Source organism: Mytilus californianus, unplaced genomic scaffold, assembly GCF_021869535.1.
Source record: "Mytilus californianus isolate M0D057914Y unplaced genomic scaffold, xbMytCali1.0.p SCAF_6, whole genome shotgun sequence".
Lineage (NCBI taxonomy): Eukaryota > Metazoa > Mollusca > Bivalvia > Mytilida > Mytilidae > Mytilus > Mytilus californianus.
In genome coordinates, this window is record NW_026262712.1 from 102,876,049 (window position 1) to 102,948,137 (window position 72,089).

The following is a 72,089-nucleotide window of genomic DNA, read 5'->3' on the forward strand; positions in this document are numbered from 1 at the left end:
CTGTCTTTCAAAGCAAAAACATAATACTAAACTAATTACAGGATAAAGACAATAACTGTTTAGTGTCTTTAAATATCAGCTGTATTTGTACTCGGCTCGGAACAGGAGTAGTAGCTCGCTAAAGCTCGCATTACACCTGTTTCTCAGCCTCGTACATATACAGCTGATATTTAAAGACACTAAACAGTTATTGTCTATGTATGTGATATAGAAATATACAGTCAACGCATTTTGACTGCTCAAATAGAACGAGTGCAGTATAAATTCAATTTAATCCCTTGAATTTTGAATTTTTATGTTGATAATTTTTTCAATACTAATTAATCACAATTAGTAATTGTCAATATTACCACAACTTCTTATTTCATATAAAAATTTTCAACTCTCACTCAGTTACTGCATTGTTTCATTTCACCATTCCTTGTTATTGTGTAGTGTTTTTTTTTTATTGTTTTGCTTAAACTGTTGCTGTTCTTATGCAGTATAAATATAGAAAACAGTAGTTTACTGATGGTCAAGCTCATAAATTAATAAAGCAGACAAATCAAAGTAACAAAAAACAATTATAGGAACCACACGAACTGTTAAAGAAAATTAATTGGTTGGCATCGACAGAGTAAGCATTGTGTGTTATTCATGCATCAGCCGGCCATTGGCGTATTTTTCCTGAACTTTTATTGAATGTTCTTTTGTGTCCCTTTGTTACTATTTTCATCGGAAATTCCAAACGAGTTGGGAAATGTTTATCCCATATGCAGTTGAAATTGGTATATTGCTGCTATGGTGGAAAAAATTTATAATTTCAAAATCAAAATCATCTCGTTTGTCTTAGAATGATACTGAATGACCGTTTATGTCAAACTCAAGGTATAAGTCTAAAAATGTGCACCGTGCATTGCAGTACTTTTGAACATTCTTTTCTTTTTTGGTTTATTCCTTGGGAACTAAACAGAAACAGTCAGATAATTGGTATTTTAAGAGATAACTCAATGCTTTTTTTGAAAAAAGTAATAGAACACAACAATTGTAAGGAACACACAGATGAAATATTATCAAAATGAAGCTTCGTGTTTCATGATAAAGATTACATTTTGTCGGACATTAGTATCTTTATATTTCGATTTTGTTTTATATATTTGCACCAGGGCTTCAAGCTTCCTACATTTTGCTACGACATGTATTTTACAAATATGTTAATGTATGTACAATATCTATTTTTGGTTAAGCTCTTGTTCATATATACCAGTATTTGGACCAAAAACTATGCTTGAAATGAGGTAGAATACGTATAGTTTAGCATGGTTATGACGTTGTAGTGACATTACAAGTGACCTTTTAGCACTAAAGTTTCTGAATAAGCAATTAGTTAGTTTTCTCGTTTGCATTATTTCACATTTTGCTTGTCGAAGGCTTTTAAAGCCGACTATACGGTATGGGTTTTTGTCATTGGTGAAGGCCGTGCAGCCGCCTGTATATGCTTGCATCCACTTCATTTTAACTCTGGTTTGTAGTTGTCTCATCGGAAATCATAACACATCTCCATAATTTTATATAGTGAATAATAAACTTATCAATAAAACGGAATTTTGATGGCTGCAAAAACTTTACTTAATTGCAATTTCAAGGGCCAAACAATGCTCATTTAAAACAAATTTCAAATTTCTATTTAAAAAAAAAAAACCTTTATAGCAGAAATATTATTCTACATTCATTAGACACACCCTAAATTATACAGGAGACAAGAGGAACAATGGGGTCTTAAAATGAATAATACCAAGTCATATGATGACGAAAGAGGTAAACAACAGGATGTTGTTGAATATTATTCTCAAACGGTGGTTATTTTGAAAGTTGTTATATCATGAATATCAATTATATGGTCATTTTTTCAAATTTCCTGTTACAAAACTTTGAATATTTCGAAATACTAAGGATTTTCTTATCCCAGGAATAGATTACCTTAGCCGTTTTTGGCACAACTTTTTGGAATTTTGGGTCCTCAATGCTCTTCAACTTTGTACTTGTTTGGCTCTATAACTATTTTGATCTGAGCGTCACTGATGAGTCTTATGTAGACGAAACGCGCGTCTGGCGTATTAAATTATAATCCTGGTACCTTTGATAACTATTTACACCACTGGGTCGATGCCACTGCTGGTGGACGTTTCGTCCCCGAGGGTATCACCAGCCCAGTAGTCAGCACTTCGGTGTTGACATGAATATCAATTATATGGTCATTTTTACAAATTTCCTGTTACAAAACTTTGAATATTTCGAAAAACTAAGGATTTTCTTATCCCAGGAATAAATTACCTTAGCCGTATTTGGCACAACTTTTTGGAATTTTGGGTCCTCAATGCTCTTCAACTTTGTACTTGTTTGGCTCTATAACTATTTTGATCTGAGCGTCACTGATGAGTCTTATGTAGACGAAACGCGCGTCTGGCGTATTAAATTATAATCCTGGTACCTTTGATAACTATTATACTCTTATATCTGTCTTTAGAGTCCTTTTGTTGGGGATGTATAAGTACCCGTCTACATCCACTCTGTGTATTTGTTAGATGTATTTCTATTTATATCTATCTGATGAGTTAAGCCTTTTCAACGGATGTTTATAGTTTGTTCTTATGTTGTACTGTTACACAACTGTCCTATGTTAGGGAGAGGTTTGTGCGCTCTAAAACATGTTTATACCCGTCACATTTTTTATATGTCTGTCCCAAGTCAGGAGCCTGTAGTTCCGTTGTTGTCGTTGGTTCATGTCTGTCATATTTGTTTTTCGTAAATTGTTTTGTTATAAATAATTTCATATTTTTCATGTCGGAGTCTTTTATAGCCGACCATACGGTATGGGTTCTTCTCATTGCTGAAGGCCGTACAGTTTATTTTTATATAGTTTGGATTGAAGGAAAGCTTCAAATTATTTTGTAATTTTTCTTGAATTTGATATATGTTGTTCATCAAAATACATCGTTAAAAATAATAAAGAAAGAAAAATGATATCATATTTGTTTTCTTAAATTATGAGGTTCAAAATTGAAAATTTGGTAACATGTGGCATTTTATGATTTGATGAAAAACTGCTATTTATAGCAATAAAACAGGCAAATAGGTTTATTTATTATGAAAATGTTCATTGGCAAAACATAAAATTTCATGCGAACACAAGCTTTTTTATTCATTTTAAAACTTGATATGATTTATTCGCCCGTTTACGGAACGTATTATGGATACCGTTGTCCGTCACTCGGTCCGTCCATCCGTCGTCAACACATCAGGTAGCAATAAACAGTTAGGAAAAAAATATTTATTTTACCATCATAAATTTTACCATCCCCTTTTCATTGCTTTCTTGCATATAAAGCTTACTGTTTGTGTCATATATGTGCATATGTATGTAATCAGAATCTTCCATAGATTTTATATCCAGTAGTTAAAATGGTAAAATATAATTTCTTTTTGGTGTATCCATGGCAACAATCTGCATTTATTTGTTATGAAATATTGCAAAAAGGGGGGAAAAGATGTCGCATAGTTCCCTAAAATTTGGCCAGAAGTAGAATTTCAATCACTTGGAAAAATACCTTTCCTGAAACTGTTTACATATATCTATCTAGAATTCAAATAAAAATCATATGTCTTTCATCTCATTTTTTTGTAAAATTGCGTCAAAAACTTCACGTAGAAAAAAAGTGTTTGTAAACATTACATTAATTTCTAGCTATGAAAATACGGAGAGTCAAACTGAAAATAGCCCATAAAACATGTAAAAAAAAATCTTTATGTTCTTATAAACCATCTTTGAAGGCTAAATTAGTACTCAGCTGTCTAAAAATGAATTTTATTGCACAATAACTTTCGTATTTGAAAAATCCACCAGGGACAAAATGCGAAACCAAACCAACTGTGTATTGCTACCTTAATAGTAAATACTTTTTTTCAAAGTCTCCCATTAAATAATTTTCTGTGTTCAGCTTGCTAATACGATTAAAATGGTCTCTTATTTTTGAAAATTGGTTGAGTAATGAATATTTTATGAAGGTTAGCATTTGACACTGAAACGCGACAAAAACTGATTTAAAGAAAGATGCCAAGTGAAAGTGTAAAATCTCATTTCTACCTCAATTTTTGGTAAAATCTTAAAACCTATACCTCTTTTGTCAGTTTTTTAATGTTGAATATCTTAATAAGATCTCTGATGATGCAAAATTGTACAAAATTTAGCAATTTTTAGCATGAAAATGTTAATCTTTATGTTTATTGCATACCAAAGACTTGATTAAAAAACTTGGTAAAAGGGAATCAGTTTCTTACAGCTGAATCAACTATACATTTAATATATGTCAAAATATAGCATGAAATCTTGCTAAAAATGATAATTTGATATATTCGCAAGAAAAAATACAAAGCGTTCAATACTTAGGCTACTACATACAGCGCAATCCTTCAGGAGCAAGGGTTAAGCCAATAGAGTACAAATTTAAGCCTTGTGTCAAAATGTCTAATTTTGGTTGCTAAGGACTGTAAACAATAAAGTTGACATATATTGTCATTCTCAAACACTTAATCCACTCAGAAGTTGATTTAGAATCTAAATATCAATAGATTTGTGGTATAAAAAGTCTTTAATTGTACAATTCTGACCTTTGTAAGTATGCCATAAGGTAGCAATAAACAGTTAGAAAAAAATATTAAATTTTACCATTATAAATTTTACCATCCTCTTTTCATTGCTTTCTTGCAAATAAAGCTTACTGTTTGTGTCATATATGTGCATATGTATGTAATCAGAATCTTCCATAGATTTTATATCCAGTAGTTAAAATGGTAAAATGTAATTTCTTTTTGGTGTATCCATGGCAACAATCTGCATTTATTTGTTACAAAATATTGCAAAAAGGGGGGAAAAGATGTCGCATAGTTCCCTAAAATTTGGCCAGAAGTAGAATTTCAATCGCTTGGAGTAGTACCTTTCCTGAAACTGTTTACATATATCTTTGTAGAAATCCAATAAAAATCAAATGTCTTTCATCTCATTTTTTTGTAAAATTGCGTCAAAAACTTCACGTAGAAAAAAAGTGTTTGTAAACATTACATTAATTTCGGGACCTATAGCCGGTCTAGCTATGAAAATACGGAGAGTCAAACAGAAAAAAGCCCATAAAGCATGTAAAACAAATAATCGTTATGTTCTTATAAACCATCTTTGAAGGCTAAATTAGTACTCAGCTGTCTAAAAATGAATTGTATTGCACAATAACTTTCATATTTGAAAAATCAACCGGGGCCATATTGCGAAACCAAACTCCTAACTGTGTATTACTACCTCAGACAATAACTCAAATACACTTTAACCAATTCTCATGAATCCATGATGACTTGTTTATTTTATCTATTGACGTAAGCTCCCTTTGGATTTTTGTAAATTTTAGATTTCACCTTTCGGAGTTATTGTATTTTAATCACAAAAATGGTGGACTTTCCAGTTTTCGGACAATAACTCCAGAATGCTTTGAGCAGTTTGCATAAAAACTTTGGTGACTGTTTTATATCTACTAAAACACGCTCCCTTTAGTTGTTTTTTTTTTTAAATTTCTGATACGACATTGAGAAGAAATCGTACTTTATTCGTTGGAAAAGCATCAGGCGTATCATGCGCTCATAGTGCAGCTCTATATTTAATTAATCATAGAAGGAAAACTTCAATAGGTTTATTTTTATAGACTTAGGTTGAACATGAAGGAAAGTATAAGGTAATAAAGTACGATTAACATCTATAACTCGTACAATTGTGAGTATTATAAATATCAGAAAAAGACTACATTAATCAACATTTGAAATTTGATAACCCAACCCAGTGAAGGGACCTAATTTGCGAATACCAGAAACTCAGGGCGGTTGTCTGGTAAGAAATCATATTCTGTATGAGTCGTTTACTACTCAATTTATATCACACATCTACAATTGAAAAAGGAAATAAATAATTTTATGATTCTTAATATTATTAAGAATACTCAAAATTTTAATGTCAGATAATTGTTCTTAATTTATTTCTTATTTCCTTACTAAATTTTCAATAATACAATTTGGTCTAAGAGGTGGTATTTCAGAAGTAATCATCTCGATATTGCTACCATAGTTATACATTGCTCGTATACAATAAGTAAAATACAATACCGGACCGACATTAAACAAAAATAAACAGAACATAAAACATTTATTTTAGAAACGGGAAGACAAATTACAGCTGTTTACTTGATGGTGTCAAAATTCACCAAATTTTATGAAATTATTCTTTATTTGTATATTTCCGAAACCTAAATTTGCATATTGACGTACGATCCTTGTATTTCTTGATTAGATAATTCATCTGTACTACCCTGCTCAAAACGTCCTATAATAACAGCTTGATACTCATGTACCTCGATGGTATTTTGCATCAGTGTGCAGTACGGATGTAAATAATCATCTTCCTCTATCTGTAGTTCACTTACATTGGAACCCGCCTCAAATTGAATACCTGAGACATCCAACGATTCGCGATTAGTACTTATAATTTCAAATGAATGTTCCATTTCTAAATGTTCCGGTCGAATGTTTTCTTCACTATTAGAATGATACCCATTGCCTGTTTCTGTCATACCAATGCTTTGTCTTGAAATAAAATTTTCTTCTATTTCGAACGGTACCCTTGATAGTTTCTTGCAGTAAAGATGAATTAAAATATTGCATACGACAGATACAATTAGGAGAAAAAATGCTACTGTTAATATTCCAAATCCTAGAAAACTCTGCAGATCCAGAATTCCTGCAATGCAAAAAACACATCATGATTTTATAACACTGTTCGGTAATGCACAAAAAAAAAGAACGAAAAAATGATGTTTTATGAAATATATGACAGCAGAGTCGATTATTAGTGAATTCGTTACCGGTAATGGTACAAGGGGACAAATTAAATCATGTCTTAATAATGTAATTCAGAATTATGTCACGAATGTTTGCCAAGGATTTCCAAAGATTAAAGGGTGTTTTTATCACATTTATACAATTTCATTTCTAATACAATATTTGCTCGCTGGGTTAATAAGCAAATCCGACACCCAATTAATCAATCTTTACATGTATATCTTTTACATATTTTCCAAAGTGTCAAAGATTATGTTAGTTAACCATAATTCCAAGTTAATTCTAAATGATATATATTTCTTGACATATGAATACAACATAAAATATGTTTAAGCTAACTAGTAGTAAATTAAGTATGCAGATTGAAGATTGGAATAACATCAGAAATTACGACATTTGTATGTACGATGTTTATTTTGTATAAAAGGGACTGTTTAATGAGAAAATGTAGTCTAACTTTCAACTTAGCATTGGAAATAGTAGTAAAGAGTGTATGTATAAAAAGCAAACAAGTTGATATCATTCCAAATTGTAGTGATTGTGATTGAAGAATTCGGAGAAGATCTTTAGAATGTTTAAGAATAAACATCAATAATTTTCTTTTCAGATTATAACTTTTATATTTATCGATCACATATATAGTTTATGACGTTAAATCAACACGTTGTAGTCAGTGAACCGGATATACGATAATGAATATGTATTACAATGATGCTTATCAGTTAAAAACATAAATATATGTATGTAAAACTATGGCAGTTTACACTCATTTGATTTTTCTCTTGTCAAATGAGGATGTTGAAAATAACATTTGTTTCAAGACAAGTAACTTATGCATCAAGAGTGTCGTATACATCGGGACGAGTATATATCAATTGCCATGATAAGGGGAAGAGGGATCAATACACCAGCTAAATAAAAGTGTTATTAAATCTTAACCATATGTAAAACATTCCAGATATTTAATGACGTATAATTAGATTATGTAGCTAAAATGCTTTGATGATTTGAATTTAAAAAAAAAGATTATAATGGAGATGTATACGAATATAATTATTTAGATATTTGTTTACTTTTTACAAATATGTTAGTTGTACTTTAAATCTACTTTTCCGTTTATACATTATGCATCAAATTTATAAAATAATTGATAAATGATATAAAAACTTACGTTTCGCGTCCCCTATTACAACTTTCTTCATGTGATTATTTTGAGGATAGCCATTTCCTGCAGAAAAAAATATAAGATACTGACTTGATTATAAAGTAAATAGGATATTAAGATAGTACTGACTTTTGATTTGATTTGACCAGCCAACTCATGATTGTTTTATTTTCTTCATTGATTATATCCGTGTGTTATCGTAGCTGGTATATTTATTTTTACTGTTGCTATAATGTACAGTTTTATACATCATTATAAAAAAGAGATAGAAGACATCAAAGGGAGAATCAAAACTCGAATGTCGAAGAGAGACCGACAAAATAGCAAAATAATAACAATGAAAAATGGAACAAAAGTCTACAAAAAACGAAAAAAAAACACAGCAGCTTCCGTAAGTCTCATTCATTACAACTTTGTTAACAATCAGCCCAGTTTTGAGGACATAATTTTATCAAATCGATATGGTGTTGACACTATGATACAAATACCGGTATACGTCGACAATATGTGGTCTCTGGTGAGTGGTTATCTCATTTGAAATCATACCACATCTCTTCATTTTTATTCAAACATGTATTTGCTTTATTGTTATAGCATAAACATAAAGTTTTCTGGTATACTTTCTCTTTATTGGAGAAACAGCAATATTTTATAGAATTTTTTGAATCGTGGTACGTCTTTAAGTCATGTCGATTTGAATTGAACATCAAATTCAACGCTAAACGTCTGAATAAAACGTCTGAATTTTAAAAAGAAAAAAAGTCTGGGAGAACAAGATTTGAACAATTTACTATTTGAACATCGGTAAACTATTGTAGTTACGACATTAGGAACATATCCGCTATCATCTGTGAAACGGTTGTTCCATAAGAATCAACCAACTCGTGGTGGCGACCGTAAAATATACGAAGGGATAATTTCAACTATACCATTTGGAACTCTTGGTTTAATAGCTTCCTTGTGAGCAGCAATCCTTCTATCAAGGAAATAATGCCCGGGAATATCGTATCAATTGGGAGATATATACTCCGTATGCAGGCGCTGCGGGAATGTTGCTACCTAGAAATGGAAAGTACACAATTGGGAAGCTGAAATCATCTTTTTTGTCGTTAAGTTTTGTTTTCAACCGATCCTCATTGTCAATGTCTAGATGTAAGTCAAGTTATGAGGCAGACTTAACTGTGTCTGTTGTATCCTTTATCTCTAGTTCGATGGGATAGATGCGTTCAACATAGTCACCAAATTTTGAATTATTTAGTGAGAGAACATCATCTATATAGCGGAAAATAAAGTTTAAGGATACTGCTAACTTCTTTTCTTTCTTCCTAAGAAGTTCCTGTATGAAGTAAGCCTTCTAAGAATAAAGGAACAAGTCGGCAAGAAGAGGGGCACAGTTGGTTTCCATGGGAATGCCGATAGTTAGTTGAAAAACGCGTTCTCCAAAACGTAACAAATATGTTGTCAATCAAGAAATCAAGCATCTTGATAATGTCAGTTTCAGAGAATTTTTTGTTTGAATCAGATTGATTTTTTACAAAGTAGGATTTATCCCTCCCTAAGACAAGATACTTGTATCTACGTTGGCCATTCTTTTTTATGAAACAAAGCAATACCAACGCTTTCAATTTGTCTTTTAGTTTGGAATGGGGAATACTTGTGTAAAGTGTATAAAAGTCAAATGATTTAATACTGTTGCAAGATGAAAGTGTCTTGGAATTTGTTAGTATCCACATCTGATTCACGCCACCTCTCGCGCAACCTCTAGAATAGGCAGTTTCACAATAACTTTGAAGCTCGGCTTTGACTGCTGATAAAATTGATGTCAATAATTTAGAAAGAGGTTTCATGGAGCACTTGGAAGAACCATCAATATACCGTTGTTTGTAAGGACACTTATGTAATTAAGCTATCCAATACAGTGATGGAAGATCCAGTTCTCCATCATTGGTTGAAATTCCGAAGGAACATAGAACAGACCTATGCTTATCCAGGATTTCTTCTTTAGAAAGTGTCGTTGGGGGGGGGGGGTTCTTAGTTCTGATTTGTATTAACGACTTCACAACCGTTGAGTCAAGTCATTTCCAACTGATTCTTACAGTTTGTTTGATGTTGTATAAATTCAAGTTACGGATAGGCCTACAAACTTTTTGAATCCCGTCACATCATTTTATGTAAAATTGAGAATGGAAATGGTGAATGTGTCAAAGAGACAACAACCCGACCATAGAACAGACAACAGCAGTAGGTCACCAACAGGTCTTCAATGTAGCGAGAAATTCCCGCACCCAGAGGCGTGCCTTCAGCTGGCCCCTTAACAAATATATATACTAGTTCAGTGATAATGAACGCCATACTTAACTCCAAATTGTACACAAGAAACTAAAATTAAAAATAATACAAGACTAACAAAGGCTAGAGGCTCCTGACCTGGGACAGGCGCAAAAATGCGGCGGGGTTAAACATGATTATGAGATCTCAACCCTACCCCTATACCTCTAGCCAATGTAGAAAAGTAAACGCATAACAATACGCACATTAAAATTCAGTTCAAGAGAAGTCCGAGTCTGATGTCAGAAGATGTAACCAAAGAAAATAAACAAAATGACAATAATACATAAATAACAACAGACTACTAGCAGTTAACTGACATACCAGCTCCAGACTTCAATTAAACTGATTGAAAGATTATGTCTTCATCATATGAATATCAGGCACAATCCTTCCCGTTAGGGGTTTAGTATCATACCATCATAACATATATGAGAAGAACATAACCCGTGTCATGCCAACAACTGGTTTTTAAATAAATGTGTTTAGTGCCGATGCAAAGACCCTATAAGTGAATCAATATTAACGCCAAAATATGCAATCTTTAATGACCTGACAACAGTATCGTAACTATATCCCTTCTTAATAAGTCTATTTAAAGGTTTTGTTAGCTTCAGAGGTGAATACTGACATTTTTGTGCTTTATAAAGAATATTTCCATAAAAAATTGGATGTGAAATACCTGAACGTGTAAGAAGTCTGCATGTTGAGCTATATTTACGAATGATGTCCTTATACCGATGATAAAATTTAGTAAATGTTTTGACTAGTTTGTGATATCGAAAACCCTGGTGTAATAATTTTTCAGTAATACATAAATTTCTCTCGTTAAAATCTAAAACATTGTTACATACTCGAGCGAATCGTACAAGTTGAGATATATAAACACCGTAAGATGGTGACAAGGGAACGTCACCATCTAAAAATGGATAATTAACGATAGGAAATGAAAAATCATCTCTTTTATCATATATTTTAGTATTAAGCTTTCCGTTAATGATATAGATATCAAGATCGAGGAAAGGGCAGTGGCCATTGTTAGTATTAGCTTTATTTAAAGTAAGTTCAACAGGATAAATTTCTTTAGTTTACATACTGAAGTCGTCATTATTGAGAGCCAAAATATCATCCAAATATCTAAAAGTATTATTAAATTTGTGTATCAGATGTTGTTTAGATGGGTCTTTGCTGATTTTTGTCATAAATTGTAACTCATAGCAATACAAAAAAGGTCCGCAATAAGTGGTGCACAGTTAGTCCCCATTAGAATTCCGATAACCTGACGATATACGGAATCTCCAAAGCGAACAAAAATGTTATCTAGTAAAAATTCAAGGGCATATATAGTATCAAAGCATGTCCAAATGACATAGTTTTTTTGTTTATTGCTACTAAAAAATGACCTAAAAGAGTTTGAACATATATATTCACATTCTGACTTTTTAAATGCCCATTTAATTAGGTGTGTGAATTTTTTCTTAATGAGAATGTGAGGCAATGTGGTATATAGGGTAGAAAAATCAAAACTTTGAACAGATTCAAAATCACCAATATATGCATGTAATTTATCAAGTACTTCCAACGAGTTCTTGACACTCCAAAAGTAATTAATTCCACTATTTTCGAAGGCCTTATTTGAACAATTTATTATCAGGTTTTTGATTGTACCAAGTGTACTGGTAAGAAGAATAGACAATTTAGTAGTGAAACAATGGCTTGAAGAAGAAATGAATCTATATTTGTAAGGTGTTTTGTGTAGCTTCGGAAGCCAATACATAGTTGGGACTTTCATTGTATTTGGTTCTGCTTGTAAAGCGGTAGCTAAAAGTTTATGTTTGTTACAGATGTCGTTTTCTGAAAATAGAGTCAGTTGGAATGTTGGTGAATTGGTGATTTCTTTTTTCAGAACCTCAATATAAAATTTACGTCAAACAATAATAATATTATTAACAGCTTTATCGGCCGGGACAAAAACAAATTCCTTGGCTAGTTCTTTCAGTTTATGTTTGATACGAGAAATAGGTTTATTGTGGTTATTGTTAAGAGTAAAATGTTCTTTAAAATGTTGAATACGTATATCAACTATGTTCATTACTGAATTAAAAAAAGAATCCAAAGATTTTTTGTCAGCTTTTTCCCGTTTTATCCATTTCAAACAGTAAGAATGGAGTGAGTCGTGGATGATATTACGACACTCATTCCAATTAATAATTGACGGGGGACGATATTTAGGTCCTTTACTGAGGAATGATTTTAACTCTCGGTCTTGCACGATGTTAAGATCTCCTGTTATAACATGGGAAATGGGTCCATAAATGTATTCGGAATTACTGCAATTACATGAAGTAGGTGTATTTTCAATGATATTAACATCTTTACACAATTGGCTATAATTAAACACAAATTTCCGGGTAGATTTCTTGTAAATATAACAAATAAGAGGGAGCTCAGTATTATCAAAATATCCCGGAATTTGTTCTTTAACAGAATGGTCGTTAAAAATACCGGCAATATTTACAAAATCAAAACCTTTATTGACATACTTTATTTTAATAAACTGTTTTTTATGATCTTCAGGGCGATCAGTTTTGGGAAACAGTTTAGAATAACAATATGTCATTATAATTTGAACGATTTCATACTTAGGACTGTTGTGTTTGTCCTATGCCAGGGTCAGTTATATCTTTTTTTTGTATATTGTTTATCATAAATAAGGCCGTTGGTTTTTTGTGCAAATTATTGTATCTCTTGTTTTGTCAAGGCCTTTTGTAGCTGGCTATACGGTGTGGGTTTTGATAATTTGTCATTTAGCAATCATAACCCATCTCCTTATTCCATACGAAATAATAAGTGTAAATATTAAAATGTAGGAATAAATAATCTTTGTACACTTATAATAATATTTAAAATTGATTTGTACTAGTTTTAGAATCAGGGAGATAAGCTCTTGTTCTGTTTTCAGTCTCTTATAAGTTTCTTCCTAGAATGTACAAACATTTTTTTTATTTCTCTAGCAATCAATAAGAAATGTTAAATAAAGTTATCAGGTTCTCGTTAATTATACCACAAATGCAGAATTGATTACTGGCCTGCAACGAAAATATCGTCAACGACACATACCGATCGTACATTGCGTCGTTGTCGGCGTCATCATCATTTAGATCCAGTTTGTTTTTATTTTTTTTATTTTTTGTTACTTGCCGGTAAATACAGATGTGTTCTTTGCAGTTAACATTTAGATGCAGTCTGAGGTTAAAGTTGGATGAAATTTGCACAGAGACTCTTTATAAATTATTAGAGAGAATATCTTAACCAAAAATATGTTTGTATTTATTGAACATTTACATATATGTTCAGTCTTTGGTTAAAGTTTCTTTTCTATCAATAACTGCTTGAAACCTTCAATGATTATTACGAAACCTGGATATTATTATCTTGTTCATAAATATCAATACATACTTACTATTTTAATACAAATTGAATGCTTCAAACTGAGTGCAAACAATTTTAATGCATCAGACAAGGCTTTACAACTAAAGGATTTAATAAGACGGATCTGATACTTTAAATGAAAAAAGGACTAAATATCAAGAGAAGAAATTATTGATTACCAAGAAACAGTAACTGCACTGTACAGTTAGAATAACCAAACTCATTGGTAATATCAACAGTATAATTTCCAATGTCATCCTCACTGAATTCGGTGATGTTGATTATTATTTCGTATCCACTGACCATATCCTTAACGTTATATACATCCAATGAAATATTTGTTATGGAAACAGTAAAATTGTCTCCAAATTTTAATTCACTAATGTTTTTGCTTAAAAATAGAGCTGAATATTTAGGCTTGCTGTAAACATTCATACCGATCCTGATATGAGTTCCAAGAATGCTTCTTTGTGTCCTGGTCTCCTGAACGCATATAAGACGGTCTGAAAATGTCGATTGAAATCTCTTTAACTGTTTTTTGTTGAATCATTTACAATTAAAATAACATTATGAAATATTGAAATCTACATATTATATGGTTAAAACATTAGCCACACACACACACACACAAGAAAATAAAAACAACACTTTATACATTTCATGCGTCCGAAGCCCTTTTTATATACCTTCCACTGGAACGCGTAAAGCTGAATCGAAATAGTTGAAGAGCTAAAAATGAATATAACAAAAAGACCTGGATTGTGCATTTTTGTTGTGTCAATGTTCATCTATGGTCTTGAGATGTAAGATGAAGGTTTGTGAATTCGCATGTTGGATAATGCATGCGTAGCCGGAGATGCTTACAATGCAACCACACGGGCTTCCTCCTTTTTGATAGTACTCGATAACCTAGGTTTTTGTTTGTTATCTTGCTTGATTTTTACAACGATTGATGAGATTTGAACATCGGTAAACTTCTTTTGGCTTTCTCACAATTTTCTTGCCTATACTTAAGGTAGATATAGTGATCTTATTGTGTCCGTTTTTATATGTCTTTGATATTACGTTTTATAAGTCGGGAAGTAATGCTTGTTGTGGTATGTTATACAGTACGACATATTGTAGTTAATTTTTGTTATCCTTGTGATGTATATTTACATAATAGAATAAAGTAAAGTATCTCTTTTTTTGCTCTACTTCATATTTTAATATTACTGACAACATCTCCATGACGATAATTTTAAGTTTTGCAGTTTAATAAAAAAAAATGCAAAATATGCAAGACAAAAGAGTAGAAAAAAATCAATATTGAAATTGGAAAGACCTTGCGAAACTTGGAAGAATACTATTGGGAAGTGTAAATATACTTTTATATTTCTTTATTTTAAAGGACAAACAAAATCGGACAAAAAACATGTTTAACCTCGCCGCATTTTTGCGCCTGTCCCAAGTCAGGAGCATCTGGCCTTTGTTAGTCTTGTATCATTTTTAATTTTAGTTTCCTGTGTATAATTTGGAGTTTAGTATGACGTCCATTATCACTGAACTAGTATATATATATTTGTTTAGGGGCCAGCTGAAGGACGCCTCCGGGTGCGGGAGTTTCTCGCTGCATTGAAAACCCATTGGTGGCCTTCGGCTGTTGTCTGCTTTATGGTCGGATTGTTGTCTCTTTGACACATTCCCCATTTCATTCTCAAATTTAATGTTCTCGAATTTGTGTAGGCTTATGCACATGTACCGCAGTTAAACTAGTCTTTTAGAAAGACGATGTGTGCTTCTCTTATTTATAGCTCAGCACTCCATGCATGTACAGTGCACTAATTTCACTATACCGCATATGCATAAAATCTACTTTATATATATCTTGTCTAGGTGTGACAACATGCACTATTTAGCCCTTCTCCTATTTTGCAGCTGATTTAAGGAAATTTGTGTGTGTCTTCATTGTTTTTGTTTTGTTTTGAAGATGATGCTGTCATCTGCAAATATTCTAAAGGTAATGTGTTTGTTTTATGTGCAAAATATGGAGCATGATTTATTCACCCTTACGGAGCACCTGCGATCACCTTTAGTTTCGTGTTCGTGTTGCTCTTGTTTTAGATTCAAATGTCGTTTCGGTGCTAAGTTTGTTTTGTTTGTACTGGAAACAGTATTGTCTATCATTAGTCATGTAAAACGTGTTTCAATTAAATTTCTTTCTGTCACATTTGGTCAGGTTTCAGAGTAAGAAAATTTACATGACCGACTGTTTACGAAAGTGTTGATGTATCAAGGTATAAGATAAGATTCAATTACCAATCCGCTTCCTTATCATTTGACATAGTTTATTAACGTATTTTTAGAGTAACGCGAAACCCGTCACATGAGGATCTGCTCGCCATTCGGGAGCACATGTTATCCCTCGGTTTTAGTTGGCCATGGTGTTTGAGTTGCTCAGTCTTTAATTTTGTTGTGTTGTGTTTTGGGTACTGTTGTTTGTTTTTTGTCGATTTTGGTTTTTGCAATGGCATTTTCAGTTTGTGTTCGACATGAGTTTGAATACCCCTTTGGTATCTTTCGCCACTCTTTAGGTGAACTCCTGTTTATACTCATAGAACAGAAAAGAACCAAAATCACAAGTCATTGGAAACCAACAGATGATAAATTATGATTAATTTTGCCCGATTTAATACCATCAATAATGACTGTTTGTGCGTGCGGGGAGAGAGGACTTTTATCTTATCCAAGGTGTTGTAATCAATGCCACAAAAGCTACAATTGAACAGAACTATTGTGTGGGTATTTTGTCAAAAGCCTTACAAAATCAATCATAATTATATCAGTAAGGATGCAATTGTTGTTTTCTTTACAAGTTTTTTCGATAATTGACACTAATTAGGTTTCATATGGTCTTTAGTCTCGGAATCTTGTAAAAGAAATGAACAAAATGGTGGTATTCCGCTTTTGAATACATAACAAAAAGTACAAAGAAGAACGAACTATAAAGAAAATAAATCACTGAATTAAACAACAAAACATATCTTTTAGTAAAAAAAACTTAAAAGATTGGGTACAACTACATATACCGAAAACAAACTTAAAAACATTTATTTGTTGATAAGTTTTGAAGTAATTTTTTCTAAAGTTCATGTAATGTGTTTATCTGTACTTCTATTTTCTCCTTCCTCCAAATAACCGATCTTGTGGTAAGGTGACTTCTAAAATATGTGACTTTCAATGTAATATTTTCTTAAACGATGTTTTTATCGTGTATTTTATTCTCTTAGTCATGATTAGACATTGTAAAATACCTTGTATATTTTCTCGAAGGATGATGTTTTTTTAATCAACTGATTCCTTCTTTCGACGAAAACTTCTGCAATACATATATACTCCATTTCTCTGTCATATGTCAAATTTTGATTTATATTAAAGTTCAGGCATGACATCAAGTGATAGTGTTTACGTGTGGCTACACAAACTAGTTCTGACGCTTCTGAATAATTTTTCTTGACACTTTCGATAAAACGAAAGTGTTAACCTATTAATGTTCGCTGTTCCCAAATATAGTGGACTGCCTTTATATTTCTACCATGCACTAGACAACACACTGTCCCACTTTGTTTCTTTATCAAGGAGTTTGTAAAATCTACAACGTACAAAATATTATTCTTAAGCTGAAGTAAAAATCCATGATACTTAAGGGATCTTATAGAGTGAAATATAAAAATAAAGGATGTCTATGCACATGGAAGCCGTCTTAAATATATGTCATATGAATATATAGATTATTAATTACTGGCATACTTTTTCGATTTGTTATCATGCCAACATTTATCGATCGACATAACATTTCGGCTGTTACTGTGGAGACATTACACACCATTTTGTGACTATATATATATATATATATATATTTGTTCCGAAATATATAATCCATATGGAACAAAATGTTAGATTTCTTTAGTACGTAAATTATATAATATTTATTCCTTCTTAAGAAAATAATTTCCTGGAACATAAAGCCCTATAAAATTTGTTCCTACGATGATGACTGGTATACAATAGACTGAAAATTTCACGGTCATAACAAAAGATACTCGTATATCATGTGATTGATTATACCTAAACAATGCATTTTAAATAGTAATCATCTGTACATAAAACTTTATACATGCGCTAATAGAGCGCGATATAGTCGATTTTCAGACAAACGGATATGGGAACATTTTTTGTGACTTTCTGATTGATTTTAAGTGATGCATACTTAATGGTCGGAAAACTTTAACTAACGACTTTACCTTTGTATCAACACGCGGTTCCAGTGTAGTAGACTACTGTATTTTACCATATGAAATGTTGGATTAATTTAACTCCTTTAGCGTAACAAGAGCTACTATTATCATTCAAAGTCTTGGCGAGCCCGGTAGATATGATCTCCGTAAAACAGTACCTGATCATTCACTATTGACATGGAATATGTGCCTATATTTTCCAATTGAAGACGAAGTCAGTAAAAATAAAGACAAAAATCAAACTGTTATGAAAATCAAATATCATACAAAAAGTATACCGGAAGATTGGCTTAGTGGAGAGTCTGTTGTAACAGAAATTAATCGTGTGATATTGCAGTTGGAACAATCTGAAGCTTCACAACAAAATATCGATAAAATGTATGAAAATTTTGTATCTGTATTGAAAACAGAAATGTCCGAAAGGTTACAAAGTAAAGAAATTCGAATTAGTAATGCGTTTAACAACAAAACTAGAAAATGTAAAAAACCGTGGTGGAATTCCGAGCTTACTATGTTATGGAATGATGTTTGTAAAGCGGAGAAAAATTGGAATACATGTCGTCTTAGTAGTAAGAAAAGGGAACTTCGTCATATCTTTGTCCAAAAACGAAAACTATTTGATCGAGGTGTCCAAAGATCAAAACGTCAATATTGGCATTCAATGCAAGAGGAATTAATTAATTCGCAAGGAAACCCAAAGGAATTTTGGCGTAAAATTGGCAGGATCGGAGTAGGGAGCGAGCGTCAAAATACTATTCCAATGGAGATTAAATTAGATGATGGATCAATATGTGATGATAAAGATATGGTTATTAATAAATGGAAATGTGATTTTAAAGAAATGTTAAATAAAAATAGCGATACTAGTATTTGTAATGAAATAGAAAATTGTAATAGTGATATAATTTGTGATGAAATATTAGATGGTGAAATTACCAGTAGCGAAGTGTATAATGTAGTGAAAATATCAAAATGTGGCAAATCTCCTGGCGTTGATGATATTTCAGTTGAATTATATAAAAATCCTACAGCATTGAATGCGCTTATCCGTGTTTTCAATATATGTTATAATTCCGGTAAAGTGCCAGCTATGTGGAATAAATGTATCATTACACCGATCCCCAAGTCATCCACGGCAGATCCCAGAGATCCGATGTCCTATAGAGGAATAAGTCTAGCACCAGTGGCGTATAAACTATACTGTGGCGTCCTAAATGCTCGTCTGACCGGAAAACTTACCGATCTTGAAGTGATCAACGACGAACAGAATGGTTTCAGAAAGAGTCGCAGTACCATAGACCATCTATCAACTTTAACAACTATTATTGAAACAAGAAAACTTTGTAAACTTTCAACATTCTGTGCATTTATAGATTTTAAAAAAGCATATGACTGGGTTAATCGTAATTTGTTGTTTAGTTAATTAGAATCCCTAGGTTTAAGTACCAAAATGTTAAATGCTTTACAATCTTTATATTATAATGTTCAATCTTGTGTCAAGATAAATGGCAATTTGACTGATTGGTTTGGAGTAAATTCTGGCCTAAAACAAGGCTGCATATTATCGCCGTTATTATTTAATATTTTCATACATAACTTAGTTGATGACATTAAGAGATTAGATATTGGTATAAATGTAAATGGTGAAAAGATTTGTATATTATTATATATATGCAGATGATGTAGTATTATTAGCCGAAAATGAACATGACCTTCAAAGAATATTAGATGTTTTAAGTATATGGTGTAATGTAAATGACTTAGTTGTAAATATGGACAAGTCAAAAATTGTTCATTTTAGAACACAATCTGTGACACAAACAAATTTTGAATTTATGTTGAACGGAAACCAGTTAGATATTGTATCAAAATATATGTATCTTGGTTTATTATTAAATGAGTTTTTAGATTATAACGAGATGGCGAAAATTGTAGCAAAATCAGCCAACAGATCATTAGGTTTACTAATTGCTAAATGCAAAGCAAATGGTGGTTTTGAATATTCTACTTTTACTAAGCTTTTCGACACTCTTGTTATGTCTGTTTTGAATATGGTGCTGCAATATGGGGAAGTAAAGAATACTCTTATATAAATGCTGTAAAAAATAGGGCAATGCGTTTTTTTTTATGTGTGTTGGAAAGTACACACCTAATTTAGCCCTATATGGTGATATGGGTTGGATGCCATGTATTGTAAAACAATGGACATGTATTTTTAGAACTTATAGTAGATTTACGAAAATGTGTAATAATAGAATAAACAAAAAAGTTTTTATATGGGCAAATAATATATGCAATAATAGACTGAAAAATTGGAATTTCAGAGTACACACAAGGTTTAAAGAAGTTGATATGGAACATTTTTGTAATACTAATTTAATTATTGATAAACATGTTATAAAAAATATTGAGAATATCTGTTTTAATAGATTTAAAGAGCAATGGTATATTGATTTAATGTCAAACGAGCGTTGTAAACTACGTACTTACAGACTGTTCAAAAATGAATTTGGTGAAGAAAACATACCTGGTAAATATAGGAGTGCCTATGCCAAATTTAGAAGTGGTACTGCTCCTTTGAAAATTGAGACTGGAAGGTATGAAGGTCTTTTAGTTTAAAACAGAATTTGTTATAACAGCATTTGTAATGAAAATCTTTTAATTGAAGATGAAAATCATGTATTAATGAATTGTCCTGTGTATGAAGATTTGCGTTGTTATTTGTTTTATCAAGCATCTCTATTTAATGTTAATTTTATGCAATTGTCTGATGACGATAAATTTATATTTTTATTCACAGATGAAAATATGTACATTTATACTGCCAAAATCTGCAATGACATTTTATTGAAAAGAAAATGTATTTTATATAGCTAATTTTAGTGTAAATAATGTATATACATTTTAGATAGTCTCTCATAACTCTTTTTAGAGTGGCTCTTGTATGTTTTATGATGTTGTTTTATTAACTATTTGTATGTTTTATATAATGAAGAGGTGTGACTTAAATAAAATATTGTCTTGTCTTGTCTTGTCTTGTCTTGCATGACACTTTTATTTCTATCACATAATTATATTCCAGGAAGTTCTCTTACATAAACTTATTCTTGGCATTTCGCTTACATTATCATTATTCCAGGAATTTCTCTTGCATAATAAATATTCCAGGAACCTTTCGTACATAATAATATGTCCAACTAAGAATACGCCAATACAGACATTCCTTAAAAAATAATTATTTTTACATTGAACTTCCATGTACTTTAATTATCTTTGATATGGAACTGGCCCATTTCTGTTAGTTCACATGATTTGCTCTGATGATTTACATAACGTGTATCAATATGCAGTAAAAAAATATGCATGATATACTTATATTGAATATTTCATTACAATTTAAAAAGTGATAAATAAATATTTTGTAAATCTTAAAATATTGTTTTGAGTATTGTCAAAAATATAAATATTTGCAATTTAACAATTAAATCGTTTGCATATTTTATATTCCTATGTCATTATTTATCTTTAAGTGTTATTGAAATTCATGTTTGTTGCTGAAGTTCCAATATGATATCTGTTATATAATAGTTTTTCCAGTGTGTAGGAAATTTTCTTACAGCAATGAATCAAATATCATATGGTGAAATTCATGTTCCCAATAGAACTTTTGTTAAAAGTTGTTTTGAACAGATTTACAATTTCACCAAAATCCGCCTGTTCTTTAATTTAAATAATTTACGATAGCGAAAGGTGACAAAGTTGTAATCCCTGCAATAGTTGTATACATTTGCATTACTTACCTGCTAGTTGTATATCATACTTATATTCTGACACGTTTTTATAGCTTTGAATAGGATAATAACATAGGTACGTCTTTTGTTCTTCCGAAGTGATATTACATATCCTTAGATATATAACTTCTTTGGTATGGTTCTTATACGCAACACTAAGTCGAAAGTCTGCTGATTGTAACTTCTCTCCAATTGATAAAATAAATGGCAGTGTGTCGGTCACATATGACTATCGGACATCGCTGTTTTTGGTACTGTTCACAGGGCATAGCAGTGTAAGAGTGTCACCAGTTAAAATACTATACAAATTTTCATCACCTGGGTTCAGAGATATATTTTCTCTGAAAATGAAACGTTTCTTTCGATAGATTAATGTAAATTTAATTGACGAAACTAAAATTTCCTTTTCACATATTAAATGAATATAGAATAATGTACATGTGCATTTACCTTTCTTGTTATATAAATGATGTATCATTCCTTACTACTACAATACTGCTGTCGTTATCCTTTATAGGCAAAATTGCAAGAGTAATAATGCAATATTTTTTACATTGTATTATTATTCTATAAAAGTGTTGTAGTGACATGTTATAAATAAACTTGCCTGATTGAATGTTGTTCTGTAAGTAAATTGTAAGCACCGCTACAATCAGACCACTCATCTGCAAAAAAGGGAAATACATATCAAATTACGACTAATTGGTGAAATTTGCAAAACAAAAAACCAAAAAAAAAAACCAAAAAAACAAAAACAAAAATTAACACCTGAGTATTTCAAATCCTGTATAGAAATAAGGAGAAATGGCATTAATGCCAACGAGACAATATTCATAACAAAAAATCTTCACATGTGTATGCCTTTGAAAGATGTTGAGGAATCGGAACGTGCCAAATCAACGACAATAATGCAATAGAAGTCAAGAGTAAACCATATGTGTTAATATTATTGATGCAGAACATTAGATTAGTGACTATCTCCAAAAATATTTCTAAAGTGTCCCAAGTCCCAAAGTCTTTATATTTTGATAAATCTAAATCAAAATTTCAAATAAATATATCTTTCTATTTCTTCAAAGATCGTTTCGTTTCGTCTTTTTCGTCACATCTCACCAGAAAATGTCTTCTGAGAAACGTAACGTTAACATTGTTGGAGAAGCAAAACGCATAAAAAAATAGCAATAATGCTTTAATGACACCCTTAAGTCTTCCGCAAGCATAAACTATGGTTACAACACCATAGGATTATATTAAAAAAATAAATACAATATAAAGTTCAATGCTATTTATAACATTAACGATACTAAGTTTACTGCACTACATGTAGATGCGCATTTTGACAAATAACGTCTCTTCAAAAATAAAAATAAAGCCAAACCCTGACAAAGAATCAGAGCTTTGCGATTTGTAGCAAACCTTTTCTGCAATTGTTCGTTTATAAATTTATAAATTACTAAGAAACAAAGGTTTCATCTCCATCATGCATTTAATGTCCTTTTTGGTCATAAATCACTGCAAATCGGTTCTTTTACATCATTGCCTTTCAAATATTTGGCTTGCGCATTCTCGATAAAGGTGAATCAAGAATTGAGCGTCGGACGCATGTACATTTTAAAGTGTTGTTTTCATTTTTACAGCACTAAGTTGATACCGCTGCTGGTGAACTATCAGTCCCATATTTGCAACTGATTCGGTTCTTATATATCATTGGCTTTCAAATATTTAGCTTGGAGCGTTCCAAAGGAGGGTAAATCCAGAAAACCTTCGGACGCATGCAATTTATGAAGTGTAGGTTTCATATTTTGCATGAGAGCAGAATATGGCGGTTATGAAATATGTTTACTGCCGCCAAACCCCTCTCCAACCTGGAACAGTGGTGTAACAATACAACATAAGAAACAACCATATATTTTACAGCGATGTTGCTTATAATGCTCGTCAATTTAGATACGATCCATGTAAACTAATTATTTCTTTGAACAAACTTATTCCTAAACGTTATCATTTAAACGCAGTAGTAAAATCTTTAGATATTGTTTCTATCAGAATTAACATTGATTTTTGTTTTTGAAAAATTAAAACAGAACTTTATATATATCCGTTTATATGTACAGTTATGAGAACTCAGGATATAACATCCTGTCGATACTGTTTACTTATATTTGTTTTTCATTGCACAAGGCCATGCTTTTTTCAGATTGTTTATAACATCTTTACACTAAATGCGTTGGATACGTTATGATTGATACTTTAGTTTGGAAGAACCTGATTTATTAATTAGTTTTTATTTTTACAGTTTGTTTTTATGTAACACCACGGTCTTAAGATAGGTGAGCATTGAGTGCTCATAAACATTTAAAACCCGGCCACATTCTTTATGTGCCTGTCCCAGGTCAATTATAGATTTGTTCTAGACCGGCAAATTATAAGTTGAAAGTGATATATTGGCGCTTAAAATAATTGTTTTTAGGTATGTGAAAGATTAAATGCAATGTTATATTTTAAAGAAACTAAAAAAATACACAACGCATAGATAAAGGAGTAGGGCCACGAAGGGTTAAAACCGGCCCTGTCTCAGAAATTGACGAAATTACTGCAGAAGGATTACTAACTAGTGTAGTTCATAAAACGATAACCATTAGACTTGTAACTGTGTTTGTCTAGTTTTCCAGGGCGTCAGAAAAGACCAAGGTACAATGGTATTTTAGCCTTTTGCGCGTAACGTTAAAATTGTTTTCATTAACGTTCTAGTAACTTTATAATCATTTTACCACAAGAATTTTTTTACAAAATATTTCTTCAATCTCGTCCATATATCTTGTTTTTTTTAACTCTATTAACAGAAACTTACTAATATTAAGGTTTAAGCTACACATAAGCGCTTCAATTAAATTTTGTATAGGTGACCCGAATACTCGTGTTCTGTATTGATATTCACCAAATAGAAATTGCAGAGACTATGTAAACAAACATAATTCCATAGCATAGATTAAATTGAAAGTCATAAAGGATTTTAAAACATATGCAATGAATGTCTTCTATTGAGCAGAAGGAATTTAGATTGAAAGCTGTAAAATATCTTGGCGAGCGAAGTACAGTCGTAAAAAAGTATGAGGATAGTTGATCACACCACATCATCTTATTTGTATATGGAAAGAAAACCGTGATTCACTTAAACACAGAAAAGTTTATTTTCTAGTAACGAAGTAAAAGATGAAAACACAGTTACAGATAAACATTGTGTATAGACAGTACATAGCATTACATGTACTTCAATAATCATAGAACACATTATAACTGTACAAAAGTCATCAGACACCATAACCACACGTGCACTCATAAACATCATTCTCATTCCGGAGGATTACATGCTTACTCTCAAAGCAACATTCAGAATTAAACACTTGAATGAACAACAGTTTCATATTAATGTCACACATTATTTTTGTACTTAATTTTATATTTCAAACTGTCTAATTATGTTGATTTCTATAACAGTTTATTAACGTGTTCATTTCGTATGCACCAGGCATATTTAATTTATTCAATAGTAATGATCTCGAAATTCATAATGAATTTAAATGTCCGAAATATTTGTTTACACCTGAAACATGTTAGATTATAAATTTATATTTGTCAATACTTATGGTCAAGATTGAACTGAAATCTTACGGTTATTCAATATTTCTATTTGATCAATTATGTTTAATTCAATACACAAGCGTGTAAATAATTTCTCTTTGATAAACGGAATCAATCTGTTATCTAATTTCTGTTGACAAAATGACCGTTACTAACTTTGTTGTTAGCAACGCTATTTGGTATTTAAAGAAAGATAAATTTTTATTAAGGGACTCCGTTTGGATATGCCAACGAGAGCACATGAACTGCGTTCGGATTTTCCATCGCAATCATATATATTGTTTTTGGCTTAAAATAACTAATTTGTAACACTGATATTTTATATTTGGACTTTATTAAATGAATTTGGACTTTACCAATTTGTTTATGTTTATTGTATTGAACTGCCGACTTGTGTGTGAATAAAGAGCTAGTACCCCGCATGGTGAATCGTTCCCATAGACGGAATCCCACTCAAAGCCATTCCGGCAATATTTATCTGGAAACGTATCAAAATACTTTCTCATATTAATACTGCCATTCATACGTCACTGACCACATTACATATTACTGCTATCTCTAATTGTACCTAAAGCGCATTAAATATGTAGTCATCTGTAAAAATTGAAATATAATTCTTTTAAATGGTTCAATGAATCCTATTTATATTTTCCCAGAACTTTTTTACTAGACAAAGTAATAGTTTAAAGGCAGTGGCTATTTTGCCGGCGCCGCCAAAATTGAAAATATTCTATTTTGCCAACTCTCGGTAAGCGGAAGCCAGCATGTCAGTAAAAAAATATTTGATTACAGATATGCAATTCAAAACTGACTATTATTTCAAAACTAAATTTAATTGAAAGATTTTTTATTTTGAAGCTATGTGATTGATTTTTTTAGACTGTATAGCGTTTTTATCAAATCGATATGCTATGAGATTTTGTCTTTCATTTTTTTTTACAGCATAGTTCAAAAATTTGAGATTTTATTCTTATGCATACATGTAGCATTAGACTGATTTTAGAAGTAATTTCAACTACATGTTTTGATATGATTTCATTGCAAATGGATGCTCAATAGTTTTTATTTTAATTCCTTTTTACAAATTCTTATATTCACTTGGACTCATAAATATTTTAAACGATTATATGTATCTTAAATATTGTGACATTTATAATATTCAACTATATGACGAATAATAATTTGATTCTTTTATGTTGACAATGCACATTTTCGTAGTCTTTTTCACAGGTAAATATTAAAATTCAGTCTCTACAAAGAACCGGCAAAATAACAAATTCACTATACTGCCGGCGCCGGCAAAATAGTCATTGCTATCGAATTATGCTATTTTGCTTGTTTTAATTAAGATATTTTAATCAAAGACGACAAAATAACATATTTTCTATTTTGCCGGCGGCGGCAAAATAGCCACTGCCTAGTTTAAAAACCTCAAAAATTTGACAGAATACTCATTCTCAGTTGTCCATTGTGGACGATTTCATTTAGCGATTTAGCTACTAGTATATTCAATTAAATCTATCCGACTTTTGCATGTTTCTATCAATTACGTTTTAAAAAAACAAATACTGTTATTATTTTATGATTCGTGTTCTCGTTAAAGGGGCATTAGCTACGAGATATAGAAAAAAAAAAAAGATTTTTTTTTTTGTTCAATCATTAATGAAAGTGAAATAGTGAAATAATAATTCGCTTTTAACAGCAAGTTTGGTTGAGTTTTGTCAAAATAAGCAAAGAAACATCGCTAATGAATTATTCACTTGCAAGTAGATAATTCGACCTCATTAAATCTGTATTCATGTGAAGTTCAATTTAACCCCTTAGCTAGAGATGGGTTACGCATGAACTAGGCGGGCGTGTTCAGGTATTAAAAGAAAAAGAATGTCCACAATGGAAGTGAAACAAGTGTAAACCATTTGGTTGACTGATTCGATATACAAAAACCCATTCTTATACACTTCAGGTAAAAACGATTATTAACATATTGATTTAACCTATAATATCAAATCAAACAGACCTAGAAAAATTAAAATTGCACGAGTTTGCTATCTATTTATATATTTGTTTATGTTTATATCGGGTAAGATGACCGTCGGCAGTCTTCAGAACGTCGCATCGATGGTTGATTAGATGGCGTCTAGACTAAAATACACACGAAATGCTGATACATACTATCGAGTCTATGCATCATAAATTGTTTATTTTATATTTTTTTTAATTTGGATATACGTTGTAGTATGTTATAAGTCGAATATGAGAATTTGAGTCAAATCGGTAAACACGAATTTGACAGCTAATGTCCCTTTAAGTTTTAAACTGAAATTTTTTTTTAAGGTTTTCACAATTGTCAATTTATTCTTAATTAGCTTTTATCTAGTAATCGTAACTAGTCTTGCTCGTGGTTAAAGTGTTCCGGTATTCTGCATACAACTATCATTCTTATCTCGAAAAAAGCTCGAGTGTACTTTGTTATTATTTTTATTATCATTTGGTCAAATCAAACAGATTCATGCCTCAATCCGTATGAAAAAAAGAAGATGTGATATTATTGCAAAGAAGACAACTTTCAACCAGATACTGAATGACGTGCATGGATTCATTTTAAAACTAATAGAAATCCATGAATATCAGTTTTTTTATTTGGCGTTGATTGTAACGCTATAAGTGTATGTAAGCTGCGTCCATTCAAGTAATGTATTATCTATAACTATAATTAACATACAAGATCAATTATTTTCGTCTATATATAATAAGAGATGTGGTATGATTGCCAATGAGACAACTCTCCACAATGTTTGCTTTCTTTAAAGTGAAATGAAATGTGAACTATTTCTCATGGATATGTTATATTAACCTGTGAAAATGTTTTAAGAGTTTTCAAAAAGTTTGCTTAGTTGCAAAAAGTACGATATAAACATATAGGTTTCAAAACGATGAGCAAGAGAAATACTGCAATAAACGTCAATGTGACAGCTACCTAACAATGATGAAATTAGTATTATATTCTTCAACTACACTCTGCTCACTGTCACTTTCGTCCATGGCATGTGGGATAAATGCTGCATCTTCAAGAGAAGCTCCTCAATTCTGGACTCCATGTGTGATGTCCAGATAATGTCTTGTATACATAGATACCAGAGTCTATAGGCAATGTGCGCAAATTAACATGTTTTCGTCCGGAATATGCATCTAACTTGCCGCTGGACATTAAACAGTCATCCATCATCATGAGACAAACAACTCGTGTAGTAAAATGTTGTGTTTCTTTGATATTCAATATTCTTTTTTTTTTCTTTTTTCCCAAAAAGTGAAATAATAGACGTGTAAATATCTTCTCAAAAGATTTTAATATCTTTGATCATTTATTTGATTATGTTTAAAGTCATTATTGTACTGTAACTTTGGAGAGATATGATTGATAGTTGTTTGACGAACGTCCAGTGGCATATACTTCATGCATTTTTATGACGGAGAGCAATTTAGAGAATCTATTTCAAACAGGAATCAAGAAATTGCATGTGTTGTTATTGAACATAAGAGAAAATTCTCCATAAAGGGGAGGGGGGGGGGGGGGGGGGGGAGGGAATAAAGAATCATAAGACCAATAAAATCATACAACACCATGAACATATAGAGGCGACAAAAAAAAAAACCAGCAATAAAAAAATATAAAAACAGGTAACTACAGATTGAACACGAACTTCGGGCTACCACAAGAAACGACAATCAGAAATATAAATATATCTCATAGATAATTTATTCATAGTAAGCAGCCATTTTTGTTGGTCGCTTGTTACATAGTCTCACTTAAATTTAAAAGAGACCACCAAAAAGGGACCAAATAAACAATTGCTCCTTGTATGCATTCTGATCAATTATGCACGCTATCCCGCGTGAATATCAGATATTTATTTGAATGTACCCAAGCTATATGATTGTGTCGGATAGTTTTGTTTCATCTTTATTTCAGTTTTCATTGAAAACAAATATTTTTTCTGGTTGAATGTCACGGACAGTATACACCATGCCCTCTCATGGCGTCGTAATTTTTATTTTAATTAAAGAAATAATAAAGAGCTTATTTAACCACTGTGCAATATGATATCAAAATTCTCACGTGGTTTCTTCTTATGTCCTACGATTTTCTATGTATGTTATTGTTCATAGTTCTGTTACCTATTTACACCATCCGTAGCAATTATTTAAAATGTTAACTTGGCATGCCATATACATGATAGAAAATGCGGACGTGAAAGAAAGCACTTCATCAAAGCGTCAACATGAGATTACATTCCGTATAGGTTACATTACGACGATTTCGTCTTTAAAAAACAAAATACGTGTATCTAAAAGGAAATTTGTATTAAATTTTTATGTTGACACCTATATCGATCTGCTGGATGTAGAATTTTACGGAAAAAAACTACGGCTCTAATTTGAAACTGTCATAATTTTGTTTGCATAGCACAGACCGGGCGACCGGGCTAATTATTACAAAATAACGTGGAAATGAACTTTAAAATAATTTGCAAATTATTAATTTTTATTTCCAAAAAATTGTCTTGTTTTCTAATAAAAAAACGGTAATGAGGGCGTATCTATCCGTGTTTAAAAACCTCGCCGGATCGGCGGTTAACGATGCTTCGCTAAAAACAAATTTAATTTTTCTTCTTTTTTGTTTTTCATAAATAAGAAATTAATAAATCATAGAAATTATTCTATTTATAGCAATTGTACACTTCTTGGTACAGTTATTTCGTCACAGAATCTATCGTACCTCGGAAATGGCGGCGTTGAATCAGGATTTGCTTCTTAGCAAAAGTTCAATTTTCGATGTGGCCACAGGCCTCGACCACGCTAAATATTGTTGCAAACTGAGTCAAAGTGTCAAACAATAAAAATAAGAGTAAAATTACTTTGGTCGAGGCCTGTGGCCAATGCGAAATTTAACCAGGAAGTGTGAAATTCTTTAAGAATTTAGACATTTTGAGCGTTCCGGTTTGATTTCGGGTATTACGTCACATTAATGACGTCACAAAAATATGATTTTATACTATGATAACAAATAACGATATACGTAGATATGTTTTAGCTATAAAGGATCCACCTTATTTCTCTTTCATTTTTTGTCACCCCACAGGGCCAATATCGGCACTTCGTGGCCATACTCCTTTGCTTTTTTCGCTCGATATTAATTTCCAGTGAAAATGTATGTCCCTCCTAAGGGAAACAACTCGTAAAATAGATCTCTAATAACAGTGTCAAATATGGAATTGGCAATGTTACTATTTATGGTATGTCCATAGTTTGAAACCTTACAGATTAAGATAAGTTCCCAATGCAAAGAATGAAATAGTTTCATGCTGATATCATGACAACTGTAGCAGTAACGTAGATCCATAATACATTTCAATCTCGAAAAATACAGGATATTTTCGTTGAATAGTGTAGAACATTGAGTTAGTTAGACCGTTGAAGTTTCAAATTGTGTTTTTATGAAAAATTTGATCCGTATGATTGATTCCATTTAATGATGAATTATAATCCTTTCTGTTCATAGATGTGCATCCAAGTGTACATGGGATATTACTTTATGAAGTTAAAACTCAAATTGCTTAACCGAACTGCATAAAGAGCGCGTGCACTCATATTTTGTTCTGTAATTTTGTGTTGACGTTATACGATTCGAAATAACGTTATTTTATTAAATGATTGTCTCTTAATCGTCGAAAACAATTCAAGAAAATCAACTAATCCTACCTTGAAGTAATGATAATTGTGCCTCCTACTATTTCAGATCGCAGTCCAATTCGATTTCATATTAAGACATCCGGTATGAAATATTTATATGTGCTATTATACACGAAAAATATGAATTAAAACATTTCCGTATAGTATCAAACTCTTAAGGCCTAATAATTTCCTGCTTTTACTTTACTACATTCGCTTTAAAATATTAAAATTTGAATATTTGAAAATGTCGATATGATAGCCTTCCATAAAGTATTTTTTTAAAATTCGATGCCTATGTCTTTACGGATTCATTGGTTTGCTAGTTGTCATTTCCCTCTTAAACCTGATAGGGTATCGTATGGGGATAATATTGCAAAATTGCGAACAATATAACGAGTACCAGAAAAAAAATATGACAAATTGACAACACCATAAATAAATTAAAAGAAAATAGTCCTACAAACAACAATTTTTGAACAAACCATTTTTTCTATGGAGAACAGGACCGAAATTGTAAGTTATCACAGGTGCTTCGGATGAGTAAACAGTTCCTATACATGATAAAGCTTATAAAACATGGCAAAAAAAAATCTGAAGGTAACCCAGGTGCTTTGGATCAATAAGCAGTTACTACATACTCTCCTGTTTAAATATATGATAAAGCGTCTAACATGGCAAAATCCATATCACATGCCGTATCACCCTTGGCCATTATCATCCCTCTGGCCTAAAGGCCCTCGGGCTGATATTGGTATCTCGGGATGATACGGCATGTGATACCGGGCTGATGGGATGATACGGCATGTGATACAGATTTTGCCATGTATTATTCTCAATATATATACTGCAGCTGTGCTATTTCCGCAGTCAAATTGCATGGACCTTATAACCATTTGTGACATTTGTGCCTATTTATGAAGTTGACAATGCGTTTCCGTAGAGTTTTATTTATGACGTTATTAAAAGTACAGGTTCGCGGAATTATTTACATTGTTCGCTCAAAATTAAAAACATGATTGTATTTACCCTAAATATTTCAATTGGAAGGAACTGTTGTAGGAGTTGCAGTATATAAAGAATAACCATACATTATCTCGAAATATAAATTTTAATTGTACTCGGCTCAAAACAGGATTGAAATGCTCGGCAAAGTCTAGCTTTCTACATGTTTTCTAAGCATTGTTCAAATAAAATTTACATTTCTAGACAACGTATGATTATTCTATATGTACAAATGCTGTATTATCATTTAAAAAAATACACTTACCTGCGTGAATGTGTATCAAGGAAATCAAAAACCCCACTGCAAGCAAACAATTCATCTGAAAACAGAAGTGAAACTATTACAGCATTATATGACAACAATCGTGAAATTTCGTTAAATTTTCAAATGAGAAACGTTTACCATTTTTCTAAAAATCAGGTCACATGGTATTATTGCCAATAAGACAGCCATCAAACACTAGCAAGACATATCTGCATGCTTTTGATAGAAGTAACACGTCCATAAGAAAATAAGACAATAGCAATCCGGAATAAACATATGTGTTCCAATTAACGACAGAACCACTAGATCAGTGTCAATTTCCACACAGGATGCCAAATATCTTTATATATGGCTAAAATCAACTGCAATTCAAAAGAAAGATTATTTCCTGCAAACTTAATTTGGTCAGCGTCACATATCTTTAAAGATAAACAAATAAAATTTGTATTTTCTGATAATGTTTTTCTTAGTCCTTTCATAGCTTAGATTTCCTTTACAGTTACATACATAACATTAACTAGATAATAATTCTTTTGAAATTAAAAAAAAACAAACAAGCCAAAATCATATTTTCATTAGAGATACATGGTTTTTTTTCTTGTGGTACTAAAATATTATCAGATTTCAGGCTGATTCTTTGAACATTTCTATCTATCTTGCATTAAGCTCTTGATACTGTGGTTAAACAAGTGTAACGAGCTAGGTGTTTTGGTTTTGTTTTAGTGATTTTCTTTCTTTCCCAAAAAAATTCAAAACTATTAAGATCAACCCATGAACTGTTCTTCATGATCGACACTTTATCTTAAACATCATTTGGTATGTTGAACAACTCTTGCAACGGGAGGTTTTAAAATGTATGCATTTTCAGAGTGGAATGAAAGCACTCGATTGATTAATTATTAATTAACGTCCAGTCCAGATTTAGTGATTTATCTTGTGCGACATTCAAAGAAAATGATTGTGTACGTATGACTTCATAATGCCCTACTTGGATTTTCATTTCTTCTTTTAATTTCAAGACCCATTTTTAGAATATTACGTTTAAACTTGAAGAAGTCTTCAGAGAATTGTAACGTTAAAATTGTTGCAGGACAAATAACAAGAATAAAAGAAATGCTTGCAATCTATCAACCATACAGTTAAGCGATACTGGCATGTATTTAACTACCTCAATAAATAATATCATAATATCAACTTAAATGCTGTTCACTTGTAATATATGGTAGGATCAAATTTTGACAACCTAACATATTATAGATAAGACGCACCCTAAAAAAAAACCAATAGAGTGAAACAAAAGAATTGAACAATTTCATTCTAAAGTCATGTCCCCAAAAAAGGTATATGACGTAGAATTACAATCAACGTGTAAAACATACACGATTTTATTCTTTACAAATCTGGAACATGGAATGTTTTTCGATGTTGATTAAAATTTTGACTGTATTTGTTTTAAATTGGTATTGTTCATTTTATAACCAATTTCATCATATATACCAGGATTACCATTTTTTTCGCCAGACGCGCGTTTCGTCTACAAAAGTCTCACCAGTGAGCTCAAATAAAAAAGTTAAAAATGCTGAATAAAGTACAAAGTTGAAGAGCATTGAGAACACAATGGCTAACGATACAAAGAGGACAACAACAAATGAAAAATGAACAACAGTAAGGAGAAAAGAAAAACAAGACCTTACAAAAAACAGCAATTCCTGAATCCAACACAGCAAACAAAAGCTTTACTAATGCAACCCCAACTAAAATATAGGGATGACTTTGTGTGTTCCGGAAATTTCTGATTAATAAGTGACACATTGTAACGAAAACCGAGCGGTCGTGCCTTAGTGTAATGCTATAAGAATATGTTTTTGTAATATCAGTCATAAATAGGGAAAAAACGTTTTCTCCAGTAGCTCTTTCTTTGGTAGCGTGGTACTCTGGAATTCCGTATACACCCTGGTACTGTTGCTTCCTCTGGTAAGGTGACACATCGGATAAAAAGGGGTAGCCTGATGGGGGTCTAGGTTTTTGGTCTGTGAAAGACAAGACAAGACAAGACAAGACAATTTATTACAACTTAGGCACACGTATGGTGCTAAAAGAGGATAACAATTATACATTAACAAGTACATAATTATACATTTGCAGGCAATAATAATAAAATAAATTAACAATATCATACAATAGAATTGCAATATACCATATTTGGTTAATTTTTTTGCAATATTGTGAATTGCAACGTGAATAAAATTTTATTTTAAAACTACATTGTACATGTAACATGATATAAATCATGAAAATATCTTTTCTAAATGTCTCAAAAACGTGCACAGTCTTGTTAGAACTGGCACCTTACAGTGTGACAATAGACCTATAAATTTGAATTGGGAAAGATTTTTTTGGGTAATATGTTGGTATATACCTTTCTCTTAATGACACAATTTGTTCATTGTTACATGTAAAAAAATAATGATATTCGTTACCAATTGTATTTGAATCGCAATGACAGCACAAACGATTCTCCTTTGGTGTATTTTTCTACCGACCAACTTCGACAGGGATGTGTGTGGTTCTGTATAATGGTAACTCTCCGTATTGACATTTGAATGAATAACAGACTCGTGAAATAAATTCAACTGATATTAACTTTAATATACATTAAATATCCACAATGCATGTATAATTTAAACAACTTAATTGTGTTCAACCTTCTTTCGTAAATAAAGAAAATGGATAGCGGAAAAATATACCTACAAAGTTCACAAATTGTAATTTAGAAATCGGCAAATGGTAAAACTCAAAACCAAAAGATTGGTTATAAAGTTTCTCTCACGAAGTTATTTTCTAAGTGTAACTTGTAAATGAATTACCGAAGGGATTTCAGCAGCCATATGTAACCCAAGTATTCTATAACAGTCAACCAAATCATAATGGGTTCCATTAAACTTCAAAACATGATTTCAAATGTACCACAAATAGCTAATCCTTAAATAGTGTGTAAGTAGGCATCAGTCATATGTCATTTATATCCAGAAAGGAAACCAAAGACCTGGAATATCGTTTCAACTGTGGAGATGTATGATAAAAAGGAACACTGATTTTTGAATAAGAATCATATAGTTTAGGTATCGATGTTTCACAAAATCAATGCAAGAGTTACAATTCTTCAGAACATTTTGGAAAAGAAATTATACTTTACTAGAAAATTACAGGGGGAAAATAATCCACACTATTAAATGTAATTCAAAAGTGAACAAATTTATTTTTTTCATAGTTCATATTTAAACCGCGTTTATTTTTTAAAGTGACAATGAAAGTCAAAAATTTTGTCAGAGAACAAAATAAATTCAACGACAATTATATTGAATCAAAACAAAATTCTTATAACAGTTGTTGTAATGTTTATAATCCGCCAAGCACATCTGAGATATGAGGGACACGGTAGGTGATGAATTTAGAAAGACAAAAAACCGCTTTACATTATTTATTCTATTATTCTATTAGCTTAATCGATTTTCCCATATTGTTCTGAGGTATAAACCATTTAACAGTATACTTGTACTTAAATATTTGTTTACCCTATTTGATGATGTCTTCAGGTTAGATAAGAGTCAATTACGAATTCACTACTAGTATTGAGTGATGACATTGATATGTCAAGATACAAAAAAGGACCAAAAGCTGTAGCAATATAAATATTTGTTCAACTGTAACGTTTTGGAGGTTTTGATCCTCTGTAAAGGAATTTCGGCAATAATCAGCAAGGACTTTGAAGAAATACAATTTATTGATTATGAATTGAATTTGTAAGTTGCCGCTTTCCGAGCAGTGTTGGATTCAAGGGACACATTATCAAACTGATTTAATCAAAACATTATGGCGAACCAACTTATGTGAATAGAAAGGTTACCGTAGCAATAATGTACATGCCATATTTGATTTCCTATACGCCTTTGTGTGGATGGTTGCCGGGGTAAGGAACCTATAACTAGTTCCTTTCAGTATGCAGAAAACAAGGCAAAACAACGTTTAAATCAGTAAATCTAGGACATGAAGGATATGGGCATTTTTAAGGACCCTGTTTACCTCTACCTCTAGTACCATGGCACACATGCATAATCTCTTAGATTGGCCAGCCGGCAATAATTAAGCTGGTCTAAGTAACATACCGGGGTACCTGAGGATGTAACGAACAATTTAGAAAAATATTTTTATCGATATCTTTTTTGTTAAGGAGATACACACACAAGATAAACAGTGAATGAGGAGATAACTCTTACAAATAAAATTGATCGGCATAGCAGTGTGAAATTTTAAAGCGCATAAACTGTACGATACAACATAAAAAATATCTAAGCAACTTATTGCGAAACAAACATTTATCGCAAGAACAAAATTTGGCGGAAGAAAAAAAAAGATAATAATAATCAGTTCAATAGATATTGTGACCCTACGCAATGTACGGGTTTGGCCAAAATCAATTATAAGTTTTGATTGTGGTCAGGAAATGTTTCACATGAGTTGGTAAAACGAAATATAGGAATATGAGATCAGAAAAAATGGCTGGATCACTGCATTTACGATGCCCTAATTTTTTTATTCAGCACTTTGTTTATATTTAAATGCAATAAAAAGATCGATATCTTAACTAAAAAGAATATAGAATTAATATACAAGAAATTGCTTTTTAAATAGTTTTTCTTATATCAGACTTCTGTAGAGTAGTCACGATCGGAATATGTGATATTAAAGTTTGAAAATACTTTTTTTTCTAATGTGATGTTTCGATCACAAAATGCTTTTCATTTTTGTTAAGACATAAAAAGTACCTCCTATATTTTCTATCTTGATAGATGTAGTTTTATTAACCGTCTGATTCCTATTATAGATAAAAAGTTGAGCAATACATATGTTCTTCCTTTCTTTATCATATTTTAATTCCATTTGTATAAAGATTCTGACAAGACACCAAGTGGTTGTGTTCATGCATAGTCCAATTTGTATTTCGTTCTGACGTTCCTGTGACATTTTTGGATACTTTCAATAAACCGTATGTGTTCATCATATAATGTTTGCTGTTCCCATTTGAATTTGATAGCACTTATATCTCGTCCATGCAGTTCACAGAAAACTGATCCGTTTGGGCTCCTTATCAAGGAGTGGGTGACATCTGAAATGTACGAGTTATCGTTACGCGCTTTAAGAAATTAACCACGATACTATAATGGCTGACAATTTCAAAAGCTTTGAAAAAAGGTGAAAAGTGTCTTTATAAATATAGAACACAGCTGTCATTGTTAAAATAATAATTATATGGCTATATATGATGATAGAACAATTTGACAGCTACTAACGAGTAAAGATATTTACTTTTTATCATGCTTCACTTGGTAATTCCATTAGGTTTGCTAATGTTATACTTTTTCGATTCTATACTACGCTATCTTTTAACAATAATTGGTCCTTGTACCGTTTCATGTTTTTATGTTTAGACATTACAAATCTTTATCGCCAAAATGCACTAATTTTATTTTAACAATTTGTGATTGGAAAGGCACCTTATCTGATGTTAACCGACGAAAAAGTGTAAATGATAGTTAAGCGATGACATCTGTAATGATACCCATTTTAGGACGTTTCATGTATCAAAGTGCGCACCTAAGTGTGCGAATTTCGGCCCAGTGATCGTTTATGTACTAAAGGTAAAAGTATTAAAAATGATTCATTACAGCTTTATTTTACAGTGTGCATATAAGTCTCATATACGTTTTGTGGAATGCAGACGTCAGGAACAAGTTTTCTGAGGCATTTTCAAAAATACATCCCACTGAATAAAGCAGATTGTTACTTAATTGTTAAAACAAATAATGATCTTTAACGTTTTTTATTAAAATGAAGGGGATGTGGTATGGTTGCCAATGACACAACTATCCACCAGAGTTAAGATGAAGTGATAGTAAGACATTATAGGCACTTTACGGCCTTCAACAATGAGAAAAACCCATACCGTATTCATGACTTTCTTGCTAATAGTATATTGTACGCATATTCAAAGCTTTGAATGCCTCCTTCAATAGGATAATAACATTTGTATATCTTTTGTTCTTTCGAAGTGATATTATATATCCTTAGAAATGTAACGTGTTTTAGATTGTTCGTAAAGTCAACTCTAAACCGAAAGGTTGTATAATTTTCATTTATTTTGTCACCAATTGATAAAATAGTGTCTACTGTGCCCTTCATATATGACCATCGAACATCGCTCTTTATGGAACTGTTCACAGGGTATTGTAATGTTAGTGTGTCACCAGTGAAAATACTATATCGTTTTTCCTCTCCTGGGTTTAGAGTTATATTTTCTGAAATAGAACCGTCACTTTTATGGAATAATATTCAGTTCAGTGACGAAATTCAAAAAATGTTTTACTTTTTAAATAAGATAAATCACATGTATATAAAATAACGAAATACTGTACATGTTATACTTACTATTACTCCTTAAATATTGCTGTGTTATTGGCTGCGTTGAAAATTACAGTTGTATATATATATAAGCAATAGTTATACATTGTATTGCTACTTTGTAAAAATGCTGTAGTTTCAATTTGAAAATGCACATACCTGTTTGAATGCGTATCAAGAAAATCGAAAACAGCACTACAAGCATACAATTCATCTGAAAACAGAAGTGAAACTATAATAACTTAATATGGTAAATATGGTGAAATCTCGTTAAACAACCCAATGAGATATGATTGCCTTTTCTTTGAAAATTAGGTGACATGGTATTATTGCCAATAAGACAGTCTTCAAAAACTAAAAAGAAAATAAATAACTTCACATCTGCATGCCTTTCATAGATGTCACACAACCATAAGAAAATAAGACAATAAAAATCCAGAGTAAACATATGTTTTATAATTGATGACCGAACCATTAGATCAGTGTCAATATCAATACAATATGCCAAAAACACAGAGTCAAAAAATCTTTATATATAGCTAAAATGAACTTTGTTGCATTTGTATTTTTATCTATCTGATGAGTTAAGCCTATTTCAACTGATTTGTATAGTTCGTTCTTATGTTGTACTGTTACACCACTGTCCCAGGTTAGGGGGAGGTTTGGGATCACGCTAACATGTTTAACCCCGCCACATTCTGTATGTATGTGCCTGTCCCAAGTCAGGAGCCTGTAATTCAGTGGTTGTCGTTTGTTTATGTGTTCCATATTTGTTTTTCGTTCATTATTTGTACATAAATTAGGCCGTTAGTTTTCTCGTTTGAATTGATATACATTGTCATTTCGAGGCCTTTCATAACTGACTGTGCGGTATGGGCTTTGTTCATTGTTGAAGGCCGTACGATGACCTATAGTTGTTAATTTTTGTGTCATTTGGTGTCTTGTGGAGAGTTGTCTCATTGGCAATCATACCGCATCTTCTTTGTTATATTAAATTCAAAATAAAGATTTTTGCTTTTAACTTCACTTAATATTGTCACCGTCAGATATCTCTAAAGATAATGAACTAAAATTTGTATTTTCTAATGAACTGTTTCTTAGTCCTTTCAAAGCTAAGATTTCTTTTACAGTTACACAAATATCATTAACTAGATAATAATACTTTTGAAATAAAAAAGAACCAAGCCAAAATCATAATTGTATTTGAGATACATGTTTTCTTCTTGTGGTACCAAAATATTATTAGCATTCAGGCTGATGTTTTTAACATTGCTATCAATCTTGTGTTAAGCTCTTAATACTATGGTTAAATATGTGTAACGAGGTGTATTTGGTTTCTATGATTTACTTTCTTTCCCACAAAATTCACAACTATTAAGACTAATCCGTGAACTGTACTTCATAATGACCGACACTTGATCTAAAACATCATTTAGTATGTTGAACAACTCTTGCAACGGTAGGTTTTAAAATGTATCGATTTTCAGAGTGGAATGAAAACACTAGACTGATTGATTATTGATTGCTTAACGTTCAGTCAAGATTTGTGTGATTTATTGTGTGCGACATTCAAGGAAAAAATGCTAGATATGATTTGTATCAAAGGGGATTAAAAGCTTTTTTCAAGTTAAAAGGTACTTTCGGTGAAAACATCCCAAAAATTGATAGTTGTTTACATATCTTTGACCATACAATAAAGCCAATTTTAACATATGGGTTAGAAATTTGGGAACTTGTACTTTTAATTTTTTGAAATGTAAAAACAAACAGCTCCTTTGAAATTGAGAAAATGTTTAGTAAGATTTTTTGCGAGAACTTAAGTTTAAAGTTTTACAAATATATTCTCGGGGCATATTGAAATTATTTGTTCTATTTTTAAATGTTTACAAAGAATTAATTGTTTAGAAAAGGATCATTTGTTAAAACAAGCCCTATTCACAAGTATTGACACTCAAAATGTAACAAGTCTTTTTGATATTCTAATATTGTATATATTTTAAGATGTATTGATGTTGATATGGAAAGTTTTGACATTGAAAAGGTTAAGAATATTTTGATTGATATAGGATTTACTGGAAAAATACTACAAATGTTAAAAAAGAAAAAAATTGCGTACTTATTTTAAATTTTAAAAACATCTTCAAAAGGGAAGCATATTTATGTCAAGTTAATAAATTTCAGTATCGAAAAAGCTTAACTCAATTTAGAATCAGTGCTCATCAGTTAGCTATTGAGAAAGGTAGATATAAAAACATCGATAAAGATAAAAGATTTTGTGGGCAGTGAAAAAATATGCAGGTAGAAGACGAGTTTCATTTTTTAATGGAATACACTGCATATGCAAAGGAACGGAATTATATTCTTAATGAAGCATGCATTCAATGTAAAAATTTCCCTTATATTTCAAAGTATGAACAATTTATTTGGTTAAAGTCATGAGAGTCTGAAAATGTTAATATGTCAGTGTCAAGGTTTATAAGTACTTGTTTTGATATAAGAGAAAATTTGCATTCCAGTAACTAACTAAATATACATGTAGTAGTGATGTAGTTTATTTTTTAGGTATTAAAGAGGTTTAATATTCTATTTTATTTATTTTCAAACACCATCTGGTATGGAGTATAGTTATTTAATCATTTATATTTAATGTAATATATCTTAAAAATTACTGTATAATTGATACTATATATATATATATTTCTCTAATTCTTCGTCAATTTATCCCTTTCTGCACCCATTGTATAAAAAAAAATTAATCAACGTGTGGTTCGTTTGATCTCAGTTCTTCATTGGTTAAAATCCGATTATGACGTCGAATTTTCTTGTTTTTCTCTGAATTTCCTATTGTGACGGCATGAAAAAAGGCGACCATGCCTGATGACGTCACATAGAAAGAACACATATTTTGCAGATCAGTCGCAAAGAAGGAATAAGTTTGCCTGCGTATTGTTTGAAAATCATTAGAGAAACAGATTCCACCACCAAATCTCGTGTAATACGATATTTATCCACTCTCGACAGTTAAATTTTAAATATTTAAAACGCTCGGCGAGCCTCGCGTTTTAAATTTGAAAATTTAACTGTCTCGAGTGGATAAATATCGTATCACACTCGATGCAGTGGTAGAATCTATATGTATATGCTCGGAAACGAGCCCTTTAATTGGATTCAATAACAAATCTTATTCTCATTCTTGTGTGTGACTTCATAGTGCATTTGTGGACTTTCATTGCTTTGTTAATTTCAACACTCATTTTGGAATATTACGTTTAAACTTGAAAATGTCTTCAGAGAACCGTACCGTTAAAATTGTTGCAGTACAAAAACTAGAATAAAAGAACTGCTTGCAATCTATAAAGCATACAGTTAAGCGATACTAGCATGTATCTAACTACCTTAATAAATACTATCATGCTATCAAGTGAAATGCTGTTCACTTGTAACTTATTGAAGGATCAAATTTTGACAACCTTACAGATTAAAATAAGACAACCTTCCGAAAATAATACAATAAAATGAAATAAAAGAAATTTAACAATTTCATTCTAAAGTCATTTCCCCCAAAAAATCATATGACGTAGATTTACATCAACCTATACAACATACACGATTTTATTCTTTACAAATCTGGAACATGGAATGTTTTTCGATGTTGATTGAACTTTCGAGTGTATTTGTTTTAAATTGGTATCATTGATTCTATTACTAAACTCATCATATATACATGTATATCTTCTTATATCTATGATTACAATTTTGTACGCCAGACACGCGTTTTGTCTACAAAAGACTCACTAGTGACGCTCGAATAAAAAAGTTAAAACGCAAAATAATGTACAAAGTTGAAGAGCATGGAGGACCCAAAATTCTGAAAGATTTTGCCAAATAAAGCTAAGGTAATTTATTGCTGGGGTATTTCGAAAAAAAATCAAAGTTTTGAAAACAGTTAATTTATAATTATGACCATACGAGATATTATATTCTATAATCCTCTGAATATAGCAGTGCATTCAAGTCTACATGAGTTTTTTTGTGTGTGAGGTAAACACATAAATTCCTTAATAATCTGTATGAAGAGCTTGCGTTCCCTCAGATTGTGTTTCTAGATTTCTTTCGCTAACAAAATACCATGCGAAACATGGTTACCTTAGGTAAAATATTATTTTTGAATCGCCAAACACAATAAAAGAAAAACAACTTATCTTACCTTGAATCAATGATAACTTCGCTTTTTTATTATTCCAAATCACAGTCCAGCTCGTTCTAAAACATGAATCATTCGTGTGTGAAATAATTGTATCTGTTATTATACATTAAAAGCATTGACAGAAACATTTCCGCACGATATCAAAGGTTTACAATTTTTTTATAGATGTAATGTAAGTAATTTATTTTCTGCTTTTATTTAACTATATTGGTTGTAAATATATCCAAATTTGAGAATATCTTATTATTATTTGTCAGTTAAAGTCAATATGATATCCTTACATAAATCCATTTATAAATTAAGGGCCTTTGTCATTACAAATTGCTGTACACCAATTTTTGGCATTTTTGCATATTATGTCTGTTTTGTTTGCCCAAACATTGTTGTCAATATAATGAAATTCTAGTGAGGGGTTTAGTTAGCTATTAAACCAGGTTTAATCCAGTAATGGATTACCTTAACTGTATATGATATAACCTTTCGGAATTTTGGGTCCTCAATTCTCTTCAACTTAGTACTTTCTTTGGCCCTCTTAACGTTTTTGATTCGAGCGTCACTGATGAGTCTTTCGTAGACAAAACGCGTGTCTGGCGTACACATTTTCCCCCATGGTATCTATGATGAGTTTATTAAAAAACCACAACACTAGAGATAACGATACAAAGAGGACAAAAACAAATGTAAAAATGAACAACACTTTGGAGAAAAGAAAAAAGACCTTAAAAAAAAGACAGTTCCTGAACACTACACAGCAAACAAAAGATTTACCAATGCAATCCCAACTTAAATCTGGGGATGACTTTAGGTGCTTCGGGAGGATATTCAGCGGCTGATTAATAAGTAGCATCAGTCATGTTGCTCAAGTCATATAACAAACTCCAGAGCTAAGTCGCATTCGATGAAGTAATAATAGGACGGGTTTTCCGCAGCCATATGTGACCAAAGTATTCTATAACTGTCAACCAAATCCTGGTAGGGTCCATAAAACTTCAAAAACATGATTTCAAATGTACCATATATAGCTAATCATTCAATAGCATCTGAGAAAGCATATATCCCTGGAATATCGCTTCAACTGTGGAGATGTATGATAAAGAAGGAACACTGATTCTTCAATAAGAATAGTTTAGTTAAGGTATCAATGCCAGAGTTACAGTTCTTCAGAACATTTTCGAAATGAACATATACCTATGAGTAAATGCTTTGCTAGAGAGTTATCAGGGGGAAATAAGCCACACTATTAAATGTAATTCATAAAAGAGAGGCAAAAGGACATTCGAAAATAAATTGACAACGCCATGGCTAAATATGAAAAAACCAACGGACAAACAATAGTACACAAAACACAACTCTATGGTCGGGTCGTTGTCTCTTTGACACATTTCCCATTTCCATTCTCAATTTTATAGAAAACCAAAGACTGAGCAGCACGAACCCCACCAAAAATCTGCGGGTGATCTCAGGTGCTCCGGAAGGATAAGCAGATCATGCTCCACATATGACGCCCGTCGTGTTGCTCATGTTAGAACAAACCCGGTAATAAGTCTAATTCTGTAGGTAACATTCGGGAAAAGGAGACAGAATTGTAGTTACGACATTAGGAACATATCCGCTGTCATCTGTGAAACGGATTTCCGTAACGGTCAACCAGCTAGTGATGGCGTCCGTAAAATTCACAAAATAATGACTTTAACGTCACCACTTGGAACTCTTGGTTTAATAGCTTCCTTGTGAGCAGCAACCCTCTATTAAGAAAATCATGATAGGAAATACAAGCCCTGGAGTATCGTATCAACTGGGAGATATATACTCCGTATGCAGGCGCTGCTGGAATGGTGCTACATAAAAATGGAAAGTTCACAATTGGGAAGCCTCATATGAAGGAACAAGTCGAAAATAAGAGGGGCACAGTTTGTTCCCATGGAAATGCCGATTGTTTGTTGAAAAACACGTCCTCCAAACGTAACAAATATGTTGTCAATCAAGAAATCAAGCATCTTGATAATGTTAGTTTCAGAGAATTTTTTGTTAGAATCAGAGTTATTTTTTACAAAGTAGGATTTATCCCTCCCTAAGACAAGATACTTGTATCAATGTTGGCCATTCTTTTTTATGAAACAAAGCAGGACCAACTCTTTCAATTTGTTTTTTAGTTTGGAATGGGGAATACTTGTGTAAAGTGTAGCATGTATATTTCTTTCATAGTTTAGCCGCTATTATATCCAAGCGTGTTCAAATCTACGATGATGAATCAAAGTCAAAATCTTGTCAGAGAACAAAATACAATTCAACGATAGTTCTACTGAATCAAAACAAAATTCCAATAACAGTTGTTGTAATGCTTGTAATCAGCCACGCACATGTAAGATATGAGGGACACGGTTGGTGATGAAATTGAAAAGAAAAAAAAGACTTTGCATTATTTATTCTATTAGCTTAATCGATTTTCCCATATTGTTCTAAGGTATAAACCATTTAACAGTATACTTGTACTTAAATATTTGTTAACCGTAAACTGTGAAAAGAGATAGTGTGAATTAATGCTTTTTTTGCAAAATTCTATATTAAGATATGTTTTGTCAGAATAAACTGCCCTGGTCGTTGTATGTATTACACTCTCTTGCCTTGGTTTTGAGTTTGTTCTTTGTGCTTTTTCATTTTTCAATGTCGTCTGTGTTGTTTATACCGATGACAGTCTCGTTTATCCCTTGTCATGTACAACGTGATTCTATTTCATATGTTAAGTTGGTCAAGTTTCAGGGTTAGAACGTTTACTTGACCGATGGTTTATTTATTTGATGATGTCTTCAGGTTAGATAAAAGTCAATCACCAATTCACTACCAGTTTTGTGTGATGCCAAATCATTTGATTTAACTTTTCGACGTATGTTATAGGAGTAACATAAAGGATGTCGCATGTGGAGCATGATCAGCTGATCAGCACATGAGATAAACCCCGGTTTTTGGTGTGGTTCGTGTTGCTCAGTCTTAAGATTTCTATTTTGTGTTGTGTGTACTGTTGTTTGTTTTTCGTCGTTTTTTCTTTTTTTGCCATGGCATTGTGAGTTTGATTTTGACTTATGAGTTTTGATATCCCTTTGGTATCTTTTTCTTCTCTTTTACAATTAAGAATTTGGAAGTTGGAAATTAACATAAATCTGAAGAAAACGAATGTTATTGCATGTTTGTTAATACACACGCAAAACACACCACTTGTACATATAAGACGATGAGTGTCAAGACTGTTATTAAAGATATCGACATTGAATATAGAACGACGTTATAAATCATAAAATTGTTACAAAGCAAAAACTATATTCTAAGATATATTGTTCACATATGGTAGTTTGTCGTTTCAGTCGTTATTCACGATTTATATATTGGTACCATCGAACAGCATATATTGGAATCCTAAACGAAACAATAACTTTAAAAATACCGAAACAACAATTTAAAGTCTCCCTCTCTCTCTCTCTACCTCTCTTCTCTCCATGATTTAAGCTATTGAGATTGCGTCATCACAAAGAGTGACATATAAAAGTCTGCCTTATTTTCAAAATCATTCTGTTCCTATTGTCTCCTATAGTTACACCAAATATATTGCACCTAAATTTTTTTAACTATAAACTAGCATTGCAAGATCTTGATTTAGAGATGTTAGAAGAATACTTAAAAAACCCTCTTACATGTGACTATTCCCACTCTCCATATATTTACAAGCCCGCTGGCCATGTAACTACTGGTTATCTTGTATAATTCAACAATGAATATCTCCGGAAGGTTATATCTCATGGTCTCAAATTTGGAAAACCACAACACATAAATTGGAATCATAAGTTTAAAATAACAATGGACACGGGCAAAACGAGAATAGGTTGAAACAGACACGCTGTCAGAATGGGTTAAAACAATTAGGTCCCGATGTGCAATTTGAGTACAAAGTGTTTTTACAGTGATGTTTCTTTTCTTTTTTTTACCATTGTGTTTATATTTGCTTAAATGTTAATTTACCAAAAAAGTTTATACTATACACGGTATGTGATATCAACGACAAAATCTGTTTTTTTTTTGTCATTGTCAAATTTACTATCTACTACACCTTGTTTGTTGGCGTCTTTGTTAGATTAGTTTGTATGTTCGTTAAATGTTTTAGTCAGTTGTGTTTTATGTCTTTGATGAATGTGTACACAGTTGTGGTTGCTAGATCCCATTTATTGTCACATTAACCTATTAAATAAAATCAGAAGATGTGGTATAAATGCCAATGAGACAACACTCCACTGGAGACTTAATGACATAGTAGTTCGCAACAATAGGTCACCATACGACCTTTAACAAAGAGCGAAACCCGTACCGCATAGTCAGCTATAGAAGGCCCCGAAATGACAAATGTAAAACAATTAAAACGAGAAAACTAATGGCCTGATTTATGTACAAAAAGAACGAAAAACAAATATGATATCAGCAACAAACGACAAACACCGAATTACATGCTCCTGACTTAAGACAGTCACATACAGAATGTGGCGGGGTTAAACATGTTTGCGATCACCCAACTCTCCCCCTAATCTGGAAACAGTGAATGGTGACATAGGTGTAACAGCACAACATATGAACATAAAATTACGTCCGTGTGTGTTGCTCACCCAATTTTGTCAATAGAACGGAACGATAAACAACTGTCATACAAGTTGGAGGTTTAGCTAGCTATATGACCAGTTTTAACACCCATTTTCTTCGGAAAATGCCTGTTCCAAATCAGGAATATGGCAGTTGTTTTTCACTTGTGCTGTTGATTGATAGCGTTTGATTCTTTCAGCAAAATGAAATAAAAGCATCATATCCAATCATAATAAAATTGAGAATGGAAATAGGGAATGTGTCAAAGAGACAACAACGCGACCAAAGAGCAGAAAACAGCCGAAGGCCACCACACCAATGGGTCTTCAACACAGCGAGAAAATCCCGCACCCGGAGGCGAGCGTCAGCTGGCCCCTAAAGAAAAATGTGTACTAGTTCAGTGAACTCCAAAACATATAAATGAATTAAAATTAAAAATCATACAATACTAACAAAGGATAGAGGCTCCTGACTTGGGATAGGCGCAAAAATGCGGCGATGTTAAAATATTAAGTAAGATCTGAACCATCCCCCTTCACCTCTAGCCAAATTAGAAAAAAACAAAAACCCAGCTATACGCACAGTAAAACTCAGTTTAAAAAAAGTCCGAGTCCGATGTCAGAATAGGTAACAAAAGAAACTAAGCAAAATGACAATGATACATAAATTAACAAAGGACTACTAGCAGTTACTGACATGCCATCTCCAGACCTCAATTAAATTGATTCAAAGATTATGTCTACATCATATGAAAATCAAGCACAATCCCTCCCGTTAGCGGTTTAGTACAATACCATCATGAAATATATGAGAAGAACATAACCCGTATCATGCCAACAACTTGTTTTAGAATAAATGTGTTTAATTTCGATGCAAAGACCCTATGAGTGAAACAATAATAATTCCAAAATATGCCATCTTTAATGACCTGACAATAATATCTTAACTATTTCCCTTCTTAATAAGTCTGTTTGAAGGTTTGATTAGCTTTTGAGGTGAATGCCGACATTGTTGTGCTTTGTAAAGAATATTACCATAAAAGATTGGATATGAAGTACCTGAACGTATAAGTTTGCATGTTGATTTATATTTACGAATGATGTCCTTGTACCGATGATAAAATTTAGTAAAAATTTTGACTAGTTTGCGCTATCGAAAACCCTGGTGTAATAATTTTTCAGTAATACAGAGATTTCTTTCGTTAAAATCAAATACGTTGTTACATACACGAGCGTATCGAACAAGTTGAGATATATAAACACCGAATGATGGTGACAAGGGAACGTCACCATCTAAAAATGGAAATTAACAATAGGAAATGAAAAATCATCTCTTACTGGCATACTGGTGAGAGGTTTAGCTAGCTATAAAACCAAGTTTAATCCAACATGTTCTACATAAGAAAATGTCTGTACCAAGTCAGGAATATGACAGTTGTTATCCATTCGTTTGATGTGTTTGAGCTTTTGATTTTGCCATTTGATTAGGAACTTTCCAATTTGAATTTTCATCGGAGTTCGGTATTTTTATTTTTTTTATTTTACTTTTTATCGTAAATTTTGGTATTAACCTCCCCTATAGATATAGATATCAAGATCCAGGAAAGGACAGTGTTCATTGTTAGTATTAGCTTTATTTAAAGTCAATTCAGCCAGGATAAATCTCCTTAGTGTACTTACTAAAGTCGTCATTATTGAAAGCCAATATATTTATCCAAATATCTAAAAGTTTTCTATGGGTCTTTGCTGATTCTAGTCATTAATTGTAACTTATAACAATACAGATCGAGGTCCGCAATATGTGGTGCACAGTAAGTCCCAATTGAAATTCTGATAACTTGACGATATACGGAATCACCATAGCGAACAAAAATGTTATCTAGTAAAAATTCAAGGGCAGTTATAGTATCAAAGCAGGTCCAATTGACATATAGTTTTTTTGTTTGTTGTTATTAAAAAATGACCTAAAGGAGTTTGAACATATATATTCGCATTATAACTTTTTATATGCCCATTTAATTAGGTGTGTGATTTTTAGGCAGTTGAGCTGCCTTATGCTAGCACCCTAGATTTGTGTTCTTCCCAACGAATGCTGAAAAAGGTGCCATTGTTATAATCTAGCAAGCTGATATGTTATTTATAATTAATTGGACATTTTTTTCATACTTTTAATTCTGGAATACAAAAAAATATAACCAGAATAACCTTAAATGATCGTCGAACGACCCATTATATTTGAAGTTGCACATAGGAAATAGTGCTCAATAGAAATCCGTACGTAGTTTATTATCCCCTGTGCTTTTGGCTAAGATGTCAAAGAACAATTGTATGAAATATTTCATCGCCGGAATTCTGTTATTACAAATCGTTTATATTTCCCAAATGGCAAAATGCGCAGGAATATTGTTCGTGTACAACAAATCTCTATGATAGATGAAATAAAGTTATATATCTAAGTTGGCGGTAATTTTACAACTTATCTTGCCAAATAAGGTTGTTGTTTTATGAATGAAACGAGGTCATGAAACAGATCCGGAAATCGACGTCGATAGGATGTTTTAAGTAATGTGGACAACTCGTCCCCGAGACAAGTCGGACCGAATCCACTCGAACCGTCTAAGAAGACAACTCGGCCCGCTTGTCAGATTTTCTTAGGGTTTCATAAAATGTAAGACTAACATGTCTAGCAGAGCCATCAATCTTTTTTTTGTGCATTGGGGTCTATTTAGGGGTATTTTGAGGGGCCTAAAGAAGGGATGGGTTTACTGTAGAACCCTATTGGGTTTTAGTTTCTAAATTTTCAAATGACTATTTTTCGAAAACAGTAAGTGATAGACAAACGCAGTCTTAAGTAATGAGTAAAGGACAATAAAACAAATCAAATAAAGTATAGGGTGAGTCCCTGGGGGTCATCCCAACCCCCTTCAGTTTGAAAATGTGCTTTTATCTTGTAAACGGTCGCAATCCCCACCCCTAAACCATATATATACTTGTATGGGACAATAAAACAAATCAAATGAAAATAATTTAGGGGAGTACCCGGTGTCACGCACCCCCTTCTGTTTGAAAACTTGTAAAAGGTCGAGATCCCACCCCTAAACCATATTTATTCATGTATAGGACAATTTAACAAATCAAATGAAATATATGGGGAGTCCCTGGGGTCACACCACCCCCTCCTGTTTGCGGACTTGGAAATGGTCCAGATCCCCACCCCTAAACCATAAGTATATATGTATGGGACAATTTAACAAATCAAATGAAATATATGGGGAGCCCCTGGGGTCACCCCATATCCTCCTGTTTGAGAACTTGGAAATGGTTGAGATCCCCACCCCTAACCCATATATATTCATGTATGGGACAATAAAACAAATCATATGAAATATAGGGGGAGTCTCTGGGGTCACCCCACCACTCCTGTTTGAGAACTTGGAAATGGTCGAGATCCCCACCCCTAAACCATATATATTCATGTATGGGACAATATAACAAATCAAATGAAATATATGAGGATTCCCTGGGGTCACCTCACCCCCTACTGTATGAGAACTTGGAAATGGTCGGGATACCCACCCCTAAACCATATATATTCATGTATGCGACAATATAACAAATCAAATAAAATATAGGGGGAGTCCTTAGGGTCACCCCACCCCTCCTGTTTGAGAACTTGTAAACGGTCGAGATACCCACTCCTAAACCATATTTATTCCTGTTCGTCATTTCAAAAAGATTTGACTGACATACAGGGTCAATCCCCTAGGCGTCACATATGCATATCACTTTACTAGACCAAACCAATATGTACTGGACTTTGCCCAATGTCAGGCGATCATGGGAATGACGAATTATGGGAGCTTTGTTTGGGAGACGGCATCCTGTTACAATTATTTCTTGTTTATTATAAAATTTTATTGATGCAAAAAATGAGTCTAGGTTAATTGAATTTGCACTAATTATTTTTTGAATTATTTCTGGGCCTATAATAATTTTCATTTATGGCTCATTTTAAAGAAAACATATAAATCTTTCAAGCAGTGTAAAGCCCAGGAATGTTTGACCAACTGTTTTATAATCACCTGTCATTTTATTCCAAACTTGGTATGGAGTGACATCATGGACTTGGGATGAAGATGGGGGTCATTTACATTGATATATATGCGTTGCTTTTGAAAACCTTGATGAAATATTAATTAATTTGCCTTAATAATCAATTCATTAGATAAACATAAATGTACAATATACGAATGTCTAATGTTTGTTCTTTCAAATCTTTAAAAAAAAAATTGAAGCAAGACTGCCATAGTTTTCATATTACGTTTGCCTTGGTTTTTGGTTAACTGCCTACAGCGCTTACAGTGCTTTGATTTTCTTAATTAGATTATGAGGCAAAGTGGTATATAGGGTAGAAAAATCAAAACTTTGAACAGATTCGAAATCACCAATATAAGCATGCAATTTATCAAGTACTTCCAACGAATTTTTGACACTCCAAAAGTAATTAATTCCATTATTTTCAAAGTCCTAATTTGAACAATTTATTACCTGATTTTTGATTGCACCAAGTGTACTAGTAAATAGATTAGACAGTTTAGTGGCGGAAAAATGGCTTGAAGAGGAAATAAATCTATATTTGTAAGGTGTTTTGTGCAGCTTCGGAAGCCATTACATAGTTGGAACTTTCATTGTATTTGGTTCTGCTTGTAAAGAAGTAGCTAAACGTTTATGTTTGTTACATTTATCATTTTCCCAAAATGGAGTCATTTAGGATGTTGGTGATTTCGTGATTTCCTTTTGCAGAACCTCAATGTAAAATTTACGTCAAACAATAATGATATAATTAGCAGCCTTATATCAGACAGGACAAAAACAAATAAGTATAGTTTATTTACAACAACAAGTATGCATTCGACAAAAGTGGCAAATTGGCAATACATTGTATTGTGAAAGGTTGATTCTTACATCTTTATATTAACTTCAAGATGTCAAATGATGCTATTTTGGTATTATTTTTTGTATTTACTTCAATTCGAAAGACACATCTGTAGCCAATATTTCATAATAATATTTATTAATGTAAATTATCGAAATCCAAGGGACAAAACGTGGTCATATCATGACTATCTTTTGTATCCATTATTTTATGTAAAAACAACCAGTACTCTGTTTAAATCAACAACCTGTTTACTGTTATCATGGTAATTGCCGTAACAATTACACTTTCTGTTTAAAATAAGATACAATATTAATGTTAGCGCCAGACGATCTTAAGTAATCGTATATTTATATTTTACGTTTTATTTGTTTTTATAATTTACATGTGGACGGCAGGAATAATGAAATACAGAACAATGCAGTTTACAATATTTACAAATGGGCATTTTTTGCTGTTGATTATGTGCGTTATTTGTTTATTGTTTTATACAGTTCTTGTAGTGTCCTGTTGCACCACTGTCCCAGGTTAGGGGGAGGGTTGGGATCCCGCTAACATATTTAACCCCGCCACATTCTGTATGTATGTGCCTGTCCCAAGTCAGGAGCCTGTAATTCAGTGGTTGTCGTTTGTTTATGTGTTACATATTTGTTATTCGTTCATTTTTTGTACATAAATTAGGCCGTTGGTTTTCTCTTTTGAATTGTTTTACATTGTCATTTAGGGGCCTTGTATAGCTGACTGTGCGGTATGGGTTTTGCTCATTGTTGAAGGCCGTACGGTGACCTATAGTTGTAATTTCTGTTTCATTTGGTTCCTTGAGGAGAGTTGTCTCATTGGCAATCATACCACATCTTCTTTTTTTATATTTTATAAAAATAGAAGAACAATATATCTTTTATAAGATTTATAGTTTGTGTAACATTTTATTGCCTTGCAGTCTCATCTTCATGAAGGGATCAATTAATTTAAAAAATCATCATTTGATTAGTATGTTGTTAAACTTGTCCTTATTTTTAACACTGTGTTATAAATGCTTAATTTGTCGCTAAATTAAGTAAACGTCATGAGGTAGTATTAGATTTTAACTATACAATTAAAATATCAAATATCGGTGCTGTAGCAATATAAAAAATTGTTCAAAGACTGAATTGTTTTGGAGGTTATTATCCTCTGGAAAGGAACTTCAGCAATAAACAGCAAGAATTAGGAAGAGATACAATTAATTTATTAGGAATTGAATTGAAACAAGAATTAGAAAAGGAATACAACAATACAAGGCAAAAAAATGTTTTCTTTTGTGAGTCGCCTTTACGTGGATGGTTGATGGGGTAGATAACCTATTACTAGTTCCTTTCAGGAGGCCCAAATGTAAAAAAACCCCAGAAAACGTTTAAATCATTTTGATCTAGGGCTTAAGTGCTATAGGCAATTTTTAACGACCATGTTTACCTCTATCTCTAGTACCATGGCACACAATATCTTAGTTTTGCCAGCCGGCAATAGTTAAGTTGGTCTAAGTTTCATACCGGAGTACTCCAATCGTATGATGACAAACTCGTACAGATCTTTGATATAAGTGTTATGGGCCATTTTAAAGACCATTTTTACCTCTACCTGGTACAAAGATCCACGTGGAGAATCTCTTAGTTTTGCTAGCCCGCTAAAAGGGTGATTTAAATTTCAAGAACTCATATCTGGTACATTAAAAAACATATCATTAAAAGGCTACAAAGTGGAAAAAAAAAACGAATAAGGAACGAATAAGCAACAGGGTATCAGTCGTGCGCAGAAACTAGTGCATATGCGCTAACAGGGTTATTATAGATCTACGAACACAGAACAAACACCAGAGTCATGAAAAGAACAAAAGGAAATCATTTAAAAGATGCAAACTATAAATTACAAATAAGAAACAAATAAGTAGCGAATACGTAACAAGGTACATATATCAGTCGAACGCTTAAACGGGTACAAACGCACTTACAAAGTGATTTTCCACCACAAACCAACAACTAACACAAGAGGCAACAACTTAAAGGAAATGAGATCATTAAAAAGGTGCAACGTATATAAAGCGAATCGGGACGATAAAGTAACAGGGTATCAGTCGTGCGCAGTAACTGGTACATATGTGCTAACAGGGTTATTGCAAATCCACAAACACAAGAGTCATGAAAAGAAAACAAAAGGAAATCATTTAAAAGATGCAAGAAGTATAAAATACAAATAAGGAACAAATAAGTAGCGAATACGTAACAAGGTATCAGTCGAACGCTTAAACGGGTACAAACGCACTTACAAAGTGATTTAACCACCACAAACTAACACAAGATGCAAGAAAATAAAAGAAATAAGATAATTAAAAAGGTCCAACGTGTAAAAAGCGAATCGGGACGATAAAATGACAGGGTATCAATCGAGCGCGAAAATTGAGTTATTCGCACCAAAAGAGTAGTTTCACTTAACAGATCCCATAATTAACACAAGAGACAAGAACATAAATGATAGGAAAGCATTACAAAAGTGCAACGTATAAGAACCAAATAAGCGAAAATATGAAGCGAATAAGTAACAGGGTATAAGTCGAACACATAAACTGCTACATATGCGCTAACAGGGTTATTTCAACTCCACGAACGCAGAACTTACACCAGAGACAAGAAAGGAAATAAAAATGAAATCATTAAAAAGGGGCAACGTATAATAAGTCAATGATAAATTAATAAGTAAATGGTATCAGTCGAGCCCAGAAACGGGTACATCCACGCTTATAGGGTAGTTTCACCTCGTCGAACCAATATATAACAGCAGAGACAAGAAAATAAAGTAAAAATAGCAATAAAAGGGGAAAACATATTAAAATCGAAAAAGGAACGAATAAGTAACAAATACGTAACGCATTAGGAAAAAGGAAAAGTAACGAATAGGTTATGAATAAGGAATACGGAATAAGTAACGAATAGGTAACGAATAAGAAATAGGGGATTAGGTAACGAATAGGTAACGAATAAGGAATACGGAATAAGTAAGAAATAAGGAATAAGTAACCAACTTGACTACCCTTCGGTGTCATTAGGTCATGTCAGTGTCATATTTGCCGTTCGTAAAATGTATTGTTACAAAAGAAGTCGTTAGTTTTCCCTTTTGAACTGTGTCACATTTTCAATTCAAAACTGTCTATACGGTATAGCTTTTTCTTATTGTTAATGTCCGAACGGCGACCTATGATTGTTTATATTCGAACCCTTGTTGATAATTGTCTCAATGACAATCATACTACGTCTTCTTATTTTTATTAATGAAGTTTTTGAAGTTAGATCAAATATAATAACCTTAATGTTGTATACTACACATCTATGCCGATAATAAGTAAACTTAAACTTTTAAATCAGTTCCATTTGTGTAATTTGAAAAAAACGAGTGTTTTGTAATGGTTTTTCAATGAAAGAAACTATGAAATTCAGTAATAAATTTTATATAACAAACTTTTGTAGTATGTTGATTTACTAATTGTCTGTAGTTTGTATCCGTATCCTTATGACTTATGCTTAACACACATGATATACATTAAAATTTCCGTTTTCAGATGAGACATGTACTCCAGATATAATCTTTTTTCATGGTATTTAGGAAACAAGTGAGTTTTCCTTCCTGTATTTCTTCAATAACTTCATATTACTCTTACATATTTAGTATAATAAAAACATAAAAAATATCTTTAAAAAAGTATGACTTTCAGATTTAAGATGCAAAGACCTCAATAATTTGAACTGTGCCATAACTTATGAATTTAATAAAATATTGTATATATTACGGTCGTATATTACCGAAACTTAAAAATTCAAATTTTCGTACAATCTCCCTAATTCTCGATTTAAAACTACATCAGAACCATCACGATCAACATCTCCTGAAACAATAGATTTGTACTCATGCATCTCAATTGTATTTGGCATCACTGTGCAGTACGGATGTAAATATTCATCTTCTTCTATCTGTAGTTCATTTCCACCAGAAGCTACCCCGGGAAATTGAACGTCTGCAATATTCAACGATTCCTGAATAGAAATTGTTATTTCAGATTGATTTTCAATTTCAGTATCTTCTATTCGAAAATTGTCTTCATAAATAGTATGATACCCATTGTCTGCTTCTGCCATCTCTATTCTTTCTAGTGAAATATCGTTTTCATCTGTTTCCAACGTTACCTTTTTTAGTTTCTTGCAGTAAAGGTGAATGAATATATTGCAAATGATAGACATCACCAGAAGTACAAACGGTACAATGAAATTTCCAATACCTAGGAATCTCAGGAGCAGAAGTCCTGCAATGCAAATTATATCCTTGACAGTAACTTCTATTCTTAACCACACTGAGTTTTGTCGAAATGCTATTTTCAATGTATGTAGCTAGTACAGTTAGCTATAAGTGAATGCTTATTCTTAATTGAAACACGCCAGTACTAATTTTTCCCTAGCAGCTGTTAATGGTACATGTGTTCAGCCCCGTCTATGTAGTGTACTTCAGAATAAGGTGAACATTGGTAGCCACGGATCTCTTAAAGTTAAAGCGGACATATCTGTATTTGGAAAACCTTTCATAATGTTTGGCCTTCAGAGCTCCTCAAAATCGAACTTTATTTGGCCTTTAAACTTTTTTTGATTCGAGTGTCACTGATGAGTCTTTTGTTGACAAAACGCGCGTCTTGCGTACAAAACTATAAGCCTGGTATATTTGAAGAGTTGTTTAAATCATACTATTAACACTTCGTTTTTAAGATAAGCTTTTATACTCAATTCGTTCGTCAAAAAAGTTTAGGCTAAACATATTTTGCAGAGTGTCGTAGTTCGTGTTAGTTTACGTAAATTCAAATTTAATTTGAATGGCATAGTTTTTTTTTTATGTAATTTACATTTAAACTCAAACGATATTGATTTAAAATAATATTTGTTCTTAACATTTATGCAGATTAAAGCTCATTCCAAGTGAACTTGTGGTAAAGATATAGGTACTTGATAAAAATATAGCAAAGTTAAAATATATTTGTGTCATACGGTAATAGCAAAAGTGATCGCGTTCTTATGTAAAAGCTATGATGAAATTTACCGTGAGGTTCTGGCAAATATGCAGTACAACTCAATGGATTGACAATCAGCAAATTATTCTTTGTAATGTATCTTTGTTCGTTCTTCAAATGACATTTATAGTTTCCATTGTCATCTTGTGTTATGTTTTCTATCACAATGGATGAGGAATTGGATAATGTAATGCCGTTTTTTGTCCATGAATAGTTATTTGTTGTCTTTCTGCTGATACTTTCGCAAACAAAAAGTACACTCTGGCCTTCAATGACGTTTTCAGGTGGATACCTATTGATCTTGATGTCTACTTTGTCGCAATGAATAATAATAACAATTTAAAAGGTAATCATAAAAAAGAACTAGTGAGAAAAAAAAGAACATTTTATACTTGTTCTACACAAAAATATTTAGACTTATATTGTAATATAAGAAAGGCAAAAGATACCATATGGATATTCAAATTCATAAGTCGAAGAAAAACTGACAACCCTTGGTAAAAACAAAAAGACGATGAAAAGACACAGTCAACAAAACACAAAAGAGAAAACTAAAGAATGAGCAACATGAACCTCACCAAAAACTTGGGTTATATAGGTGCTCTGGAAGGGTAACTAGATCCTGTTTATACATGCGTTATCCGTTGTATTGCTTATGTTTCGGTGGAAGTCGCATTCGGTGATTTCACATTCGAGGAAAAAAGGACAGAACTGGAACATATCTGTCGTCATCTGTGTAACATATTTCGTAACTGTCACATAACTGGTGATGGCGTCCATAAAATTGTCAAAGAGATGACTTCAACTTCACCATTATGTTGTTATGTTGCTACATAGAAATGAAATGTTTAAAAGTAGGAAGATAACGAACCATGCAAATCAACCCCTTTATTTAATTAGGAAATCTATACTAATAGTGTTAAATAGTCACTAGGTAAAAAAGGTTGCAATGTGTCTGTAACAAAAGTCATATCAGGACATACTATAATGATCATAGGTTAACTTTCATTTCGGGTGTCCACTGTTCGAAAAATGAAAAAAAAAACTTGTCTAAAATGCACTCTTGTCTTTTATAAATCGTGTACGTATGAATTATTAACATTTCCGTAGTTAATTTCATTTAATGAGCAGAATGTTTGCAAAATTATATAACAACTTAAGTTTTAACCAGACAAAGTTATCTGTTGAGTAGTCGTAGGTTTACAATACATAATATTGTATATTGCATTTCTTAGGTATCCCAACTTTATTGCAATCAAACCACATTCTATCCAGAAAATTCTTCCTTACAAGATTTTCAAATTAAAAATGACAAAATAGTACAAGAAAGAAGTGTTGCTTACCATCAAACAGTAACTGCACTGTACAGTTACAGTACCCAAAGTCATTACTTATATTAGCAGTGTAATTTCCGATGTCTTCTTCGCTAAATTCTGTGATGCTGATTATTATTTCATATCCACTGACCATAACAGTAGCTTTATATAAGTCCAATGAAAAAATTTTTATGGAAACAGTTACACTGTCTCCCAAATTTAATTCACTGTCATTTTTTCTAAAAGATAAAGTTGAATATTTTGGCTTGCTGTAAAATTTCATAACGATTCTGGTGTTGGCTCCAATAATCCTATGTTGTCTCCTGATATCCTGAATACAAAATGGTCTATCTGAAAAATTCGATCGACTATCTTTTTTTAAAGATAAAAAAAACGATGTTTTTAAAAAAAAATATTAATAAATATGAACACATTTTGAAATATGATGTTTTCATGTTAGCAGAAACCCTCTAACACACGGCACACATATGATGTGGTCGGTCAACGTTATATCTTTATTTATAATCAAGTATATATACCTTTCATGCTCTAAATCAGACTAACACCGCCAAAATTTCCAGATACCAAGTCAAGATAATTTAATCATATTGTGTCCGTTGTTGAAAGTCTGCATTTTTTTCTCTCTCGGAGGAGTCTGATATTGGTGGTTGGTGTAGTTTATTGTACTGTCCAATATTTCTGGTAACTGCTGATATCCTTTTTATGTATACCAATAATCCAGAGTGTTAAAAGATTTCTTAATTTCTACGGGTACAATAGCAAAGGGTTTTAGCACTTTACTTTTCCCTTTTTCGATGCATAAAAAGGGTACAAAAAGAAAAATACAATACAAATTCAGCGTTGAAAAGGAGATTTACGTTTACACCAGTATATAAGACAACAAAAAGACTACTATAAGGAAAACAAATATCATATAAAAGAATGGACACAGAAAACCCTAACAAATTAACATCTTTGTTGACAAGTTTTTCGAGCATGCAGAAATTGTATTTTGCAGGTTTTGTATTGTGTTAAACATTTGCAGCGGGATTAAACGTTTAAATGGTACCAAACCTTCTCCCTGAACCAATAGTATAACATCACAACAAAGAAAGACACACTATAAATTAACCATTGGAAGACTTAACTCAATCAAAAAGCGTAAATTAACACACAATGAACGAATAAATTTAATCTGTGATACCTGAATGCAAATACATAGTTAATAAAAATTATAAGGAATAAATAATTAAGGTCAAAATTAAATAAACAGGTTTAAACTAAGTTAAAGTATGATACAACGGTGAAATGTTAAAAAATATTTAGAAAATTGCATGTTCAGGACATGGAAAAATTAACAATTAATGCAATAAGTAAGTCCTGTAATAAAGGCCGTCCGGGATAAAGGTCGATAAATGTTGACTGCCCCTGAAAAATGGGAGTATATTGGATAGGGACAGAAATTTGTCTTGTAACTAGCCACCTAATGACCCCTCAAAGAGTTGTTGTAAGGGTTAATAACGTTCAAAGAGCGTGTGACTCTCTTTACACGAGTCATCGGATTTAACGTCCGCATTCTGACCGGACGTGGCTGCGAATTTATACATCCTGCACATCTAAACGGACGCCATACTTTGGTAAAGGTTTTACTGCCGGTCGGAAGAAGACAAAGAGTGACCATATTTCTATTCCTCAGTCACCCAAGATAAAGCATGTTTTTAATTGATGTAAAACACGCAAGAAGGTGACATAGAACTATTTTCGTACTGTTTTTCTTTTAAAGCTTTAAAATTCACAACCCAAATAGGCCATTTATTATGATTTTGGTACATATTTTGGATTTCAACCAAATTTGGGCCTAGGAATCAAAGAGTGAAGGGTTCAACGAACCAAATATTAAAATAAGATATATAAAATATTATAACAAACATTTTATATCTAATTTATTGTCAACGCATGTGCTCTATGTTTTCAGTAAACAGTCAATACAAATTTAAACGGTTTCATTGAATTTTCTTGGAAATCAAACGGTGTGCTATTTGTGACGTCAAGAAAAGAACGCTTACACGTATATTTTTAACAAATAGACATAAATTCTATCTAGCCATTGTTTTAGCTATAATTAATTGTGTTATTGGTCAATAAAACCTTATTTGAAATTTAAGTTAGATATAAGGCAATATAAGGCCTTATCGAACATACTCTATAGGAACAAGCTGTGTATAGATTAAAGTAGGTTCCAACACTTTCTTCGTATACTTTTAATTAAATTATTTCCAAAGGCAAGTAAGAGTATTGATACGTTGCCAGTATAATTGACGACTAGCATGATTGACATACAATTACACTCAAAGGTGTGAGTATAAATAGGAATCATCTTTACTTTAATGTCGATCTTAATTGACCAAAGTGACTATATCTTGCATAACTAAATTGAATAGATACTTTATTAAAGATCCAATACACAAATCTATGCACAATTTTTGAGCTCAATAGTAAATATTTCATCAATTTTGTTCTATACTATATCAAATTATTTTGCAAAAAGATTAATGACTGAGGATTATTATGTTTTATTCTTTTAAAGAAAAAAAAAACCAATATTACGTAAAACTAGGACATGTCGTTAAAAAAGGACGTTTGCAAAGCCACTTTCTGAAATTTAAATAAAATTATTGTTTTAACTTGACTTCCTTTGAAGATTGCTCCTTCCATATATCAATAACATTAAATTAAAAAAAAAATGTATATATATTGAAACAATAATGTAACAATTCATTGAACCTTCTAAATTTGAATCAATTTTGAGAAATTCGTAATCTTTTGGCAATAGAATAACAACTTTATAGTAAGACTATAGAAATAAAAAAAAAAAAAACATACCACCCTGCAACCATTCATCTACAGTGTCATATCGGTTTTATCATTTTATTTTATTCTAAAGAATGGTCGGCTCGGAATCAGAAACATGTGTTCGGATAGAGGGACATATCTTCCTGCTGACTGTTACCTTGTGAACTAGTATTTGTAACGAGCTAAATCACAAGGTTAAATTCTGCAGTCACTTTGCCCGGACACTGTCTTTCGTCTCCGAGTTGAGAAGTCTTTGCTCTTATTTCTTAATACAGTGTCCTTAGCGAAAAAAAGAAGAAAAACTAATTTTCAAGTCTTTTGTTTGAACTGACAAGGTTCGAATACACGACCTTTCGGATTAACACGCTACGACGAGAATAAAAACAACGTCCTACTTTCAATCCCTGTGTTATCTGTTTGTATAAGACTTGTGATTTTAGATCATCTGTTTGTATCTTCTCTCATTTTTAATAGAAATTGTGGCCCAACTTAATTTACAGTATTGGCAAAAATCAATTTATAAGTTTCGATGGTTGTTTTGCAGGAGTTGGTATAAACAGATATAAGAATATTAGATCAGAAAAATGACTGGATCACAGCATTAACGATGTCTTAATTTTTTTATGCTACCCTTTGTTTATATTTTAATGCAATAAAAAGATCGATAGTTTAACTTAAAATAATATAGAGTTAACATACAACAACTTGTTTTTGAGAAGTTTTTCTTATATCAGACTTCTGTAGAGTGGTCACCCTCGAGGCATACGATATTTAAGTTTAAAAATACTATTTTGTTTTTTTTCAAATGTGATGTTTTGATCGCTAATAGTGTTTGCAGTTTTCTTACGACAAAACAAATACCTTGTACATTTTCTATCTTGATAGATACAGTTTTATTAACCATCCGATTTCTATTATAGATAAAAAGTTGAGCAAAACATATGTACTGTCCTTCTTTGTCATATTTTAATATTCCATTTGTATTAAGGTTCAGGCAAGACACCAAGTGGTTGTGATTACGCATAGTCCCATTTGCATTTCGTCCTGACGTCCATGAATTATTTTTCTGGACACTTTCAATAAACCGTATGTGTTCATCATATAATGTTCGCTGTTCCCATATGAAATTGGTAGCACTTATATTTTGTCCATCCAGTACACAACACACTCTTCCGTTTGGGCTCCTTATCAAGGAGTGTGTAACATCTAAAATGTATGAATCATCTTTACGTGTTTGAAGAACATAACCACGATACGACAACTTCACAAGAATTGAAAAAAAGTGAAAAGTGTCTTTATAACTATAAAACACAACTGGCATTGTTAAATAATAATTATATGGCTATATGTGATTATAGAGCAATTTGACAGTTACTAACAAATAAAGATAACTACTTTGTATTATGCTACACTTGGTAAATGTATAAGTTTACTGATGTCATACGTCTTCGATTCTATTCAACGCTATATTTCATCATAGGAACAATAATCGGTCCTTGTACCGTTTCGTTTTTATGTTTTGACGTTACAGAATGCAACAATTTCTTTATATTAACGATTGAAAAAGAAGTGTAAATGATAGTTAAGCAATAACATTTGTAAGGATACCCATTTTAGGACATTTCAGGTATTAAAGTACATAATTAAGTATGAAAATTTCGCTTAAGCTATCGTTTATGTACCTTAAGTACTAAAAAGTATTGTAAATGATTTATCAGAGCTTTATCATACCGTGTGCATATAAGTCTCAAATAAGTTTTATGGAATGCAGACTTCATGAACCAGTTTTTAAAAAGTTTTCTGAGGCATTTTCAAAAACACATCCCACTGAATAAAACAGATTGTTACTTAATTGATAAAACAATTAATGATCTTTAACGTTTTTATAAAAATGAAGGGGATGTGGTACGATTGCCACTGAGACAACAATCCACCAGAGTTAAGATGAAGTGGTAGTAAGACATTATAGGCACTGTAAGGCCTTCAACAATGAAAAATAACCATACCGTATTCATGACTTACTTGCTAATAGTATATTGTACTCATATTCAAAATATGTATTGCCTTCTTCAATAGGATAATAACATTTGTACATCTTTTGTGCTTTCCAATTGATATTATATATCCTTAGAAATGTAACGTGGTTTAGATGGTTCGTAAAGTCAACTCTAAACCGAAAGTTTGTATCATTTTTATTTATTTTGTCTCCAATTGATAAAATATTTTCCATTATGCCCTTCATATATGACCATCGGACATCGCTCTTTTTGGTTCTGTTCACAGGACATTGTAGTGTTAGTGTGTCACCAGTTAAAATACTATATCGTTTTTCATCTCCTGGGTTTAGAGTTATATTTTCTGAAATAAACCCGTTAGTTTTATGAAATAATGATAGGTTTATTGACGAAATACAAATTATGCTTTACATGTTGAATACGATGAAGCCCATGTATGTAAAATAAACTAATACTGTTATATGAATGATTTATTACTCTTACTTCTTAGATATTGCTGTGTTAATGGCTGCGTTCAAAATTGCAGTTGCATAAAAGCAATAGTTAAACATCGTATTATTACTTTGTAAAAATGATCTAGTATCATTTTGAAAATACACATACCTGTTTGAATGTGTATCAAGAGAATCGAAAACGCCATTACAAGGATACAATTCATCTGAAAACAAAAATGAAACTTTTTTTAACATTATATGATAAATATGGTAAAATGTCGTTAAATAACCCAATAGGAAATGTTTGCCTTTTCTTTAAAAATTAGGTGACATGTAGCCTAGTTAATTTAGCTCTAAAATCATCCAACCTGCAACTAATTGCAACACAAAATTTTTAGGCAAATTAGAATATAGACTTGTACTAACAACAAATTAAAAATCTACATTAATATGTTTTGAGAAAACGGTTATTTTGGGGTATACTATGTGGTAAAAAATGAATATATTCATATCTGCATGCCTTTGATAGATGTAACACAACCATAAGAAAATAAGACAATAGAAATCTGGAGTAAACATATGGTGTTACAATTGATGACAGAACCACGTAATCAGTGATGTCAATATCCACACTGGATGCAAAAAAACACTGAATCCGAAAATATTAATATATGGCTAAAATCAACTTAAATTCAAAATAAAGATTATTTCCTTTCAAATTCACTTAATTTTGTCACTATCACATATCTTTAAAGATAATCAACTAAAATTTGTATTTTCTAATAAATTGTATCTTAGTCTTTTCATAGCTTAGATGTCTTTTACAGTTACACAAATATCGTTAACTAGATAATAATACTTTTGAAATAAAAAAGAACCAAGCAAAACACATATGTTTATTCGAGATACATGTTTTCCTTTAGTGTATCCAAAATATTATTAGGTTTCAGGTTGATTCTCTGAACATTTCTATCAATCGTCTGTTAAGTCCTTGATAACATGGTTAAACAAGTGTAACAAGGTGTTTTTGGTTTCGGTGATTTACTTTTTTTGTTTTTGTTTCCCACAAAATTCACAACTATTAAGATCAATCCATGAACTGTACTTCATAAATGACCGACAATTAAACATCATTTGGTATGTTGAACAACTGTTGCTACGGTTGGTATTTCAATGTATCGATTTTCAAAGTGGTATGAAAACACTCGAGAATCCAGATTTTTGTGATTTATCATTTGCGATATTCAGGGAAAAATGCTTGTGCAACAATTATGACTTCATAGTGCACTACGTGGACTATTATTGTTTTGTTAATTTTAAGACTCACTATAGAATATTTCGTTTCAGGTTGACGATGTCTTCAGAGAACCGTACCGTTAACATTATTGCAGGACAAACAATAAAAGTAAAAGAACTGCATGCAATCTATAAAGCATACAGTTTAGCGATACGAGCATGTAACTAATAACCTACTTAAACAATATCCACTGTGTCTAAACTACACTGGCAAAAAATGTTTGGACTCAATGGTATCTAATATCCGGTACGGTGATGGACCATCCACAGACAGCAAAAAAAGGTAGGATTTCTGTTTATTCATTTGTTATTTTTATGAAATTGAAGAATATGAATACATATATAACTATTTTTGATTGTGAGATGTTATATTTTCCACAACCGTTCTAGATTAACGGAGAAATAAGTAAAACGGCATGTCAAAATGACGAATTGAGTAAACCTTTCCAAGAATTTGTGTAATTTCTCGTTTAATTGTCCACGTTGTACGGAAAGAAAGGTACGGACAGAAAGATATTAACATGGAGATAGCTAGTCACTATGAGCACCTACATATTTGTATTTTTGTGCATGGAACGAAAATAATAGGTCATATCAAAAATGGAAGGACCCGGTTTTTTCATTGTATAGGACCTGGTTTTGATTCATTTTAAAACCACAAATTTATTAAAAACAACGTTAACACGGATCTGAATATTGTCCGTAGAAGTAAATTCAATATATATGTTATTGTAAAACAAACCTTTCTTGTTAAAATTTATTTTAAACAGGCACTTTTGAAAATAGAGATTACACATTTTTCGAATGCAAAACGTATACCTTATTGCACTAATCTTCGAACTATTTCTAAATAGACGAGTGACATTAACCATAAAATCATATTTTTAATGCACCAACCTAACATACGGCTAAATGATATATCATTCGAAAGCATATCATCTGCCCTATTTTTTTGCCCGGTGGTCAAAAATTCGTATGGTGCAATTTCCGTGAAATCACGATGAAAGGTCAAGTTCGCATACTTTCTAATTTTACAAGATGTCAGCATTTTTGCATACTCTGTCTTCTGAACAATAATATTTTGTATGGAAATATGAACATCTGTTAGAACAGATGTTAACAGTCACTTATCAAACGCACTTTTAAAATATTAGTGACGGATTTTTAATAAATAGCGCCGTTTTCCAGAAATTCCAGTTAAAATGATAAAATTGCGTTGAAACCAACATTTTTTCTGTTATTCATTTCTGATTCACCATAGAACCAAATAACATATTCTATTTGGTGCTTAGAAAGTTTTTGATATCACCAAATTACTACAATTACCTTTCATGATAATTAAACAGCCAATTATAACAACTCGTGCAGTTGCCCAAGATACCATCATCTGCAAAAAGATAGCTTTTTGCTGTTCTATGTTAACAAAATTTGTATGTACCAATCTTTTAAAGCTAATTAATTTCTTGAAATACATGTAAATTGACACATACTGCAAATCTATTTTTTTATTTGAAAATTCTAGCAGTTCACTATAAGTACACTTTCACTCTCTGAGTACTAGTAGTAAAAATATTACACTGTAGTGTAAAGATGAATGATTGATTGTGTAACTCCACTTTTGCCACTACTGGCTACTAAATCAAATTGAGAATGGAAATGAAGAATGTGTTAACGAGACAACAACCCGACAAAAAAGCAGAAAATAGACCAAGGCCACCCATGGGTCTCCAAACAGCGAAACAAACATATACACGGAATCAGGCTTCAGCTGGCCCCTGCACAAAAATGTGTAATAGTTTAGTGAAAACGGACGCCACACTAAACTCCGAAACATATAAATGAACTAAAATTAAATATTAAGATTAACAAAGGCCAGAGGCTCCTGACTTAGGACAAACGCAAAAATGTGGAGGGGTTAAACATGTTTTGTGAGATCTCAACCATCCTCTTTACCTCTTGCAAATGAAGACTAAACTAACACACATCAAAACGCAAAGTAAAACTCAGTTTAAAAGAAGTCCTAGTCCGATGTCAGAATAGGTAACTAATGAAATTAGCACAATGACGGTGATACACAAATTAACAAAGGACTACAGCAGTATTACTGACATGCCAACTCCAGACATCATGTATCTTCATCATAATTACACAGTATTTTGTGGCGATCAGTTATTGTTGGATGCGGAAGCCGGAGTGCTCTGAGAGACCTTCAACAGAAAGCTGACAATCCCCGTCAATAATACTTTAATTATATTTATTAGTATGAATGACGAAATTACTGTGTAGGTGTCATACAAAAATTCAACCAATCATCATCAATGGCCTTTTGTTAAAGTAGGTAACCCCTAATCAAACAAAGCAGTTTTGATGAAGATGTTGTAAATTACTACAACTACATGTTGCAAGTAAATTTTCTTAATAAAAACTGATATGTAAATATGCATTTAAACCAATTTTATTCTAAGTTCAATTGCCTATGGTTTTGCATTTAAATCTAAGTGTAACTGTACCACAGAATATTCTAATTTAAGATATCAGAAAACAAGAGATCCGTTTCATACAAGTGATAGGTTTAGCTTGTTATAAAGCCAGGTTTAATGCACCATTTTATACGCAAGAAAATGTAGTATTAAGGAATATGGCAGTTGCTTTCCATTTCCGTCATATGTGTTTGAGCTTTTTATTTTGCCATTTTATAAAGGACTTTCAGTTCTGAATTTCTCTTGAAGTACGGTATTTTTGTCATTTTACTTTTTAGTAGATCATCTGTCATGCATTAATTATACATCGGCATATATAAGAATGAGGCAGTCTAAAACTATAGTCGTAACTTTCCGTGCTTAGGTTTCATATCAATAATAAGTGATATTAGTTGGCGTGAAACAAAACATACCAAGTGGTATGCATAAGTGTAAATAGCATGGGTTAAAACAATCTGTTTAAAATTCAGATCTGTTGCAACTCGCATGTTATCAAATGAGGATAACAAAATCAAAGATCCATATAGTAATTAGATTGTGTTAAGGTAAGATTATGAGATGTAATGGTACATTTGATTTGCTTATTATTTAACTATTTTTTTTATCATGAAAAAAATCCAATCATGTACAATCTCCATATGTGCACTTTAAAGACAAACCGACGTAGGGACGCAAGGTTTATATCTTACATCGACATCTGATCTAGCTGGTTTTCAATTTCAAAAAACAGATAACACATGAACAAAGCAAAAAAGTCGGACAAACAAACTACACTCTTTAAAACACTATACCGAAATGTGTGAACACTACATTACACCTGTGGTAAATGCATTTGCTCAGTAAAAATGTATTCAATCTTCCACAATATTAATTTTCTGTCATATTTAGTAAAACAACTAATAACATATTAATAATGGGCTAACATTTAAAAGAATCAGCCGGAGTTGTGATTGAAAAGGCGCATTGTGCGAACAGTATTCGTTTGAATATTGATCGAGAATAAACTTTATCTTTCGACATCGGAAACACATTTTTACTATATATATACCTGGTTTATTCATTAAAGCACTTTCATTACACCTATTCAAATATGACTAATCATTTTCTTCCGATATTTACTATATCATCTAGCCAAAAAAAAGCCAAATGATCCATATTTGAAGATGGTGTTTTTATAGGGCAACTGCAAAAGTGTCATTAGAAGGCTGCATCTAGACCTATATCATATTGATTAAGTTTACAATGATGCAAAAATTCTCTCGGCCTATAAACGATAAATTAGATATTTTTTTGACATATGAATATTGATACCTGAAGAATTATTTAGCTTTTAGTGCAATTTTATCGTTTTTGGAAGTTTTTTTTAAGAAATGCAATTTTATGTAAATATTGCGCAATTAACATTTTAGTTTGCATTTGATTTGGAATTATGGTATTTTGTTTTATAAGATTCAGACAATGTTTTGATGAAAAATATGATACAGGTACCAGAAAAGGGCATTTTGTTTAATTCTAGCATAATTTTGGAATATTCATATTTGACCTTTAACCTTAATTTAACGAAAATTGCACCGTACGAATCATTGACGACCAGGCAAAATAGAAAGTACAGGTAATAAGCTTTCGTATGATATACAATGTAGCCGTATGTTAGGTGGGTGCATTAAAGTCATTAACTTAGCGTCTTTTTTAAAAAATGTCACTCGCCTAAAATGGAATATAAATACTTTATATCATGCATTTACATTATTTTTTTATAACATTATAATATGTGTTTGTTTACTATACTATAGCATGTAATGATGTAAAAATAAGACGACGTGGTATGATTGTGTCACCATATCAATTTATCAAAAGAGTAAAGCTAGTGTGCTTTACTATAATACAATACGCTTTATTTACAATATTTACCACCACTACTCATTTATTCATTCATTGACGGACAGTCAGAAAAAGACTTTAGTCTATCAGGTATTCTGCACGAATAAATCATGCATGCAACCCCGCCACATTTTCTGGTACTATATATATATAATATTGTGTAACTCGTATTGTACGACTTTGCCCCCTGCCAGGCTATAGAAAAACCGTAGAATAACGGTTGTTACACGGACACGTTTTTTAAGTTACACCGACACTTTTTGGAAGTTACACGGATACCTTTTTTTTGAAATACACATAAACTTTTAATGAATAGAGTCACTCGTCCATTAAGAGAGTTCATTTCAAAATTAAGTGAGGGGCAAAACATATTTCTTTACTTGTTTGAACGTACGTATGGTTTGTTATCTGTTGTTGAGGGGTATATATAAATGCTGGGGCGTAGGAACCTGCAAAAGGGATAATGCCCGCTCCACACACTTCCATAAGTGATGTTTTGCCACTCCCTACTTTTTGGCGATTTTTTTATCAACATATAATAAGGCTACTGAAAAGGACATTAACTTACTTCTAGACTATAAGACTATAATTATAGAAAATGTAAACTGTCACTTTAAAAAGTCCACCCAACCTTTCAATCTACTCCTACGTCACTGATATGTATCAAAGAAATAAGCAACAATTTCACTCGCACACAGATTGAAGAATTGAGAAGCGCTAGTGTTAACTCAAAATCCCTATTTTACTATAGACTAAATAATACATAAACTGGTATGGACATTTTTTGTGTTGAAGCTTTTTAATTATGCAATCGTCTATTAAATACAAAATGTATTACTTTTTAATTCAAAATGTCGGAACAAGTCAGATATTAACAAAAGTAACAGCCATCCGTATAGGTTTTCTACACTTGTAGTCAGGTCAAGGTTCTCGGCTATAAACTCAGACACTGACGCGACTACTCGTGCAGAAAAAAACTATACGTCAACGGTTGTTACCAGCCGGTTTTTTTGTTACCTTTTTTTTTCGTACCTAATACCTAATGCGAGTTCACGCACATAACATAGCTGTTGGGATTTTCAACTTTCCCTATTTTCAGGTAAGCACATTTAATTGTATTGACCTTTCAACGCATGTTTTCCATATCGTATTCACAGTTCAAATTCAAATGAAACTTCACGTTAACATTTGAAATAAATGTATATTACAATTATGTATTTTCCATATCATATTTTTAGAACTTTTAAATCCACATAAGATTGTGGACAAGTTTGATTACATTTGGCCCATTAATCATGGTAATTTCAGAGGCGAAGATTATTGTAAAAGTTAACGGACGACGACGAACGATGGACGATGGACGCCAAGTGTTGAGGCAAGCTTAATTTGCCCTTTGAGTCAGGTGGGCTAAAATCCAAACAAAATTGCATTGTTCCTAAATAAAAAAAAGTCTAACAATTCATATTTGAGTCTCACACAAACGGGAAAAAAATAATTAGACAAAGTAAAATCAAAATTATTTTTTTTCCAATAAAGTAGGAATACAAGTCTTGACGGATTCAAATAAATGATAAGTTGGTTTAGACAAAGTAAAATTAAAATTATTTTTTTTCCAATAAAGCAGGAATACAAGTATTGACGGATTCAAATAAATGATAAGTTGTTTTCCGATAGAATCGTTTTCCACCGGGCCATCAAACTCCTTTTGAACGCCGGAGTTTAATTTGCGTTAAACGATTATGCATTAATCTCTATGACATAACCGGGTCATGCATTTTTAATTTTTAGGACAAAACCGGGTCGTACACATTGACAAATCCGGGTCCTTCCATTTTGACATGACCCATTTCTTTCGTTTCATGCACAGAAATACAATGATTGAGGTGCTCAAAGTGACTAGTCTTGCAATCTCCATATTAATTAATATCTTTCTTTCGATACTTTTCAATCCGTAAATTGTGCACAA